Source organism: Panicum virgatum, chromosome 1K, assembly GCF_016808335.1.
Source record: "Panicum virgatum strain AP13 chromosome 1K, P.virgatum_v5, whole genome shotgun sequence".
NCBI classification, from domain to species: Eukaryota; Viridiplantae; Streptophyta; class Magnoliopsida; order Poales; family Poaceae; genus Panicum; species Panicum virgatum.
Window position 1 is genome coordinate 35,563,718 of NC_053136.1, and position 70,359 is coordinate 35,634,076.

General features: G+C 47.7%; 4 protein-coding genes, 1 long non-coding RNA gene and 1 pseudogene across 9 annotated transcripts; 3 read left to right on the top strand and 3 right to left on the bottom strand.

Moving 5' to 3' along the window:
- Window positions 1–574: 574 nt before the first annotated feature.
- Window positions 575–2,192, top strand: LOC120704453. Its single transcript, XR_005687558.1, has 2 exons — window positions 575–970; window positions 1,093–2,192. It is a non-coding gene; the product is annotated as an uncharacterized LOC120704453 (long non-coding RNA).
- A 1,149-nt stretch (window positions 2,193–3,341) lies between these two features.
- Window positions 3,342–8,657, top strand: LOC120704439 (pentatricopeptide repeat-containing protein At5g66520-like). 2 transcript variants are annotated; one of them, XM_039988835.1, is made up of 3 exons: window positions 3,343–5,700; window positions 5,958–6,941; window positions 8,228–8,657. In XM_039988835.1, exon 1 carries the CDS (start codon window positions 3,811–3,813, stop codon window positions 5,572–5,574), a length of 1,764 nt encoding a protein of 587 aa, XP_039844769.1. In that variant the 5' UTR covers window positions 3,343–3,810; the 3' UTR covers window positions 5,575–5,700; window positions 5,958–6,941; window positions 8,228–8,657. The 2 variants fall into 2 exon arrangements, with proteins under 2 accessions (XP_039844774.1, XP_039844769.1); XM_039988840.1 differs by lacking the exon at window positions 5,958–6,941 and having other exon boundaries at window positions 3,342–5,700.
- Window positions 8,658–12,967: 4,310 nt separating this feature from the next.
- On the bottom strand, window positions 12,968–14,950 carry LOC120704460. 2 transcript variants are annotated; one of them, XM_039988855.1, is made up of 2 exons: window positions 14,042–14,950; window positions 12,968–13,959 (listed from the first exon to the last, which is right to left on the bottom strand). In XM_039988855.1, the coding sequence occupies exons 1-2, from the start codon at window positions 14,414–14,416 to the stop codon at window positions 13,354–13,356; spliced, it is 981 nt and encodes a 326-aa protein (XP_039844789.1). In that variant the 5' UTR covers window positions 14,417–14,950; the 3' UTR covers window positions 12,968–13,353. The 2 variants fall into 2 exon arrangements, with proteins under 2 accessions (XP_039844789.1, XP_039844798.1); XM_039988864.1 differs by having other exon boundaries at window positions 12,968–13,956; window positions 14,042–14,935.
- An 8,844-nt stretch (window positions 14,951–23,794) lies between these two features.
- On the bottom strand, window positions 23,795–26,913 carry LOC120704488. Of its 2 annotated transcripts, XM_039988893.1 has the most exons (3): window positions 26,682–26,911; window positions 26,473–26,590; window positions 23,795–24,138 (listed from the first exon to the last, which is right to left on the bottom strand). In XM_039988893.1, the coding sequence occupies exons 1-3, from the start codon at window positions 26,779–26,781 to the stop codon at window positions 24,111–24,113; spliced, it is 246 nt and encodes an 81-aa protein (XP_039844827.1). In that variant the 5' UTR covers window positions 26,782–26,911; the 3' UTR covers window positions 23,795–24,110. The 2 variants fall into 2 exon arrangements, with proteins under 2 accessions (XP_039844827.1, XP_039844835.1); XM_039988901.1 differs by having other exon boundaries at window positions 23,815–26,590; window positions 26,682–26,913.
- On the bottom strand, window positions 23,815–30,516 carry LOC120704474 (N-glycosylase/DNA lyase OGG1-like). 2 transcript variants are annotated; one of them, XM_039988882.1, is made up of 5 exons: window positions 29,677–30,516; window positions 28,880–29,090; window positions 28,008–28,288; window positions 27,805–27,929; window positions 23,815–24,138 (listed from the first exon to the last, which is right to left on the bottom strand). In XM_039988882.1, the coding sequence occupies exons 1-3, from the start codon at window positions 30,486–30,488 to the stop codon at window positions 28,070–28,072; spliced, it is 1,242 nt and encodes a 413-aa protein (XP_039844816.1). In that variant the 5' UTR covers window positions 30,489–30,516; the 3' UTR covers window positions 23,815–24,138; window positions 27,805–27,929; window positions 28,008–28,069. The 2 variants fall into 2 exon arrangements, with proteins under 2 accessions (XP_039844816.1, XP_039844809.1); XM_039988875.1 differs by lacking the exon at window positions 23,815–24,138 and having other exon boundaries at window positions 27,625–27,929.
- A 23,637-nt stretch (window positions 30,517–54,153) lies between these two features.
- LOC120654820 lies at window positions 54,154–56,369 on the top strand (annotated as a pseudogene).
- Window positions 56,370–70,359: the final 13,990 nt, after the last annotated feature.

Consider the following 70,359-nt stretch of genomic DNA (forward strand, 5'->3'; position numbering starts at 1 on the left):
CACCAAGGTCTTCATCATTAGCACCGACAGCACACGGCGACGATTTTCTTGCCGCGCACGCGCCTCATCGAGGCTCTGCGGCCTTGGCATAGCTCGAGTGAGGTGGATGGGCAGGCAGGGCGCGAGCAGCGTCGCTCGGAGGCGGCAGCGAGTGGCGGGCGGGGTTCGAGGAGCTGGAGCAGCGCAAGGGCCCAAAGGCAAGGAGCTTAGGATGCGCAGCGCGAGGAGCTGGAGGCCTGCGCACTGGTGATGGCGCACCCGAGACACCTTCTTTTTGCTTTCTGAAAAAAATTTGGTTCCTTCGATTAGAACCGGAATCGAACTGAAAGAACCAAGATCGAAATTTGTCGTTTCCTACGTCTAAAAAGAACCGCTCGGTTTTGCACGAAAATGTTAGTTTGCACCTGATATGTTCCCTTGGTAATAATATAGAATATGGCAGTGATGCCATGACAAGCAAGATTAATACCAAGAGAGGTGACTGCTGTAAAAGGAATTGTGCTGTAAAGTGTAAACCAAAATTTGATCATGCAGAAGATAGTCTGAATTCAGAACAGTTTGGTTCAGCTAACTTGGGCAGCTGACAAGTATCTTCTTCAAACAATCGTTTTGCAGAACTCGGCAATTCAGAATCTTCTCATTACCTATTCTGGACTGTTTTTTAGTGCTCAGCTCACCGATACAAATATGATTTGTAAGATAGTTCAAGTTCACTAAAGGTATCCTCTTTTCTGGCACAACATCGGTGCTCTGAGGATGAAGAATGAGTGCTCCATGTTTAAAGCACACTCCAGTGACAGGAATCTGGAAGGGGACATTTCACTACTCTGCCTCTATATCAGCATCTCATTCTTTTGCAGTGTGCTAACCTGTTTCACCATTCCTTTTCTCACTCAGATGCCGCAGGTCGCTCCAGAAGATGAAGAGGGAGCATGCCACCCTGAAGCAGAAGCTGGAGACATACTTTCAGGTAAACGCAACACTCTAATTTGTAAAGACCAAAGGCCCTGTTGCTGCTCACTCTAGTTTGCAGCAGTGCTTTTACAAGGATGATGAACGCTCTTACCTATTTACCGCCTACTGATGAGGCAGTTGCTGAGGCAAGTCGGTCCTTGAGAGCGCGCGCGCGGTGAACTCATGGAAGTAACAAGAATAGCATGGAATGCAGTTCCAAAGGAAATAATGGTGTGGGCTACCTCTGTTCCTTTGGACCAGTAGTATGCCCCTGAAGTTTTGCCCCTTTTGTTGCTCATGGGTCATGGCCTCATGGGTGACGTCCCTGTGGTTTTTATACCATCTGGTGCTGTGCTATACGCTTGGCATGCTCCTTGGTTAAATCACTAAATGGGTGTGATTGGTACGCTGCACAAGGGCTCTACCCAGGCTTGCGTAATGCAAGTTAGCTTGTTTGGTAGGCTGAACAGACCTGTAAGCCAAGCTCCGGTTGTGCAAATAGTCCCGTACGGCCTGCACAGTGGGAAACGCGATTCAGCTGCGTCTCCGGTAGTGCAGCCTGCATAGAGCTCCGACTAGCCACTTGCCTACCATCTGCTCACCTCCTGTGCTCTCACCACCGGAGCGGAGTGAAGGAACTGTCTTACGCCGGGCGGAATCCCCCACCGCCGCACTGTGCCGCCGGCAACTGTGATGGCATCCTCTTCGATCGCACCTCCTACGTCCGCAATCCCTCGATTCTAGTCGAATTTCCCAAAGGTCCGGCAGAGTTCACCCTGGCAGTCGCACCGATGTCGTGGAGCTCCCTCAATTTGAGATCCAGAGCACACCCCCAAGCAGATCTGGCCACCGACTTCAAGGTCCTGGATGAGCGAGCTGTCGTCCACCTGCTACCGCAGGTGCAGGCTGCAGCTCGAACAGAGGCTGCTCCGGGAGCAGCAGCCTGCCGGAGACGCCGGTGTGGCCGTCAAGGTGTTGGATGCCAAGAAGCGCAAGGTACGAAGCGATGGGCATCAAGACATCAAGGGAGTGAACATCAGGTCCTTCATTGTTTAATTTCTTTTGCCTGCGAAGATGTCCAGTGTGCAGCGAATTGTTTTTTGAGTAAGCAGCGTGCTGTGATTTTGTTTCCTGTCAAATTATTGAATGAGTTGATTTGGGAATGCAGTGTATTTTCTCTCTTTTGTTCGATTACATGTTCATTTCTTTGTTTCAATGGAATTCTCGACTTGCTAGCTTTCTCCGTGGAGTTAGACAGCGATGCTTGCTAGCTTGAATGCCATGTTTAGGCTAGTTCCAATTGTTCCTTTTACTGGTGCTGAGAAAAAAAATATTCTCAGTTCACAGCACAGAGGTGACTGAAGTTAAATTCACCACCTTACAAGATGGGTGACCACACTCTTAGCAATTCAACCAACCAAACAAGAAGAAACGCAACCAGGCTTATCTTATACAAGTCAACCAAACATGAGCCTCTCGTACTGAGCTGACCAGGCTCAAGCTAGCCTGGCTTAGTTCCTAGCCAGGATAGACCTAAGCCAATAAACCAATCACACCCAATGTTTCTGTACTCTGATATGTAATGCTATCAATATACATATGGGTTCTATCATATGATATCTGTCTCACGCCTTTGTTCCATTTCATGAATTCAGTATCCATGCTGCTGAAAACGATTCTCTTGAAATAACTAGCATGATGAATTTTAGTTTCAAAATTGTTTCGAGAAAGAGCATGGAAAACATTTACTTGGCCATCTTACTACTCAAGTTCCATCGGCATACGGAATTGCATTCCATTACTACCCAAGTTCATAGTCGGTCCTCAGCTAGCCGGCGGCAGCAGCGTCCTCAAGGCCATCAGTCACTAGGGGTGGTAAAGGGCCATCAAATTTGGCCTAGATACTCTGAAGGCCGGGCTCTAATTCTGAGCTAAAAAAATTAAAGGGTCAAGTTGGGCTGCTGATCACTAGGACTATGTCCCATTACCACTCCTATCTGCCACATAGACATCGGCCCAATTAGAAGTTGCAGTCATGTTTTTTTTTTCAATCAGGAAGTTGCAGTCATTATGGCGAACATAGATGTTAAGTACTTAAGTATGGCCCAGATAATGGAGTAGAAATTGTGGCGTGGCAGGCGCGTCCTTTTGTGTACCGGCTATGAATTTTATTTATTTATTTATTTATTTATTTAAACTGATTATTGGAAGGAGAAACGAAAATTTTAACTGAACAATCACTTTGGATTTGAATCTATAATTACTTCCATTTTAGACCGAAAATACATATATATATATATGGCTTTGTGTACACGAAGCTCTTTCGGGTTTCATCTCTAGCCTACCCCAACTTGCTTGGGAAAAAAAGGCTATGTTGTTGTTGTTGTTGTTGTTGTTGTGTACACGAAGCAGACTTGAATTGTTTGCCAATAAAGTTGCAGCAGATATTGTCACACAATTGCAGACGTTAGTAAACTTGGTGGTGGCGCCTAGCACCTTTTGTTATGTTCTTCTCCGCGTCTAGGATTGTTGTTTTTGAAGCAAACTGAGTATTAGTAAAAGCTTTTAATTCATTGTGCTGGAGCTCTAGTGATCTTAAAGTTAGTGATTGAGGTCAAGAACAATCTATTTATGTATGGAAAATACCAAACGTAAATCATATTTATCCATGGAACGACTATGTACTTGCATCCTTTGACCAACTTCAGTATCTGCAGGTTAGTTTTGCTTGGTTCGAGTCCAGGTTTCGTGTTTTGTTTTGCAGACAGGAACATGCTCAAATCCCTGTTCACACCAGCGCGCGCACTTTGAAAACCAAGTTGGAGTCGGTCCGGCTCGAGCTCGCCCCTGCTTGCCATGCCCGCCCATCGCCACCGCCTCCGCCTCCGCTTCCTCGCGGCACTCGTCGGGCTCCAACCCGCCGCCGCCGGTTTCTCCACGGCGCCGTCCCGTGGGTGCCCGCTACACGCCGCGCTCGCGCGCCGGGGCGCCCCAGCGGCCGCCGCGCTCGCCCTCTACTCCCGCATCCGCGCCGCCGCCTCGCCGACCCCCTACACCTTCTCCCTCCTCCTCGCCTCCCTCGCCTCGTCCTCGCCCCGCGCTCCCTCCCCCGCCGCAGGCGGAGGATGCGATGGCCGCGCCGCCGCGGGGCTCGCGCACGCGCAGGCTCTCAAGTGCGGCGCGCTCGCGCACACCGTCGTCACCAACTGCCTCCTCAAGCTCTACTGCGCGCTCGGCCTCCTCCCCGACGCGCGCAGGGTGTTCGACACGACCGGCGCCGCCGCGCTGGACGGCGTCTCCTGGAACACGATGGTGTCGGGATACGGCAAGAGCGGCGACCTGGAGACCGCGCGTGAGCTATTCGTCAGAATGCCCGACAGGAGCCTAGTTTCCTGGAGCGCGATGGTCGACGCGTGCGTTCGCGCGGAGGAGTTCAGCGATGCGCTGAGGGTGTTTGATCGGATGATGGAGGAGGGATTCAGGCCAGACGCAGTAGTGCTGGTCAGCATGCTCAAGGCTTGCGCACATCTTGGTGCTGTTGAGACGGGGCGGTGGGTTCATAGGTATCTGGAAGCGGAGGGGTTTGGGAGGAGGCCACAGAATGTCATGCTTGAGACTGCGCTTGTGGATATGTATTGCAAGTGTGGGTGCATGGAGGAGGCGTGGCAGGTCTTTGACAGAGTTTGGAGCCACGATGTGGTGTTATGGAATGCAATGATTGGCGGGCTTGCGATGAATGGTCATGGCAAGCGTGCAATTGAGTTGTTTAGAAGGATGCTTGACAAGGGGTTTGTGCCGAATGAGTCAACATTTGTTGCTGTTTTGTGTGCGTGCACCCATGCAGGGCGTGTGGATGAAGGAAAGGAGGTTTTCAGGTCCATGCGGGACCATGGGGTTGAGCCCCGGCGGGAGCACTACGGATGCTTGGCTGATCTCCTTGGACGTGCAGGGCTTGTGGAAGAAGCTGAAGCTGTGTTATTGGACATGCCAATGGATCCACATGCATCACAGTTGGGGTCTCTAATGTCATCATGCCTGATGCACAACAACATTGTTGTGGGCGAACGTGTCGGAAAGAAACTTATTGAGCTAGAGCCTGATGATGGTGGACGTTATGTTGCTCTGTTCAATCTATATGCAGTCAATGGTTTATGGGAAGATGCAAAAGCTGTTCGGCAGATGATGGAGGAGAGGGGAGCCAAGAAGGAGACGGGCTTGAGCTTTGTTGAGTGGAATGGTTTGGTCCATGAATTCATGTCAGGGGATACTAGACACCCCCAAACAAGGATGATCTATGCATTATTGGAAGATATGGAACGGAGGTTACAACTGATTGGTTATGTCAAGGATACCAGCCGAGTGCTTATAGACATGGACGATGAGGAAGATAAGGGCAGTGCCTTATCCTACCACAGTGAGAGGCTTGCATTAGCATTTGGAATCTTAAACATTCCCCATGACATGCCTATTCGTATTGTCAAGAACCTTCGAGTGTGCCGTGACTGCCATGTGCATGCCAAACTTGTATCCAAGCTCTACCAGCGTGAGATCATTGTGCGTGACCGCCATCGCTTCCACTTGTTCCGTGATGGTGTTTGCTCCTGCAATGACTATTGGTGAAGTTGCTACTGACTACTGGGTATAACATGGTTATCAACATCAATCTGAAAACAGCAACTAAACAGATTATCAGTTGACCCATGACTGTTACAACCAAGGTGAATGTGGAGGATAAGAGAAAACTTGGTAAAATTTCTCATCATACTATTTTTACCCCAATATCATATATCATGAATAATATTCTGTTTATATGCAAAGTAAACATTTTAGAGCTTTTTTAAGATGTAACTAGCTTCAACTATTTCTCTCTCTTCTTTTCTCATTGCTGTTTTCTGAATGTTATTGACTGAAGCGTGAATTTCTTGACTAAACTGTGCTTCTTTCATTTGTTCTTCATTGTACTCTTATTCTTCTACTCACTAGTCACTTTGTCTTGCTACTAGGTTCCCGTGTTGATCTCTATGTAAGACTGAATTTCCCCGAGAACAGAATCTGATACTGCATAGACTGCTTTTGCAGTCTACATTTCCTGATGACCAATGTCTGTGGAGGACGGCCTACCATTTCCTTCTTAAGTTCCTGCCTCCCGTACCTCATCCAGTTTGGAGTCTCAATGCTTGGTTAATTGTCTTGTTGGCACTCAAAAGTCAGAACTGAGAAACAAACAAAGCACGGGCTGATCTTGGGGCTGGTTTCTGATGTTTAACATTGGTTATTGTGATATCCGATTTCATCTTCTGAACCTCGGCTCAAGTTATCCCCTGCCAAAGTCAACTTAATTTGAGGCCTGGGGGCTGGGGCCATCAGAATCAGATGCTCGTCTGGAGTCATGAAAGATCTCAATAAGTCACAACAGTCAATCCAGTGTCTTGGTTGATGATGTATGGAACCTTGGAAGCTTTTGATGGGCAAATTCAGAGTTGAAGGCAGGTGATGGTGCAGGTGGAAAGCAGCTGTAGGTGGCAGAAGATTAGCTGTTGCTGAAAAACAGCAAGAAGTACATTTGATGCATCCACATAATCCAGTCGTAGATGTTTGTCATCCTGGTGACGGCGTCGAGAAGGGAAGAAATACCACCTGCCGGCCGAAGGAAAGCATCTTGTTTCGCTGACCCTGAGGCTGAGTGAGAGAGATCGAGACCCTTCCAGCAGTCTCTCTCCTTTACCTCTGCTTTGCTCTGCTCTGTACGTTCCTTCCTCTCTCTCTCTCTCTCTCTCTCTCTCTCTCTCTCTCTCAGTTCCGACTTCCCATGGACTACTCAAGTGGTGCGTCGGCGTCGGGGAGGGCGAGGGCGCGGTGGTGCTACTGCCGCTGCTTCCGCCGGTGGTGCCGCTGCTTCTGCGGCTGCTACTGCTGCAACTGCTTCCCCGACGAGCCCCACGACGAACCCCGCGCCACCGCCTACGCCTAGGGTCCCGGGCTCTCAGGTACCGATCCTCCGCCTCCTCTCGACTAAACTAACTTCATCCGTGCCACGCGCTCCCTCGATTCGGACTTCGGAGACCGTCGGTGCGATTTGCTGGCTCGTTACTCCTTTGATCGCGTGATCGGGCAGGGCAGGTGCTACGAACTGGAGTCTTTTTTCGGATTGGACTGGATGTAGCCTGTTGACTGCTCTGTTGCCGTCTGTGGAAACCGTGATCGTGTCGCCGTCCTGTTGGGACTTGGGGTGCAGCAGTCTGCACTGATTCGTGCACTCTGCATCGGTTAGAGCTTTCAGGGTTTAGTGCTGCATGTTTCGGCAACTAATCGGTATAATTAAGCAGCCTTCGATTCCAGCCTTCCAGGGATGACTTTAGATTGCATGGTTCCTTCTGAACAATAGTAATTCATGCCCATAAGCAGGCCAGGCCTTCAATTGTTACCCTTATTTGTTGCCATTTAAGCTCATATGTTTTGATTATGTGTTGAACAGCTGAGTTACGCACCATTGATGTGTGTAGAGTGGTAATGACAGATTCCTGGGGACCGTTTAGGTTTCATCAATAGGTGGCAGTTGTTCACCACACTGGACTGATGCCTTTTTTCGTGACCGTGCCTGAGCACGTTTTTCATTAAGAAGAAGAGAGTTTGAAACACAAGATTGGTTTCGGAGATGAGAAACCAACCCTCCCTTACCAAAGGCACTACACTGTTTCTAATGTGTGACCCGGAAACCAACTTAGGGCAGCAACTACACACTCAAGGCTGCTAAACCCCGCCTGAAACCAAGACAAAATCTCATCGACCACCCAAACTAGGACCCTCATCTATTGTTTTAACACAGCGATCAAAACTTCTATTGTTTCTCTCCTTCCAGAGCATCCAGCAGGTCAACACCAAAGCATGTTGCTTATCCTTCTGGATGTTCTTCCTCGCAGCTTCGTGTGAGCCTGCACGCTAGGAGTAACTGCGTCCCAGCCAAACTGGACTGATGCCTGATGGTGTGGTTGTGCATACATGAGTTCCTCTACTCTTTAACTGTTTCTGACGCTGCAAATTCACTCGATTGATGACACAAGTTAACCGATGTTGGATATTCTGATTTAGTGATCTAGTAGCTCTTGAAAATCTTAAAATTAATAAATCTGAATATTCCCGTTCCGTTTGGTACCCCTAGGATGTTGGATTCTTATTTTGCATGTTTACTAGCATTATGCTTCTGCTGTTTGTACCATAGGAATACATGAACAAATGGTTTTGTTTTGACCTTTGTTATGTTTCATTTGATCAGGGAGATGCTCATATAGTCATATGAGCACCGTGAGGAAATCAAGTACTGTCGTCATGTACACTAGGAAAATGGCTACCTTATTCTTGAAGTAGATGTTGAAGCTCTTTTTCAGATGGTTGTTGGACAATAAATTTGACGGTACATTAGGCAAATAGTTACTTGTGATGAGGCTGTTTAAAGTATTCCGCTCATAATGTTACCTAGATGGGAATCAAAGTAGCACTTCTTGTAATACTAGCTAATCTGTGTTACATGGTTTGCTAAACCAAAGTTGCATACTAGCACTTTCTGCATACACGGATACACCCGGATGTACATAAACAAAATTATATTATCTGTTTCTCTCCAATGATACTTGTGTATGTTTATACATTCTTTTATGACTATGTTCCACATTTTGATATATGTACTAAGGTATTTGATGAATGTCTGGATACAATTGTGCTGTTATATTCTACATTTCTTCTCCTATCTGGGAATCCCTAGCGTTTCCAGAACTACTTGTTGCTAGTACCATTTGGTTGTGCGTGGAGAAGGTTTAATTGCATTGTGTTCTTACTCATTGTGTTGCCATTCTATTGCAAGCGGAGGACAAGAAAAATTCACAATCATGTGTCAAACCTGTGACATGCTCAAGCAGCATTAACATTTCGAGCTATTTATTGTGTGCACAAACAATTGTATCATGTGGCGTGCTGGGTGCATTTCTGGAGGTATGTCTTGTGCCGGTGTCTGGCTGAAACCCTGCACTAAGTATTAATCGTGCATGCATGCACATCCCTATTTGTCACTTGGGGCCATATGCCTGAACTGTCAGCTGCAGCTGTGATGTTGCGTATTACATGCATCCTGTAATCGCCCACTGAAAGGTTAGTGTCAGCAATCAATATGCATTGCCATTGTTGACTATGAGGTACCAAATCTTGTCCGCTTGCCCAGAGGAAATTGTTTGCCCTGCACTGCAGCACTGACGGCTCGTCTTCTGGATGCTAGCTCATTTCTGGTCATCCATTGCAGCAGCGTGCAGCGAGTTCCATTCCACCTGCAACATCACCAAACAGATTGAGCAGCCTGAATGCCTTGCCAACTTCTTCGTCGTCGACAGCAGCTCGGAGGTATCAGGGGCCCGTTTGGTTTCTTGTAGCGCAATGAGGGAATCTTGTATGCATGGAGTACTAAACGAAATTTATTTGCAAAATCTCTTCACGAATGAACATAACTTTTCGCGACGAATCTAATGATGATAATTAATCGATGATTAGCTACAGTAATGCTACAGTAACAAACTTCTAATTATGCGGTCAAAGTTCTCATTAGATTCGTCTCGCGAAATAGCGCAAGGCTGTAAAGTTAGTTTTATAAATTAATTTTATTTAGTACTCTTAATTATTGGTCAAAATTTTTGCTACCTATACTACTAAGACAACCAAACAGGGCCCAGGTAACAGCTACTCCTACTCATCACACACTAAAACTTCAGAAAGATTCTCGCGCTGCAAAACAAGGTTTTGCCTTGAAATTGAATGGGTTGTTGGCTACCCTGTCTTGGCATGAAAAGGATGCAAATCCATTTTCTTGGATTGGTCTGAGCAAGCAGGCCTGATGTGTAACAACTAACAATGCATTTTAAGCTGAGCTCTGGTCCAACTACTACTCTCCATCACGGGTCAGCACGTCTGAATACTCGTGCCGACTGCTGGCTGACCGGTGAGAGACCCCGACGACGATCAATCATACTGACTGTATTTTAAGCTCTGGTCCAACTATTAGTCTCCATTTTTTTTTAATGCACGAGTGCTGCCAGTGCAGGCTGCGTCTCACTGTTCGCTTGCCACTCCCTGGCTGGCTGGCTGCCTCGCTTGAATTGAAAAGCTGAAACTAACCATGCCCTCCTGTTCTGCACTGACTGGTGATTGCAGCATCAGCTCAGCCTGCATGCTTCCCTGAACCAAGAACCAAGATAAAAGCCCTCACATGGTCAACAAGAATTTCTCGCATTTTTTGTCCACTTGTGGTCATTGGTATAGTGTGCCACAGTGCCTTTACACTTTACACCTGCCAGGCGGCCAGATCAAGGCCATCCCCTCCCCTCCCCTCTCCTCTTGGGGTCAACTTGGTACTGACCAGAGGGAGATCACATGCAGCAGTACTATCTGTCAGGTAGATGTGTCAGTCAGAACCAGGCATCAGGCAATGGGCCTGGCGATGGATGGATGGATGGATGGGAGAGAAGAGATCTTCCATGGCAGCTTTGCCCCCTGTGATGATACTGTACTGCTGCAGCTCAGTTCCTATCGCGAGCAGAGTACTACTCTACAGTGGCCCTATTTGATCTATGGGTTAGAGTTAGATTGAATTAGATTGGAGCCATCTAACCCAAAAGTAGTCAAACAGAGTGGGTTAGAGTGGGTTAGATGTATCTAACTCACCCCAAAAAACAACCCCCAAGGGGTGCTTATTTGGGTTAGAGTTGTGGGGCCCACGTTTTTTTTTCCAATCCGGATCTGGTTGTGGCGACCCGTTCCCCTCCCGAGCCAGCGCACCCCCTTCCGTTCGACCCCCTGGCGACCAGGGCGCCTGGCGGCGGATCCGGCGCCGCCGCTCGCCCTCCGCCCTGCGCTCGCCCTCCCCGGCGCTGCTCCCCTCTGAGCTCGAGCTGGTCCCTGCTCCGCTGCGCGGCCCCCCTCCAAGCTTCTCCTTGGCGCGGCATCCCTGCGCTCCCCGGCGCGGACCCCCTCCAAGCAGCTCCCCGGCGCGGCATCCCTGCGCTCCCCGGCGCGGCCCCCTCCAAGCAGCTCCCCGGCGCGGCCTCCCTCCGAGCGACTCCTCGGCGCAGCCCCTCTCCGACCGGTTCCCGGCGCGTCTTCCCCGGCCAAGCGTCCCCCGACCAGCGCCAACGCCTGTCCAGGACCCCCCTGTCTCCAACGTAGAGCAGGAAGGTATAATGGTGCACAAATGAATGGTGATGGGTACCGAGCCGTTGTCGATGGATTACTTTCTAGGAGGGGGTTGGTGTATAGCCGCCAACAGGTGAAGAACCAACTAGTGATACTCAAAAACATCCATTCTTTTCTGGCGGTACTTGCAAGTGCACACAGGGTTGGGAAGAAATCCAGATGGGACGGTTGATGCGGAGTCCCACCGCCCCACCGCCGAGCAATGGCATGACGCCCCACCGCCGGCCGAGCAATGGCATGACGCCCCACCGCCGGAAGGTATGAAATAAACTTTCAACCATGCACATGCCAAAGTTAGAAATGTGATAGAGCGGTCTTTTGGAGTGTTGAAGATGAAATTTAGAATGCTGTTAAACATGCCAAGCTTTCCAGAGGACAAGCAAGCTAGAATTATTGTTGCTTGTATGGCTCTTCATAATTTTATTCGAGAGAGCAGAATTGCAGATAGAGAATTTGGTGCCTGTGATGCGGATGAAAATTATATGCCAATGCCTAGCTCTTCTGATTCCGATTGGCCAGAAGATGAACCTCTTGTTGAAGATACAAACATGAACGAGTTCCGTGATGAGTTAGCTCATGCTTTGTTTTATGGAGTGTAATTTTTTTTTGCCATAACTGAGTACTTGTATGTTTGAGTGAGACATCTCATTTGTATGGATAATATAATTTTTATCATGTTTTTTTTACTTTTGTTTGTGAAGATGATTTGTTTGTAACATTTATGAGTGGCAGGAGGCCACACAAGAGATCCAGCTAGAAAGAGCATTTAAAGGACTAAATGATTGGAAAAGTGCCTTTAAGCCAACTCTAACCCTTGCATCCAAACACCACTTTAGTTAGAGTTAGTTTAGAATTAGTCTAGAGTTAGAAACTAACTCTAACTTCTAACAAGTTAGAGTATCCAATCAGGGCCAGTACTGCCCTCCCTGCGGTGGCGCCGCTGCTCCCGGGTCAACAACTGGATCAGGATCAACCAGGCAAAAGCTTCCAGCAGAGGCAGGCGAGCTACACACCAGAGAGTTCTGATTCTGACCACTGACTCTGTTCCTCCACCTCCCTGTTCATGGAACTCGAATCAAGGGCCTCTTTGGGAGGGCTTCACGCGGACGGCTCCGGCTCCGTGCTACAGTACGCTGTAGCACGGAGCTGAAACGAAGCAGCTTTGCCTGTGGGAGGAGTGAAGCCGCTGAAGCTGCGGGAGGGTGGCTTCACCGGCTCTGTGCTACAGCGACGCTACAGTACGCTACAGTAGACGAAGCCGGATACGGTGAAGCCGTGCCAAACAGGCCCCAAGCTGCTACAAACATGGGGAGATCTCTTTCTCTAGCTGGAGCCTAGAGCTAGCTAGTTACCAATATCTACCCATTGAGAGGCTTTCAGCAGCTTTGGTTTACTCTGAAAAACGGTAGGAAAACACTCGGATGTTTGACTTCGCCTGTTCCGCTTGCAATTGCCTTCTGCTCTGTGCGAGAGAAGGTACACTGGTGTAGGCACAGGAAGGGGGCCTCTACAGGGCTAGAAGTAGATGATGAATATCCTTCGGCTTGGCTACCTGTCAACTTGTGATCTTGTCGTCATGCACGTTGGGCGCACTCGGATGTTTGACTTCGCCTGTTCCGCTTGCAATTGCCTTCTGCTCTGTGCGAGAGAAGGTACACTGGTGTAGGCACAGGAAGGGGCCTCCACAGGGCTAGAAGTAGATGATGAATATCCTTCGGCTTGGCTACCTGTCAACTTGTGATCTTGTCGTCATGCACGTTGCGCGCGCGCACACACACAGAGGTCAACAATTGTTTAGCATTTCGTGGAGTCAACCTGCCAAAGTTAAACCTTGATGATCACTTCACTTCATCAGAAACCTAGGAATTATCTGTTGGCTACCATATAGAAGAACACTACTGTTGTCAAGTCTCACTTTTTTTTTTCTTTTTGCATTCACTTGTACGTGCTAGTGCATTTATGATCAGACATGCCCAAGGACTGTCATGGCTACTACAGAGAAGATGCAACAGAAGAGGCACTCGAGGAAGAAGGGACGCAGGATGGCAACCACCAGGGCCCCTCCTGCTCTGGCATGACCTCCTGCCATGCCACTGCAATGCAGGCGGCTCATGAGCCAGGGAGGCCATGGGGTTTCCTCCTGTACTCGTGGCCGGCCGGGCCGGCCGCTCAGTTGCCGCCGCTGCAGAGGTCCAGCAGCTTCTTCCTCGCCTCGACCACCTCGTCGAACAGGTCGTCGATGAGCGCCAGGACGTCCTCGCACGCGGCCCGGAGCGCGCCCGCGCGCAGGCCCACCTCCGCGGCCGCCGCCGCCACGTCGCCGCCGCGCTCCGCGGCCTCCTTGGCCTCCTCCACGGCCGCGCACGCGCGCCGGAACTCGTGCATCATCACCCCGGCGCCGCCGCCCGCCGCGGCCACCGACCGGCCGGCCTCCGCTGCCGCCCGCTGCTGCGCGCGGGCAAGCGCCGCTGCGAACGCCGCGCCGAAGTAGGCGGCGCAGTCCCCGGCGGCGCCGGCCCCGGCGCCCGCGCTGGCCGGGTCGGCCCGGTAGTGGAGCACGCCCCAGGAGAGGAGCGTGAGCAGGAAGGAGGTGAGCATCCTGGTGGCGCAGAGCACGCCACGGAAGCCGTTGAAGCCGCCCAGCTTAGCGTCGGCGGGGACGCCCTCGCTGAGGCGGAGCGCGAGCGCCTCCGCGCGAGCCTCGACCAGCGCGCGGTTCTCCTCCTTGAGCGCCATGGCCTCCCTCCTGCACACGCAGATGGCGCGCGCCACCTGCTGGCATGGTGCTTGCTTCAGAGCGGCATGGAGATGGATCGATCGATCGAGCAAGCAAGAAACTAAAGGCACTTATTATTACCTGGCGCGAGAGGTGGGGGCTGGATGGCGTCGCCTGCATGAGGAGCGAGGCGAGCTGCGCGGCGCTGCCGGCGAAGCCCTCGACGGCGGCGGCGCCGACGCGGAGCGCGCGGCAGGCGTCGCAGAGCCTGGACGCCTCGTCCATGTACTCGTCGAGCCAGGCGGCGCCGCCGGGGAGGTGGAGCGACGCGACGAGGCGCGCCAGGCCGGCGTGCGCGGCGCGGAGCAGCGCCAGCGCGGCCCGGAGCGACGGCAGCGACAGGAACGCCGACGAGGCCAGCGAGCGGTCCAGGTCGTCGAGCCCCCGCGCCAGCGTCGCGTAGAAGGCGGCCGCCGTCGACGACGAGGACGGCGGCGGCTGCTGCTTGACGCTCATGGCCGGCCGCTGGCTGCAGCTAGCAGCCTACGACTACGAGTAGCCTGCTAGCTAGCTCCGGAGGAGGGAGGAGCTAGCCAGCCAAGACAGGCGATTGACAGGGCGGGCTAGGTAGCTAGCTAGCTGTGAGCGCGACGGTGCAACCGTACGTGCGGATGGACGGGATCGATCGGTGGCCTGGAGCGACGGCGACCTTGTTCTCACTCGGCCGCAGCGCGAGCCAAGGTAAGGAGGAAAGCCAGGCGGTGACAGCGACGGGGCTGCGAGCTAGCTAGCCCTCTGATCTCTCTCCCTCCCTCCCTCTCTCTCAAGTGGTGGCGGTGGCCATGGTTGCTATAGCTGTTGCGGCGTAGGATGGAGATGGCTAATAACAAGCTAGAGCAAGCAGGCGTCTGGATTTGGAGGGCAATCTTTGCGTTGCGCGTGTTATATAGGGCAACCGCCACCACTTGCGCTGCACCTGCACGAGGGGCGTTCGAGCCAACGGAACGGAACGGGACGGGGTCACGGGGCCATGGTTGAGAGGCCCGGAGCTGGTGGAGTCAGTTCGCCGGTTGCCTAGCTAGCTAGCTAGCTACAAAACACAAGTGATCCGATCCACCGGCCCCGGCCCCGGCCCCGGCCCTTCTCTCTCTCCTTTCTCCTTTTTCGCGAGACTACTCCTATGAGCTGACGTCTCCAAAGAGACTGAGCCACTAGACCATCGAGATTGAGTGATTGCCACAGGGGTATCAATTTTGCACTTTCATTTAATCTTGATAAGCATTCCTATTCACTGCACAGCGTCTGTGAAAATTCCACCGTCCGCAACTACATGGATTGCATTGCAGGGTGCGGAGGTGGGGGTGCTAGATTATTGCAAGTGAGACTAGCAATCTAGAGCGATCATGAGGGAGAATCCTACCCAAATTTGACTAATGACTTGACCTCGAATCTTTCCTCCAAAATGGCCACTACCATGCGCTCTGATCACTCCACTGCATCACTCCACTACTACTGCTGCAGGTAGTAAAACACATGCATGTACTCTTTTTTTTTAAAAAAAAAGCATGTACAAGCAAATTAAGCAGCAGCCGCCTCCATTCCCCAGTGTACTTGTTGCCAGTAATTCATGCGGAACAATGCCTACCTACTCCTATAGTCCTATTCAAAATACACAAACATTCTCCTATTGATCAATAGTAGGAGTGACCTGGTGATGGTTATTTTGCTGCACAGGATGTTTCTTTAGTGGGTGAAGAAGACATCGCCGAACTCGTACAACCAGTATGATGCCTCCTTTTCTCCTTTTTTCCTTTTCCTTTTTTTCTCTTTCTTTTTTGCAAAAAGATAGGCATTCCTTCCTCCTTTTCTCACTTGCATTGGTATATAAGGATGCTCTTAGTTTATCTTGATATGGGGGCATCAAAGTCTGGTCCATCTCTAATCCCTTCATTAAGCTGGCATACATTACTGCTACTTGTTGACATAATTGCTCCACAAAGTAGAGGGAGATTGGGTTGATGAACAATATGAATATTTTTTATTTTCTTCTTATTCAATCTCCTTTCCTCCTGAGCTTTCCATCTTAAAAGGGAACTTGCTGGGAGTTGGAAGTGCATTAAAGATAAGATTGTTCATGTGCATATACTAGTACAGATACAACCTTTCAAAAAAAAGTACAAATACAACTATACATTTGAGAATTTGTTGCTTTTCGTTTGGAGAAACCTGGACCAAGATCACCCAATCTTGTGAGGTGATTGTGATGGTGCTAGGCATATAGTGCTGGTAGGCAAAGGAAGGCCATTGGTTGGCTCGCTAGCTCTCTCATGTGAAGGATTTGTGATTTTAGAGGTCGACCCCCTTGGCATGAAGGGACACTCCATTTGACATGTGTGATGTCCAAATGATTACATGGCGTGCCCACATTATTAGCTTTATGTTCATTTCACTCCGTCTCGTCTCGCCTCGCCTTTTACTTTATTTGCATCTACCATTTCAATTCAACTCCATGATGGATGACATTGTTGAAACGGTAATCCGTGCCACTCACGACGACGGCGATAGTTGTTAACTTCACTCTCTCTCGCATTACCGAGACTAATCATCTCTTTGCATTGCTTGTTCCAAGAGACCTTGGAATGGCTCACCATGTGACCTTCATGAAGGTTTCCTCATCTCAAAACCTCATTTCGTCGTGACATCTGTTGGGGACATGGGAATCATACATTCATGTGAGATGGATGACCATGAATCAGATAGAACTAGCTAGCTCCTTTTTGCCTGCTCAAAATCCTAATTCCCAGGGTTCTGATCCTCTGGCACTCCTAGGGAAGGGAAGGGGATGCATTGTGCATTGAATCAAATCCATATCTTCGGACCACTATGTAGATCTCCTTTTTGGATTCTCACTTGGCCCAAAGCTCTGCTTTTCCTCCGGCAATTGATGCATCTTAATTAATATCTTATTGGAATACTCCTGTTTTTTCTTTTCATGTGACTAATGTTTATCTGGCACTTGCACTTGCATCTTTTTTATTGGACACAACACAATAAAACCATGTTACGCATGGATGAACAATGACGTATACTAGTTAGTATAAGCATTCTGATCAGTATAGCACATATATAAGGATGAACTTGAGACAGTATTTCACACAAGAATAATTCTGGACAAATAGGCCATTACAGATGTAGATGTTTATAATTCCTTTTAGAGAAACCAACCTGTTTCTTATAGGCACATATAAAATACTTGTTAGAAATTATTAACTATGAATTCTTAAACTGTTTCACTAAGCATTACTCTCATGGAAATTTGTTTACAATGAACAAACCACGGTACTCCAAGTTTTGTTTAATGAGGTTGGTGTTCGTGGGTTCTAGGAGAATGTGATGCTTGGACTAGGAGGAAGGTATGTTGGCCCTCCCTGCAAATCTCATTGCCAGATTAAAAAACGAAAAAAAAAACTAGCCTTCTGCACACTTTCAGACGGCACTACGCTGCGTGCAAGTATATATACTTTCCTATTCCGTTCTTTCCAAGTGAAAAGTAATATAATGCAAAAGTTAGGCCCAACTGTACATTGTTAATTCTAAGGATTACTTTTATTTTCACAATGAAATTCCTAGTTGTGCTCGTTTTTCTTCCAACTGCTCTATTGGTTTCATTTTAATTTATGCCATGTGACCACCAGTTCACTTTTTGTATATGTTATCCTGAATCAAATCAAATACTTTTCTTGCAATGTACTAGTATATATTGGCTGGTAGAGATCCAGGGGAAAGTTATCAAGTATTGTAGTTAAATTTTATGAATCCTTTTCTCTTATAATCACTGCCTACATCTTAAGTGTATTTCGGACCACCTGTTTTATGTTCAGAATGTTATGCAACCTAAACCCTACCCTGTTGCCAAACTTTTTGCATGAAAAGATAGAAATCTTCCCTATCTTTCTTTCCCCTGAAAATTACATGTGTGTCGGTCCCCACTTGCCAGAATAGCACTTGTCCTAGCTCATCTGACACTTGGACAATTTTACCCTTCATTCCCACCTAGTATTTGTGAAAGCCGATGCCTTCTTCAAACAAGTGAGGCCAGACAACATGCGCAGATAGCCGTACTAAAAAGACCACCAATTCGACAGGAGGGTCGAGAATGTGCAAGGCGCTAGTATATCAAGTCACAGTCACGTGTGCTTCTTTCCCCCTCCTTGAGGCTAGATATGTATGTAGGAGGTTGGGGGTGAAAATGTCCAAACTCGCTATTTGGAAAAGATGGCTAGCCGAAGTGGTGTGTTTGTCAGGTTCCAAAAGGCAATGCACTAGCCTGCGAGAGCAATTTTCCTTCTCATTTCTCGTGTGTGTGTTTTCCATGACACCATCTAAATGTTTGGTGTAGATAATCACGCTATTCGCTGCAACTCTCACAACAAATCAGCACAAGTCACAGCCTGGCCCACAGCACAACGAACAGAGTGAATAACAACGCCTCTCGCTTCTTTTGCGTGCAAGAAAGTCATTCTAACAAGGCCTTCATATTCAGGGCTGAACACAATTGGCCTAAAAAATTATTCCTGTACTGATGATGCATATGGTTATATGGATCTTCTCTCCTTTTGGTTGCCAGCCATCCTTACTCATCTCGGCTTGTTTAGCCATTTTTAAAATCAGCACTCTCTCGGTACCTACTAGAGGTTACAACTTGATCTGTCCTGGGCATTCGCTTTCATCTGGAACATGGAGTAAATTTTGTCTCTGAATCTATGGGTGGTGAATCTTAAAAGGAAATTTCAGAAAACAATAGAGAAAATAAGGCATTTTGCTTGTCCACTCTCAGCACTGCACGACCGATTCTTTTCGGGAAGTTAAGCTGTTGCCGGGTTAGATGTACTCACTCATCTCTTGGTCACCCCCATGCATCATCGCTTTCGTACTGGCCGTGCACTGTCCTGGCAATTTCAGTTCCAGTCGAGATCGGCAGGCAGTTGCTGGTCCATCTCATCTCATCTCTTTGTCTGGGAAAAAAAGGGGCCATGAATTGAACAATATCAGACACAGTAAAAAAGCGTCGGTAGGTGTATTTTCAACGGTTCTACTACCTGAAAGAGAGAGACAAGGATTGTGTTAGAGGTGATCTAACCACAACCAGCGTTGATAGGTGATTTGACTCTACGTAGAAAGATGCAGGCACACCTTTTTTTTATTTTTTGATAAGCAGGCACATGGTGTATTGACCCATCCTGAGCGAGCCAACACAATCTCAAAGATAGATGGCTCAAAGGCGTGATAAACACAAACTCCAATACCCAACCAACTACTACATACGCCATCTCAAGCCTTGTGTCCATTCAATTGTTGGAGACATGGAACCAGACACGGAATGGTGTATTCTCGTGCACAAAGCACAACCAACAATTTCACATCTCCTTTCCTTCCAAAATGCCCAACCATACGACAACCTGACATGTGACAAAGACGTAACCAATTCTTGTTGATATGCTAGCCGATTCATGCCAATTCCATATACCCAATTCACGCCGCGTTTTACCAGGGATACCCAATTCCAGATGCTCCTCCCCTGTCCCTCTCCTTTATTTCCCCCTCTCAGGTTCCCTTGCTTGTAAGTATAACTCTGCTGTGACTCTTTATTTTATTTTATTTAAATGCGCTGTGGGGAACTCCCCCACAGTTTTCGTTCAAAAAAATGAGTTGCTAATAATCAGGCCTCCAAACGCCGCAATGAGGAGGAAGAGAACATAGGGATGCCTAATTGTCCGTAACTAGCTAGGAATGGTTTCAAGAACAAGTATGCCAACCGACTCGACAACCTGTAAGTATACGTCAGTCCTCTGAAAATTGAGGAACGAGAGTACTCTATCCTGTTTGTGATGAGTGAATTGTCAACCGTGCGGTGTGATCGTGCGCTTGGTCTTTGGATTGCAGGTACACGGGCGTCGAGTGTCGATGGGGAGCTGCCGTGGAGGTGCTGTGGCCGATGGACCGTGCGGTGGACGACGGTGAAGGGCAGCCAGGATCGGAGCTCGGACCGGGCGGCAGCTGTGGCGTCCACACCTGGATCGAGGGCGCAAGCGGCGACGGAAGGCGGGTTTCTTGGTTTGCGCCACAAAACCAAGGAGGCGGACGGCGGTTGAAGACGCCAAGTCGTGGAGGCACGGGCGTCGGTCTCGAGACTGACGGGGGCGATGGGCGTCGACGGCGTCTAGGGCCTCGCTGCGGGCGAGGAGGTGACGGGCGTCGGGCGGCGTCTAGGGTCGTCAGAAGGCCGAGGCGGGAACGGCGTCTAGGGCCACAGCGCGGAGGCGGGAATCTTCCCGCGCATGAGGTTTTGGCGGTTTTCTCAAAACCGGCCACCTACCCGGGTTTCGCGGACCCTCCAAAACCGCGGACTGGATCTTCATCAAGACGGCGGCATCGCGGAGAAGACTTCGTTTCGAAGAAAGAACCTCGGCCGTCGGATGAGATCGTTGTACAGGGGGTGCTGCAGGCCAACCGGTCTGACCGGTCCCGCGGGTATAAATACCCCTTCACTTGTGTTAGGTTAATAGCGGCTTTTGTATTGTGTCCGTGAATTCTCTGTTTCCCCAGGCCGCCGCCCCTGTGTTTCTCTCTCCCTGTTCATCTCATTAGGGTAGATTTGAATGTTGTTTGTGTGAGAACTCTTATGGATTTGATTGGGAAAGGAGGCCCTAACCTCCTCGTGCCCTCTGGGCGGTTGGAATCAATCCATCTCCTCGTTTTGTGCCTTGTTCGATGAAATTTCGATTTCGTTTTTGGTGCACTTGATTGCGAGGAGGTTATGAGTTCTTTGCTGTGATTCCCGTGCTTCTAACACTGTCTTAAACCCTCTGGAATCACTGGCGGGTTCGAATTCGAGTTCTTGAGTTTTTGAGAAAACCCCAATCCCTTTTGATCTCCCCCATAATTCTCAAGATTCATTGATCTATAGGACGAGATCTTTTGGGGATATGTTCACGGGGTAGGGGCGAAGCAATCCCCCAAGTTTCATCAATTTTCGTGGTCGTTTGCTCGAGATTCACCGTTTGAATCCATTTTCTCGGGGGTTTTCTGAGTGCTACCGGTCAGACCGGTAGGCAAGACCGGTCAGACCGGTCTGCTTGCTCTTGAATTGCTGCGACCGGTCAGACCGGTCCAGTGCACCGGTCAGACCGGTCCTGGCTGTTCAGATCAGCTGTTTTTCCGATTTGCTTCCGATTTGCTGCGTGGTTTCGCTCGCTCGTTCGAGGCTTTTTGTGTGGGTTTAGCTTTTCAATAGCTACTCCTAACTTTGGTCAGAACACTTGAGGGTTTGGGCGATTTTGGGACATAGGCCGACGATTCGAATTTCGAAAAAATTTTGATCGGCTCCCATTCACCCCCCCTCTGGTCGCCGGCTTCGGTCCCACAAAAATTCACTGTTTTGTTTGTCATCCTCTCAAACTTACTACACTCTGTTTGGCTGGCTGTGGCTGGTACTGATTTATTGTGAGAGAAAATAAAGTTTTGTCGGCTGGCTGGTAGCTAGTGCTGGTTTGGTGTGAAAGAAAAACACTGTTGGTTGGTTGCAGCGAACAGAGTGGCTGCGCCACTTGAATTTGTGTGTGCATCACACATGCCCCAAAACCATTGGAAGGCCTATGTATATATGGCCCACACACATACAAGTACCTCCTCCGTCGTAAATTATTTTTCGGCATGCAATGGCAATCCTAGAGATCTTCTCCACTGCTGCCCATACCAGTGGTAACTGAATGATCGGAGGAACAATTACGAAACTATCATTATTTGTAAAAAAAATCATTTCTTTTTTCTTTTTAAGATTAATGAATTATAATAATTATGTATGGAGATACCAATTGTGTGCGTACCATATGCATCCAAAAGAAGAAATAGGAGGGTGCCAGTGCCACACGCACGCCCGCTGGTTCATCGAGCTATGCCGTGCCGTGCCGTGCCGTGCCGTGTCCTGCCACAAACGGAAGTACGGACATGATATGTAGGATGAGCTTGTTCGTATTCTGTAGTTCTTGGTCACGTCTAGTAACTGACGCGTTAATAAAATGCCTATCCTCTTTCATGTACAAACATGCGCCCCACTACTTCATGGATACATGCGCCCCCACTCTTTCATGTACAAACATGCGAACATCTGCACGGCATCAACTTTAGTTTGACTACATCGACTAAGGTCAACCGATTAGTATAACTGGTCAAGTTGATAACAGCGTGTCCAATGCCTGCTTCAGCGCATTCCCTCTTGAGCTTCCTGTTTTAAAATGTTTTGGTTGTAGTAGCAATCACATGCTTTTTATTTGATACAGTAAGCATCATGGATCATTGGATCATGCTTCTGTTCTGTTTATGTCATGTTTTATTTAACATCTTGGATTAAAATGAACCATAATTTGCCTCCAATTCCAACGATAATTACAATTCTGTGTAGAACACACATTTAGTTGGGAGCAGGCCGGTGGCACACACTAACACACAAATTTCGGTGCCATGTTTATACCACTTGAATTTGTGTGTGCACCACACATTCAAAAACTACTGGGAGGCCAACGGCGCGCACACCAAATTTCAGCGGTATTCTAGTACACACTGTTGTCACGTTTGGATCCTGAGATGGCGCACGTCCAAAAGACCAAAACACCAAACTTCCAATGGCAAACACTGCCAAGTGTTTGGGCTCGTGTGAGTACCAAACATATTGTTGAAGACGAGCATGACGGTTAGTCTTTTGTAGCTCTTGCGTACGCAACCTCAAGCATAGATAGCTAGGTCAAGGATGCCCTGTTAGGAATATTGTGAATTCATTAGCGTGTGTTATCTAACAAAGCCAGTGCTGTGTCATGTGCACTCTCACAAATGACCTTTTCTTTATCGCCTACACGGAACATTCTAACAAAAGATTGGCTCTGCACCTTGAACTGTGCCCTTTTCTGGCGCTTTTTGCACGATAGGCCGCTCACAACTCAACTAACTTTGCTTTCCTTCCCCTGGCTTTTGCTTTGGGCACCTTGAAATCTTACCGAAATCTAGAGCAGCCGAATCCACCACCGTCACCACTGATGCATGATGATGATTAGCTTGGAATCTGCAAGGTCGGGAAGGTACAATGATGCTCCAAGCCCCTAATCATGGCATCCACAACCAGCATTTCCACCGTGGCCCCCTGAAAACGGCGTCGAGCAGGTTTTCAACGACGGCGACATGACCCCGCAAGGCGGTCGCCATCGATGCGCTTTTCGGTAAGATTGGAGATGATCAGGGGGGAGATCCTGCTGTAAGAGTGGCCACCTCACTTTGTGCCACTGGAGGGAAGCAGAGCACTGCCGGTTCCTTCCACAGTTACATGAGGTCGAATCAGCCACCGTTCCACTCTTGCATTTCTTAAGCTGGAGGCGTTTTGCATCACTCTTTTCAGGCTTTTTGGAGGGAAAAGAGAACAGAAAGAAAAGGAGGATCAGATCATTCAGATGTGCAGTTGTTTATGTCGAACTATTCTGTTGCGTAATTGTGACTACTCATACTGTTTAAGGACGAACACAAGTTCAGTTGTTTTGAATAAATATGGATTGCAATCAGGGGGAAAACCTGCTTTGTTGCAAAGGAAGCGGCTTTTAAGCAGGTGGTTCGGTCTTGGTTCCCAGGAAATGTATGGCCTCTCTCTTGCCAGGTGAGTCTAGATCCTCATCCTTCCCAGAGGGAATCAGTCACCAAATGATTGGTTGATTGAATGGATGATCATTGTTCAGCAAAGCGGAAAAGAATTGAGTGCATCATCCCAGCAGATTGGCATCATATAAAGCAGTTTTGATCTTTAGAAATGCCATCATGAGCCAATGATGAGAGCTGAACTTAACAAAGAAAAACTTTGCACAAGAGAAGGTACATTGATGTTCCAAAGGACAAGCAGTTCTCTTTACTTTTGTACAGGTCTATGTACAAGTACAACGTCCTCAACTTTACAAGGTCATGCAAAATACAGCTGATGCAGTGGTGTTATTTTTGCAGTGGAAGCTTGATGTATAGACAGTTGCCAAGCAGGAGGAAGCTTCCATCGGATGCTGATATCCATTCTCTCCTAAAATTCCTCCATCATTTGCAGTATTGCATCATAAATGGATCTAGGGAATTCGTATACTACAGTCTGAAACAGGTACTTATTGCAAGTGCTAAAGGTTTTCCCTTAAGATGTCCCTTCTGATTTGCTGTGCCTGTGAACCGATAACAGCAGGTTAGTGACATGTGGGTGCAGATGAAAGAGTACTGTCATTTTCGTTTTTAAACAATCTATGCGCCTGAAGCTAATATAACTTGTATTTGCAATCATAATGCAATTTTTGTGGGTAAGTGTGTTATGGTTGAAACATTGGGGTATATCTCAAAGTGAAAGCAGCAATCTAAATAACAGGGTTTTCTGACCACCCAAAATACATTACAGTTACTGTTATCTATCTTGACGGAATTCCAGATAAAATTTCCTTGCAAGCATGATACATTGTAAAGCTATAGGATGGAATAAGAAAAACGAGTGCAATCATCAGAATGAGTGAATAACCAAGAAGTTCACAAAAGCATGAAACCATTCCTGGCCAAGTTGAGGCTCTCAACTACTGGTGCATGACACTGGTACCAAATGTTGCCACAGCAGACAAGCAACAAACATCTATCAGTAACTTAGCAGTAATGGATTTGGTAACATCTACTGTCATTCTTAGGTTCTATGTAACTGCCGATCACTGAAAGAAGAAATGGTATTAAGGTGCAAGTGAAATAGTGTGATAAACAAAAAGGAGACAGGTACTTTCTTGTAGTAATGGCATTGCAGGTCAAGGTAAAATATGAAAACTAAGAGATAACAGGATAAATCAAATACTACATTATAGGAATTTACAGATAGCCACGTTATCTTTGAAGCCACTTGATCCGTATATGACTTACAGAATAACATGCCCATGAAGTACAATCTAGAGTGCACAATTACTAGTGATTCAAATGAGAAAGGCTTCGTAGAGACGTAGACGATTTCAATCACAACTCGTTTGTTACTATATATAAACCACATAATTATTGGCTTCGTTTTTGTTCCATCTCTATCCAGTGTTCCCAACCATGCCTAAGTAATTCAGAATCAGAACAAAATAAAGGTTTTGAGAAAATAGGACTGGAGATATTCAGAGGACAAGGTGTTAAAGAAACTTATGTTTTCCTAAGTAACAAGTACCCAAGCCTCTCGTGGTGGACCATTTAGAGCTTTGAACTCCGGGGAGTTGTTGAAACTACTGTCCTGACTCCAAGCACGGAATACAAAATGATGAAGGAGCCCTCAGGTGCCAATATATCAATTTGTATGGACAGAAGTTTGAATTGTCTAGTTTTTTCTTTATTGCAACAAAGAGTTTTACTTGAACACCAATAGTATATACAAAGGAATTTGCAATAGACATCCAACTGGTAAACACAGGCAACAATGCCTTATGGTCAGTTCTATCAGAAAAGTGCACGAAACCTTTAGCCATTGTACCATACTGCACATTAAGTTGAGACAAGTGACAGACGATGAAATACATAGCTTAAGCAACTTTGCCATCTAGTACAATTTAACCTACAGCATACAACTGCTTCAGCGGTGCCACCAGATCTCAACAACACTGGAGAACAACAGATGGTCTGTCGATTTACATTGCACAGGAATGAACAGCTATATATCCGGATGAACAAAAGGAGGAGACTAAGTAACTAGTGTGAGTAGTGCAGGGGGTTAAAAGCTTTCACCTTTGGGCGCACTGGCGGAGCTGTGTATTGGCCAACGTGGGCCGTGGCCCCCCCTTGGCCCAGACTAAATCCCAAGGATATGCTGCGATTTGGCCCAGACTAAATCACATCGCGGTAGCCGCATTTGCTGCGATACAGCCGGCCAGCGCCACGGTGCTGCGTATCTCGTCGGGAGTCGCCTCCCCCTCCTCCGCCGCCCCCTGGCTTCTAGCTCTACCGCCTGCCGCCGCTCATCGGCCTTCGTCACCTGCTGCTAGCTTCGCGAAACGCAATCTCCAGACTCCAACGGCTGCAATCGCCAATCCCCATTCCAATACCCTAATCCCCAATCCATTTGTCGAATCCCTAATTTCCTAGAGCTGCAGCTGCACAACCAGGGGAACTGAGCACGAGCAGGTCTTGTTCCTTCTTGGTCAGGGGCTCAGGAAGTCAGATTAAGGTAACTAGGCACATTCTTTATCTCTTCTTGATTATTCTTCCTTTCGAACCTCAAGTACAGGGGAACTGCTTTTAATTTTTTTAGGTACAGATGGTCAAAGAAAAACCCATTTATGATTTTTTCAAAAGGAAAAGAGATGATCCGATTGTGGACCAAGAGGAACCTCCAGTTCCCAGCCTCTTAATTGAAATGGAACAAATACAAGATGAAGAACAACCATCAGTTAGGCACTTGTGAACATGTTGATCTATTTTATTATGCAAAATAGCCCCCCCTATGTTTGGTTTCTAGCTCCGCCACTGTTTGGGCGGCCTCAGCCCGGGACTGGTAGAACCTGGCGAAGCGGCCGCGGTTGGCCGGCTTGGGTTTAGCGGCCTTCTTCGGGCGCAGCCCGGCGATCTCCTGCACCAGCGGCACGTGCACCAGCACCGTCCTCCACGCCACGTACCAGCCTGGGGGGACGACCGGATCAGGGTGGGGGGAACTTTAGCGAGCAGCCAACGAAGGCAAAGGAAAGGACGGGAAGGGGGAGCGGCGGCGTACTGAGGAGGATGAGGGTGAAGACGAAGATCACGGCGAGGAGGGGACGGACGAGGAAGACGACGGCGAGCTCCAGCGCCGCCGCGAGGCCGCCGCCCGCCATGGCGCCGGCGGCAGCTCGGTTCCGCTGCCTTGCAGGGGAGGGGATCCGCGTTCGGGAAGCTGTCGAGCCTATGACACGCGGGGCCCGCGTCGGGAGAGGTTGGGACACTCGTTTGCGCAAGGAAAAGGCAAAAGCCTCGTCGCGACTCCGTCTTGACTTTCCTGGCAATGCAAGTAATCGGAATCGATGCGTAGCCGGTTTCGAAAAAGAAAAGATTTTTTTTTCAAATCGAAGACAATAATACTCGTGTAAAAACTCTTTTGAAAGGCATCTCAAAAAAAATGAAAGGAATATTTGTGTAAAATTAGCTGCTTTTTTTTGAAGCCGTAAAATTAGCTGTTAATATAGGCTACCGATACATGTTTGTAACCGGCCGCGAGTCAATCACCAGACATCCAGGACATAGTGCCCAAAGATTCACCAGACAGTGCTGGCCCAACATTGCCACAGGCCCACAGCATGGTATGGCTGGGTTCAATTACAGAAAGAATGTTAAACTGAATTTTTCATCGCTGTTTGGATAACAATACAATTGCATGTACCTTCCATTTGCAAACTGATCATAGATCAGTTAGTTAGATCCCTTGTAGTGGAACCTACCCACCCGGGTTCAAATTCTCGACTTGGCACGGGTGCTCGCACTTTTCTGGATTTATTCCAGGATTTTCCGGCGTTATACGTTAAGTGGTAACCGACGTTCCCGTCGATAACGAGGCGCCAATGGTGACTTCGGGAATCTCCAGATCTGCCAGTCCAGTCCTTCGAAGGTGCTCATAGGGGTAGGATTTGCGTACGTGTGTTCATAGGGGTGAGTGTGCGTGTGTGTTGTGAGCGCCTGCGTTGTACTGTATAAAAAAAATATGTACCTTCCATTTGACATTTTTGTGGAAGATCCACACAAGCAGGGCCAATAAAAAAATTTATGATTCGCAATGTAACAAGATCAGGGTAATCAATGAGTCAGCCATTCTTATGTCAGAAGCTGACGGCTAATCTGTTTAGTGTAATCAGGATTCTAAATACCTTCTCATGGGCTCCTACAGGCAGAGGACTGGCAGTTGCCAATTTCCATTGAGTTCTGCAAACCGCATTGCCCATCTGGATTTCGAGGAACCCATGTGCCAATGAAGTGGCTGCTCAATACCTCCCTGTTCAGCAGAAGATTGCTTGTGATGATCAAATGACATCGTGGCTACTGAATGTGAATGAGAACAGAAATGACAAACCTTGCTATCGCTGGTTTCATGCTCTCTCATGGTTACATGTTCTCGGCATGGTTTCTGCTTCCTCAGCGCTTCCTTTTAGTAGGAGATTTGGTGGTTAATCCATCACTGGTAACTTCTGCCGCCACAACCTTTTGAGAAGGTAGCTGGCCGATGAAGAGCACATTCTGGGCCCAGCCAGCATAGCTTCCAAATCTAGTTACAAATGCATCAGCGACAACAACACTAAGTTTCGGAGTCAGGCTCTTGCCGGCTAGCTCCGGCAATAGATATTGTGTGGCAACCTGCATTGAATCCATATAATCGGGGGTTAATACTCCCATAAAATAGACTCGAGTCATGTAAAATATGTGCAGCAAATCTTCCTTCTTCAGGCAGCATCCTCAAGGTCAAGATTTTATTTTATTTTATTTTATTTTTTACGCATTGATCATTACAACGTTTACCAGAGAAGAATCATTTGTGAATGCAGAAGGAAAGTGTATCTAAAAATGGTGATCTTGCATGTCAAATAACGAAAAAGATATCCCCCAAAATAAGAACAAACATAGTTTTCTTTTGTTTCTTATTAACCAAAAGCAAACCTAGCAATGAAGAGACTTGTTTAATATTCAAATACAAAGATGTCATCTGCAATTCAAATACAGCCTAAGGAACTGCAACACAGGTGAGCATGTCCAAATAGTCAATAACTCATTTATAAAAAGCCTTAACCTTTTGTTCTAATAGATAATTATGATCATAACTCAAAGGGAAAATATGCTATACCCTCACTAAAGCGTTTACAATGAACCAGCATCGACATATGCCCAAATGGAACAGCAGATGTAGAAGGTACTATTACAATACTAACACAAAAGAGAGATATAGTATACCTTCCAGACATGTGTATCGACAGGAATAGCATGATTTTGATCAAGGGAGAACAGAGCAATGCATGCAGCAACCTTTGGACCAACACCTGGCAGAGTGCAAAGAGCCTCAATCACCTCCGGAAGTTCCTTCTCACGCAATGAGGCAAGCCATTTTTCACCTCCACCAGGTTTGGCTTGCAGTTCTTTAGCAGTGCCAACAATGTACTTTGCCCTGCTCATTTGTCATGAAAAGAAACACACGCACAGAGAGAGAATTCCCCAAATCAGTACATTACGAGACTATCTAGGAACACTGTATACACAACAGATACCCATGAGTAATTACTGATTTATGATTCGTACAGTTACAGTTCATATGGCAATCATATTTTTCTGCCCGATAAAAGATGTTTCCCTATGCAATCCAGCACTAATGCACAACATATACTCATGAGTAATCTCAGTAGGCTACAGATCTATAAATTCAAAATTGAGTTTTTGCACATTTTTCACATCAATAGTATTCTTCATTTCCTGATTGCCTGATCTGCTTAATAACCAGAGCACTGCACATTCGATGGCTTCATTTCTCAACTAAAGCTTATGTGATACTTAACCATGCCTAGAACAGCCTGCCAATGCTATGCTGCAGATGAAATAAGAGGTAACGAGTACTAATGTGAATAAAGTATTTGAGCTCGAGCCCACAATCTAGGAATTTTTAATCATATAAAGCAGAATTGGCTAAAATAAAGGCGAGTTCTGCTGAATCGAACATGCATAACGATACTTGCGAGGCACCAATGGCTGACCCTTACCTGTACCCAAACCCGGCCTCCCGAAGCTCCTGCTCCGACACGCGCGCGAGCTGCTCGATCGTGGGGAACTGGTGGAACACGAACCCACCGACCACGCCGAGCCGCTCCCCGTATCCCGCCAGCGTCCACACCATCTTCTCGATCCGCTTGATGTTGTTGTTGGAGGAGCAGAGGAACTGGAAGACGCACTCGACGGGGTCTTGCCTGAGCACCCGGGCTCCGCCGCCCCCGAGCCGCGCGGCGACCTCGGCGAAGCGCTCGTCAGCAGCGGCGAACTGGCGCCAGAGGTCGGCGAGCGGGACGGCCGCGTTGAGGTAGTCGCACAGCGCGGCGCGGGCGGCGGGCACGGAGGAGGATGCGGGGCAGGCGCCGTCGCTGTGGAGGAGAAAGGCAAGGCGGCCGTCTTCGGCGTCGGGGAGGTGGGAGAGGGAGACGAGGTGCGGCCCCACGGCGCTGGTGAAGCGGAGCGGGGAGAGGGAGGTGCGGCGCCAGAGGAAGGTCTGGCCGGTGGGGAGCGTGAGCGGGAGGGAGAGATCGGCGGCGGAGAGCGGAAGCGGGTGCCACTCTTCCTGCGCCACGACGGCCACGGCGGCGGGGGGAAGGAGGCGGCGACGGGCGGAGTGGGGGGGATCGTCGTGGTCGGGGGTTCCGGGCTTGGAGGCCTCTAGGGGAGGGGCCGGAGGCGGTGTAGAGGAGAGTTTTGGAGGGGAAGGCGGGAGCGGCGGCGATCTGGCGACACGGCGGCGGCGAGGAGGCATGGCGGCGACAGCGGCGGCGAGGGGAGGGGACCGTGGAAGAAGCGGGAGGCGCATGGTATTTACGTCAGCTAGCCGCGAAGGCGGAAACGTATTTGCTTTCCAAAATACAAATGCTCCCTGAGACTGGGGGAGTGGCATGTCCTTCGGCAGTTTGGGGAATTTTAACGTTCACCTGCACGTTGCAATTATGAAAATCCAAACGGAAGAAGTCTACGTAACCCCCAACTATTAAGGTCGGAGCATTTAACCCCTCGAACTACAAAACCGGATACCTAACACCCCAAACTATTAAATACCGTGTACTTAACCCCCTCGGGCAGTTTTGCTAGGCGGTTTCGCCACGTTGGGCGTTGACGTGGCCTCCTGACGCGTGGGGCCCACTTGTAAGCGACATGGATCCTTTCTTCTTCCTCTGTTCTTCTCCCGTCGCCGCCGCCTGCGAGCGGGCGTGCTCCGCGCCGCGCACGCCGGCCTGGCGCGCCTTCTCCACCTCCCCGGCGGCGCGGCTTGGCTGGACGAGTACATGGACGCCTCGTCGCCTCGGCACAGTAGGAGGGGCGCGGGCCTCGCGGGCGGAGGGAGCAGAGGGAGGACGAAGGAGGAGGCGGGGGACGAGCTCCACCGCCGCCGACCTCAGAAAGAGGGAGGTAGAGGAAGGGGGCGGCGCCCCGCGCGGGCGTCCACGGTGAGCTCGGCCGCCGCCCCACACGAGCGTCCATGGCGAGCCGTGCCGAGCTCGGCCGCCAGCCCGCACCATGGCCCTGCGCGGCTGCGCCGGCCGAGCTCGAGCTCCAGGAGGGCCAGCTCCATGCGGGGAGCTGGAGCTCCGGCGGCCGTGGGCCTCCCTCCTTCGCCACCGAGGTCGGTGCGCGCGCGAGCTCTAGCTCCGGCGGCCGGCGCGTGAGGGAGCGGAGGGGCGAGGAGCAGAGGAGGGGCGATGTGCTCGTGGCGAGGCACGCCCGCCCGCGGCCCCTGCTTCGCGCTTGCGGCGAGGCATGCCCGCCCGCGGCCCCTGCTGGCGAGGCCCTCATCCGCCCGCCGCGGCGAGGCCCTCCTCCGCCCATGGCCAGGCTGGCGTGCGCGGCGCGGAGCACGCTCGTCCGCGGGCGGCGGCGACGGGAGAAGAACAGAGGAAGAAAAAAGATCCATGTGTCGCTTACAAGTAGGCCCCACGTGTCAGGAGGCCACGTCAGCGTCCAGCGTGGTGAAACCGCTTAGCAAAACCGCCTGAGGGGGTTAAGTGCACTGTATTTAATAGTTTGGGGTGTTAGATATCTAGTTTTGTAGTTTGCAGGGGGGTTAAGTGCTCCGACCTTAATAGTTGGGGGGTTATGTAGACTTCTTCCAACCCAAACGGAGCTGCACAGTTTTACTTGAATTATTACATGGTACTGCAAGTATCATGTCATCATAATTTTCTAATGAACTAAAATATTTTCATCAATACTGATGAGTGCGGAGCATATGTCCAATTTTACAAACAATGGTAACAAAAAAAAAAGACTACAAATAATTTTCCTGATGTTCTCCTTTGCATTGGATATGTTTACCATTGGTGCCCGCAAAATCAAACCAAACACTACATAAGATGAATGGGAACGTATTAAGTGCAAACCAATCTCTCCGTACAAATTATGGAAACTTCAATCTAGATCATGGGTTCAACATCCAAGAGGCATGGGGCACTACCGGATTTCCTCATTTCGCCGTGTGCCAGGGGCACACGGCGAAGCCCATTTAGCACATGGCAAAAACTTCGCCGTGGGTGGCCGACGGCGAAGCGCCGACGGCAGCCACTGGCACGGCGAAGAGGGTGTTCGCCGTGTGTTATATATCGGGCATACGGCGAACATATTCGCCGTGTGTTATTCATGGCACACGGCGAAATAAAGATAACAAACTGCGTCGGCCGGAGTTGACGGCGGCGGGGTCGACTTCGCTATGTGCCGCGGGCCCTGGGCACACGGCGAAGGGGAGAGGTTTGCCGTGTGCCTACCGTGTGACACACGGCGAAGTCCTAGTTGGGGGCCCAGGTGGCAGCATACTTCGCCGTGTGCCAGGGTCTGTGGCACACAGCAAAGGCTGGTCAGTTTGCCGTGTGCCGCCGCCTGGCACACAGCAAATTGTGGTCACTTTGCCATGTGCCATGGGCTTGGCACACGGAAAGTGATCAGAAACAACCTGTTTTTTTCACGTTTAAAGTACCCACTCAAACCATATATCATAGATCATATATCATAACAAGCACATGCAATATATATATCATGACAAACCACAAACTCACAAGTCAACGCTTAAATTAAGTTCACAAGTTTACAAATCCACAAATCCTTATTGAAAATCCTCCTAGCATCATCAAGATTACATCCATAGAGGCACAAATTAACAAGTTCATGACTGAGGTGGGTCGTCGAACGGCGGTGGGGTGTTGAGCTGAGGTGGCAACATGTTCTGGCGGTTCCTCTCTAGGTCCTTCTCCGAAGTGTGCTTCATGAAAGTCTGCTAACATGTCTGCGCAACCGGCATCAGCATCATAATCATCGATGCGTTGCCTGACGACCTCTTCTCTCGCACGATGGGCTTCACCGTGGCAGATCCACCGGGTATAGTTTTCCACAAACTCATTTCTGATAATGTGTTTACCCATACTGAGTTGTGATTGATGTATCCTATTTTCACACTTACTACATGGACACGGCATTCTACTCTGCCATCTATCAAATGCCTTTTTCAAGAAGTCATTGACCTTTAGAGCAAACTCAACATACTCTTGCTCGCCCTGCCAGCCCTTGTACATCCACTCACGGTCATCCATCCTTTAATATACGAGCGAGAAATATAAAAATCGATTGCATATACACGATGTCTAACAAACTCTAATATGTGAAGATAGGTCCTAATCCCACCCGAGGATGCATAGATATGGTTGGTTTCCATGATCCACTCCTAGCCGAGATAGAATTTTGGCAGCACCTCCTCGCTGCTCTCCAAATACACGTCATGTCAAGGAAATTGTGTATCCGGAGAACAACATGGAGGTGATGCCGAAACTCTGCACGGATTGGAGTAGAGCATGGAAACTAACTGTGGCAGCCCCGCCTAAATTAATCCGGCTTAAGTGTGATAACCATCACCGAAACGGCAACCAGGGTTAACACACACTTAAAACGGAGTAATCCGGCAGTGTTGTCGGGTAAAATCCCGATTAAACCACTTGAAACAGGATCGACAAAAAGTCCAGAGAATGCAATATTCCACAAATTTTACAGTACGGAGTATGAAACTAATTGTTATTTTTACAAGCCGAGTTTGAATTTATAAAAGTACAACAGAGTTCAAGTTTGACGAAAAATGAACGATAGTCTAGCGTCGAAACCAGACGTCATGATGAAGCCCGTACATGACGTCAACCGTAACCTCCGATGTATCACCGGAAAAACAAAGCCACAAGCAAGGCTGAGTATACTAATACTCAGCAAGACTTACCCGACTAAGGGTATACTTAGCCCACTATCTAGACATGCAAACCTTTTGGCTTGAGGGGTTTGTTTTGCCAAAAAACATCTAAAAGTGAGTCCTTACTTTCAACATTTTATCTCAAGTTTAATGTAGCAAGTATTAACTAGGTTTGCAAGAATATCTAGAACAAGCATGGTATATCAAATTAATCCTCAAAAAATAGCTTCATCATTCCATCCTCATTTCAATTTCTTACTATGATGTGACAAAGAGATCAAGACTCTCATATCCGCGAGTCACGGCGAATCGATCCGATTTTAAACCTTGCAAGGTGGACCTAACACACACGACCTGTGTAAGTCCCGTCGGACTATACAAGTCAACTGTTTCCTATATGCACACCGAATAGCTGAACTGCCCTGCAACTCGGGACTGCTAGCCCCACCGTTACCTACAAAGGGCCAGCCATGAGTTTACCCACTAGCACCACTAGGAAGACAGTATCAAGTTCATACTACCAATGTGCATATGGTACTAAGCTTACCGGTTTTGACTACCTCATACTTCCGGTATGTGGTTAGTACTGTTCAATCCTCGATCAACACTGCCACAACAGATCGGTCCTCAACCGACACAGGCAGAGACGCACTTTCCATCCAATTCATATCCTTAGCCAAACTCATCTCTGCCTGGTCTCCATTTTCTTTCCACATTGATTCATCCTCAATAACTTTTCCATAATCCAAAAAGTCCTAACTCTCGCGAGTGACAGAAAATCACTCGACTTCTATCGAGTCCTATTTAGCATGGCGGTACTAACGACCCACACATACTAGTAGATCAACTGAGGGAACCTAGGAATCATGCAACTAAGGTTCCAGTCAACTCCTGTAAACTTAAGTGCACAGATACATAATATGAACATAAATTGGTATAGCATTTAAAATACAGGAATTGATGCACCGGGGCTTGCCTGGGAATAACACTAGGTTAGTGTTAGTTAGAGAATAACTGCTCAGCGAGCATCTTCCTTCGGTCGTGCACATCGGGATCCATTCGTCCATCTTCTAGACGTGTCCACCATTCACCATCTTCTGGCTCGGCTCTAACGTCACATCCTTCACGTGGTTCATCTATCGTACCTAAATGAAATGCAACAATGCATATGAATGAATGCAAAGTTCCGAGTTGTTTAGCGATTTAGGTGTTATTATTTGTTTTCCTTCACGATAAAGTTGTAGTCCACATAAGTGAGTTTGAACATGATACTTCTTAATTAACAAAACCTGGGCAGTCATTTATAGAGTAGTAATTTAACTTGATTTAGTTCGTACGAGGAACGGGTGGTTTTCAAAATTTTGCTAAGTCATGCAAAGCCACACCACAAAATTAAGTTGTACAGGCCAAACTATGCAAGTGCTGGTACTGAAGATTTAACTGAGTGGTGATGATCCTATTATGAGCCTACTGTAAATTTCTCATATTTAAAGGATTAGTACACAAAGCATAAAAAAACAAGTGATAGCTACATTAATCAAGTTTAAATTGTACAAGTAGTTATACTGAGTTCCAAGGGCTCAAATTTTACTGTCATGATTATGTACTCAAGGAAAGGCTCTAGTAAAAATATTATATTTTTCTAGGCATAAGAACGATTTTTCATTATTTAGTACATTTCTTCCTACCATAACTCAAGATTTAATTAAAAACTAAAGCTAAACATGAGAAGTGACGATGAAATTTTTATAGTAACACTAGAATCAGATTTACATAATACCATAAAAATTTCATAACATGTCATGACTCCCAACATCAGTTATTAAAATGATAGGAACAACTAGCATTTATGCACTATTAAATATAAATCTATTTTTGCAGCAAAAATTTCTAACTAAAACATGTCATATTATGGTTTCAGATTGTAGAGATTTTGATAAGGATTCCAAAAAGTATTTATTTGCTATTTTAGGATTTTTCTATGAATTTCTATTGATTTTACAAATTCACTGCAAAATTTTTAAAACAAATCTAATATTATGTTTAGGCCCCTGGATTTGCAGAGGGGCCCCTAGAAAGATTTGGGGTTCGCAATCCAGCCCCTGGCCGGAGGAAACAGAGGAGGGGCGCGCAGGGAGGGCGGCGCCGCCGTTTCCCGGCAAGCTGGCTCGCCGGCGGCGAGGGCTAGGTTGGGGAAAAGCTAGAGGAGGGCGGGAGCTACCTAGAGGTGTGCTCGGTTGGGCGCGGAATGGCCGGAGGCGGCGGGACCGCGAGCTGCGGCGGCCGGCGGTGGTGGCTAGTGGCGGCGGTGGTAGAGACGGTGAGCACCAGTGGAAGTGTGGGAAACTCGCTAGGGGGTCGAGTTGGGCGGAGGGAGGCCGGAGGAGGGGTCTCCACGGCGAGCTAGGGGCGGCGGCAACCATGGCGGCGGCGGGAGGTGTTCCGACGGTCGAGAGCGAGCGGGGACGGGCCAGTGAGGATTAGTGGGAGGTGGGGGAGGTGGTGGTACACTCGGTTTGGGAAGAAGGGACCGCAGAGGGGAGCTCCACGGAGCTCAGGCGGGTCCGACGGCCATGGCGGGCGGCGGGCGGCGTTTCTGAGCGCCGGGGAGAGCTCGGCCTGGGTTTTGGCTCTAGCGCGAGGAGGAGGCTGAGGGAAAATTGGAGTTCGCTTCATGAGACGACTGGAACGGCGGCGAGGGTAGTGGCGCGGCGACGCGTGTAGCACTGACATCGAGAATGGCGACGGCGTCCGCGGCGTGTCGAGCGGAGGGACGACGGGGGCGCGTGTCGAGCGCGGAAGCCGCCAGGGATGCCGGTGTGGGGGCAAAAGCGGGGGCGGGAGATGTTGTAAGCATCTAGGCCCTCAAGGTATGTTTCGGTGATTAATGACAACCATTATTGTGACTAATGAGTTTGTGCAGCTTAATAGATCATTATCGCTCATTTGGTCATATGTCAAAAGAGGCCCCTCAATTTCATTATTCAAAAAGGCGATCTCGGTATTCAACTCAATTTTATGTCAAGACTAAGGATCTTTCTAGTCCTAAGTGTCATAAGGTTGAGAAGGACACTTAGATTAGTATAGGTTTTATAGTTTTGTAGTGATCGCACTATTAAGAGGGGTTAAGGCTAAGTAACTTGAGCATGGACATGATCATTTGAAAATGGATGCACACTATGGTCACTCAAGTTTCTAGAAGTTCAAATAAGTGGTTCTCAAACTATATCTCAAGAATATTTGGATTTCATTCAAGACTCAAATCAGAAAAGACAAAATCAGAAAAAGTCTATACACCGGTTTAACCGACGCTCTCAATTTTCTATACGTCGGTTAAACGAAGTCAGCAGAATCTGGACAAATTCAATACACCGGTTAAACCGACGTGTTTGAATTTAACGTCGGTGCATTAGTCCAGAGTTGGTTTTTCCAGGGCAATTCAAGTTCTATTCACCGGATTAACCGACGCTGTTTGAATCAAGACGTCGGTGCAATTGACCAGTGAGATGGTTTTTCAGTGGATTTCAAAAGTTGTACTCACCGGTTAAACCGACGATAGGTTTGAGTTAACGTCGGTGCAGTTGTCCAGAGACTTGGTTTTTCAGTTGATCAGTGGACAACTACACTCACCGGTTAAACCGATGATACGTCGGTCAATCTGCCCAAGTTGTAACGGCTAGTTTTCAGAAGAGGCAGTTTACATTCACCGGTTAAACCGACGATGACAAATGGAGGGACGTCGGATTAACCGGCGCTACGCAGTTTTCTGGCAGCTTTTCTCCAACGGCTCTATTTGTGTGAGCTGCCTATATATACCCCTCCAATGGGTCATTTCGCCCACTCTTGACACCAGGCAACATCCATACACTCATACTATAGTCAAGAGCCACCTTGAGCTTCATCATTCACATACTTGTGCATTCAATCAACAAGAAGCAAGATTAAGGACTTGAGTAGAGAGAAGCTAGTGTGCATCCATTCTTGGTGATCGGTTCTTGCTCAAGTGAAGGCCTTAGCTTGTTACTCTTGGTGATTGGCATCACCTAGGCGATCTTGGTGATCGAGGTGTTTTCTCGCGGAGCTTGCCAAGGATTGTGGGAGCCCGGAGAAGAAGATTGTACGTGGCTTGATCTCCACCACGCCGGGATGGTGAACGGAGACTCTTAGTGAGCGCCCTCGTCTCGGTGACTTGGGAGGTGACAAGACTCTTTGAGAGTGTCACAACGTGGATTAGGGGTGTGTGCCAACACATCGATACCACGGGAAAAAATCCGGTCGTCTCTTGTCCACTCTCTTTATTCAAGCATTTTCTTTCATGCAATTTACTCATGTGCTTGACTTAGAGATCATAACTTAGCTCTACCTTGCTAGGCTTTACTTTGTTTTTATCTCTCTTAGCTTGTGTAGGTAGCTTAGTTATCCGGTTGGTGAATTGGTGCCCTACTAGCTTTGCATAGGTTAAGGTTGCTTTACTTTGTTTTAGAAATTGAAAAAGGCCCAATTCACCCCCCCTCTTGGTCCATCGATCCTTACAATTGGTATCAGAGCCTCGTTGCTCATTTGGATCATTAGGCTTCACCGCCTAGAGCTATAACCAAGATGGGTGGTTCGCCGCCTCACTTCGAGGGCAAGAACTTTGCTTATTGGAAAGTTCGCATGGCCGCATACCTTGATGCGATTGCCCCCGAAGTGTGGTTGGCCACTAAGACCGGGTTCACCGGAACTCCCACCACCGAACAATTAAAATGGAATGCCAAGGCTAGAAATGCAATTTTCGAGGCCATTAGTGAGGAAGTCTTTGCTAGAGTTAATGGCATGGACTTAGCAAGTGATATTTGGAAGGAACTCATTGAAATTCATGAAGGCTCAACTAAAGTTCGTGAGCAAAAATATCACTTGTTTAGAGCTAAGTATGATTCTTTTAAAATGCTAGCTCATGAAAATTGTAATGATATGTACTCTCGCTTGAATGTCATTGTCAAGGACATTAATGCACTTGAAATATCCAAAATTGACAGTGCCTCCATCAATCGCAAGATTCTCATGCTCCTCCCGAAGCCCAAGTATAACATCATCAATGCTATGCTTCAAAAGGAGAATCTTGACACAATGGAAGTAGGAGAACTTGTGGGCGAAATTCGTGCTCATGAGATGAGTATCCTTGGTATGTCCGAAGAGCCAACTTCAAGCAAATCAATTGCTCTAAAGACCAAGGCAAACAAAGCCCGCAAGCTCAAGATGATCAAGCAAGATTCAAGCTCAAGCAATGAAGAAGATGATCATCATGAAAGCTCATCCGATGTTGAAGATGATGGAGAGCTTGCTCTCATGATGAGGAAGTTCACCCGCTTGAATGACAAGATCAACAAGAAGGGTTTCAACTTTGACTCAAAAAGGGGAATGTTCCGGCCAATGGATGTCAAGAACAAAATTTGCTACAATTGTGGAGAAAAAGGTCACATCCGTCCAAATTGCCCCAAGCCGGACAAAAGAAACAAGGACAACAAGAGCAAGCATCGCCATGATTCAAGAGATGATGAAGAAGAAGAAAGGAAAAACAAGAACAAGAGACTTGGGAAGAAAAAGAGCCATGACAAGAAGACCAAGCTCTTCCCAAAGAAGAAAGGGCACACCAAGAGAAGCTTCTTGGTGGAAAAACAAGAGTGGGTGACCGATGTCTCATCAAGCGAAGAGTCAAGTGATGAAGAAGACATAGTCACCATCGCCCTCACAAATGAAGAACCATCACTACCTCCACCTCCAATGTGCCTCATGGCCAAAGGTAACTCTAAGGTATGTGAGAGTGAAGATGATAGTGATGATGAGCTTGACCCTAATGAGTTTGCTAACCTCATTAATGAGTATACATCCGTTATCAAGAGGGAAAAGGGCAAAGTCAAGGTTCTTGAGAGCACTCGTGCCAAGTTAGAGCTTGCCCACTCCGATTTGCTTGGCAAGTACAATGACTTGCTTAAAAAGCACAATGAGTCACTTGTACTTGCTAAGCAAGTTGAAGAGAGCCACAAAAAGCTTAAACAAGAGCATAGGGAGTTGGCTCACAAGTATCAAGAACTTGAATTTGCCTATGAAGCAATTGACCCAAGTCTTGAGAACTTTGCTCATGAAACTATTGAGAAGGTCAATGCTTCTACTTCATGTGATGACCTACTCATTAATGCAAATGCTACTAATGTTTTGCCCGAGCTTGCACCTTCTAGGAAAAAGGAATTGATGGATCAAGTTGCAAGCCTCAAGAGTAGTGTGGAGAAGCTCTCAAGAGGAGAATACATCCACAAAGAGATTCTCTTCAACAATGCCCGTGACTATGACAAAAGAGGTCTTGGTTCATTTCCGGAGCCAAACATAGCCACTACTCCTTCTCCGGAGATAAAGATTAGCTTCATCAAGGAAGTTGGATCATATTGCCAACATTGCCAAGTCACCGGGCACCACACTAGGGAGTGCACTTTACCATCACGTCCTCTTCCTAAATTACCCAAGAATTACTCTTCAATGTTTCAAAATAACCATTTTCTCTTGAGTAAAGTGAAGGGCAAGGTGAAGGCCAAATTCATTGGCAAACTCACTAAGGAGTCAAAGAAAAAGCTCCCCAAGCAACTTTGGGTCCCAAAAGCTCTTGTCACACATGTGCAAGGCCCAAAGCTTGTTTGGGTTCCTAAAACTCAAAAGTGAATTCTCATGTGTGTAGGTGAACTACAAAGCCGGTGGAAAACATTGGGTACTAGATAGCGGTTGCTCTCAATATATGACCGGCAATGATAGCATGTTCACCTCCCTTGAAGACCCCGGCGATCATGAACATGTCACCTATGGTGATAACTCAAGGGGAAAAGTTTTAGGTTTGGGTAGAATAGCTATCTCTAAAGATTTATCCATTTCTAATGTCTTGTTTGTAGAAGCACTTAGTTTTAATCTTATTTCTATTGCTCAATTGTGTGATCTTGGACTAACGTGTACCTTTGACAAGAATGGTGTTGTAGTAACTCTTGAAGAAGACAAGTCAATGGTATTCACGGGGTTTAGGCATGGCAACATCTATTTAGTGGACTTCTCTTCAAAGCAAACAAGTACCATGACATGGCTCTTCACCAAGTCTTCTCTTGGGTGGCTTTGGCATAGAAGAATTGCTCATATTGGCATGAGCAACCTCAAGAAAGCCCACAAGAGAGGGATGATCACCGGCTTGAAGGATGTCACGTTTGACAAGAACAAGCTATGTAAAGCATGTCAAGCCGGGAAGCAAGTTGCAACACATCATCCCATCAAGACGATGTTGTCTACCTCCAAGCCGCTCGAGCTACTTCACATGGATCTCTTTGGTCCAACTACATACAAGAGCATTGGTGGTAACCTCTATTGCCTAGTAATTGTTGATGATTTTTCACGTTACACTTGGGTTATGTTTCTAGGCGATAAGGGTGAAACTCCGGAAATCTTCAAGACCTTTGCAAGAAGAGCTCAAAGGGAGTACAACTCCCCAATTGTGAAGATCCGGAGTGACAACGGCACCGAGTTCAAGAACATGAAGATTGAAGAATGGTGCGATGAAGAGGGCATCAAGCATGAGTTTTCCGCCACCTACACGCCTCAACAAAATGGAGTGGTGGAAAGAAAGAACAAGACTCTCATCACTCTAGCTAGAGCAATGTTGGATGATTATGGCACGTCCGAGAAGTTTTGGGCGGAAGCAATCAACACGGCGTGTCAAGCATCCAACCGAGTATATCCTCACCGACTCCTCAAGAAAACTCCATATGAGCTCATCACCGGGAAGAAACCAAATATATCATACTTTCGAGTCTTTGGTTGCAAATGCTTCATCTACAAGAAGAAAAGGCTCGGTAAGTTTGAAAGTAGATGTGATGAAGGTTTCTTTCTTGGTTATGCATCAAACTCCAAAGCATATAGAGTATTCAATCAAACCTCCGGGTTAGTTGAAGAAACATGTGATGTGGAGTTTGATGAATCTAATGGCTCCCAAGAGGAGGTTGTTGGCTATGAAAATGTAGGTGATGAGGAGATTGATGAAGCTTTGAAAAATATGTCCATTGGGGATATCAAGCCGGAAGAGGTGCATGAAGGCAATGATCAAGGGGAAGGACCTTCCTCATCTACACCAAGCACCTCCACGGCGCCCCAAATGGATGAAGATCAAGAAAAAGATGATACACAACCTCAAGAAGATGTGTCAACGCCAACACCCCAAGTTCAAGAACAAGAAGAGCAAAGTGTTCCACCACAAGCACAAGTCACCCATGATCCACCCCAACAAGCATCCACGCAAGTACCGCTAGTGAAGCATGGTCGCATCTCCAAGGATCATCCAATTGGTCAAATCATTGGTAGTCCATCAAAGGGAGTAAGAACTCGCTCTAAACATGCTTCATTTTGCGAATATCACTCGTTTGTTTCTTGTATTGAACCCACTAGCGTAGAGGAAGCGCTTGAGGACTCGGATTGGGTGATGGCCATGCAAGATGAGTTGAAGAACTTCATCCGCAATGAAGTTTGGGTCCTCGAAGCTCCTCCGAAAGACAAGAACATCATCGGCACCAAGTGGGTCTTTCGAAACAAGCAAGATGAACATGGGGTGGTGATACGCAACAAAGCAAGACTTGTGGCAAAAGGGTTTTCTCAAGTCGAAGGTTTGGATTTTGGTGAAACCTTTGCTCCGGTCGCAAGACTTGAAGCTATCCGCATTCTTCTTGCTTACTCTTCACATCATAACATTAAGTTGTATTAAATGGATGTGAAAAGTGCTTTCTTAAATGGCGTTATTAACGAACTTGTTTATGTTGAGCAACCTCCCGGGTTTGAAGATCCGAGGAATCCTAACCATGTTTATAGGTTGCACAAGGCACTCTATGGGCTCAAACAAGCTCCAAGGGCTTGGTATGAGAGGCTTCGTGACTTCCTAATCATGTAAGGCTTCAAGATCGGAAGGGTGGACACCACGTTGTTCACAAAAGACGTCAACGGGGATCTTTTCATTTGTCAAATTTATGTTGACGATATTATCTTTGGCTCAACTAATGATTCACTAAGCCATAAGTTTGCTACCATGATGTCTAGGGAATTCGAGATGTCCATGATTGGCGAATTGACCTTCTTCCTTGGTTTTCAAGTCAAACAAATGAAGGAAGGGACATTCATCCATCAAGAAAAATATACTAAAGATATCTTGAAGAAGTTCAAGATGGATGAGTGCAAGCTAATCAAGACACCCATGGCAACCAATGGGCATCTCGACTTGGATGTGGACGGTAAACCGGTTGATCAATCCCTCTATCGTTCTATGATAGGGTCTTTGGTTTACCTTACCGCATCTAGGCCCGATATAATGTTTAGTGTGTGCTTGTGTGCCCGCTTTCAAGCTAACCCAAAGGAGTCACACCTTTCGGCTGTGAATAGGATCCTTCGGTATCTCAAGCACACCCCTAGCATAGGCTTGTGGTACCCCAAAGGCGCTAGTTTAGATCTCTTGGGATACTCGGATTCGGATTTTGCCGGAAGCCGTGTGGATCGCAAGAGTACCTCCGGGGGTTGCCACTTGCTTGGGCGTTCTCTAGTTTCTTGGTCAAGTAAGAAGCAAAATTCCGTGGCTTTGTCCACCGCGGAAGCAGAATATATAGCGGCCGGTGCATGTTGTGCCCAAATCCTATATATGAAGCAAACCCTTTTGGACTTTGGTGTGAAACTAGATAGGATCCCACTCCTTTGTGACAATGAAAGTGCCGTAAAAATTGCCAAGAATCCGGTTCAACACTCTCGCACAAAGCACATTGATATTCGCCATCACTTCTTGCGCGATCACGAAGCCAAAGGAGACATATCTCTTCAAGGTGTGAGATCCGAGGAGCAATTGGCGGATATCTTCACAAAACCTTTAGACGAGAGTACCTTTGTTAGGCTAAGGAATGAGCTTAATGTGTTAGATGCGACAAACGCCATGTAAGGTGCCATGTCATATAGAAAAATGCATACATATAGGACATTTGTCTAACCATGGTAAGATAGTGATGAGCAAGGGTTTAGCTAGAGGTGGTGGTCCACTTGTTTTCCTCTAGGCTTGTAGAAAGGCTCATCATGAAGAAGCTTCCCGTGGGTTCAAACTTGACAAGTAGATCTTAATTTCTTGTTATGTATTTCTTGTCATATAGATGTGCACTTCATGTTTACTTTACTTTCGCATGTGGTTGTAGCTTGCATTATCATTGCATGCGTAAGGGTCACAAAGGAGGTCACTTGATGAAAATGAGACTTGTTTCATATACAAGATCTTAATTCATGAAAAGTGAAAAGAGCAAAGTATTAGGTGCATTATTGCCTAGTGAGCAATGTCATGATGAGTTTGAAGTTCTCTATCTTCAATATTCCTATGACATGGCTCATACATTTTATTTGGCGTTTTGTCTCTCTTGCGGCTTTTCCTTGTGTTTAAAAAGAAATTTATTTAAGCAAGTGTGCTATCCTATCTATTTTGAGGGGTAAAGTCGCCTATGCAAGTCCATTAACTTGAGTTTATTTGAATCTTATAAGTTTATTGGACTTAGCATAGAAGAGTGAGCTGAGTATGGGGTTTTTGCCTTCACCGGTTAAACCGACGTTCAAAGGATCAATACCCATCGGTTTAACCGGCGTTACTAAAGTTGGGTCTCAGCTCAGGCAGTTTCAGGCATTCAACCGACGTATAAGAAAGTCAGAGCATCGGATCAACCGGTGATCATAAATGCATATCAGATCAAGCAATCAACCGGCGTTTTGATCAATCAACCGACGAGTTCACTTTTGACATCATCGGTTCAACCGGCGTTCAAAAACAGATCTGGTAGAGTCTTGGGTGAACTACACCGACGCAATCAACCGGCGCTCAAACCCTAGGCGTCGGATCGACCGGCGTTAAGAAAAATCGCGGGCCCACCTGTCATATATGTCTCTTGCCCGCGCTGACCGGCCCCTGTTTCCCTTCTTACTTCACGCCGCCGCCGCCCGACTCAATCACATCGCGCCGCCGCCTTCCCTCCGCGCCGCCGCTTGCCCTCGACCTCGCGCCGCCGCTTGCCTACGCAGCCGCCGCCACTCCCGCGCTCGCCTGCACGCCGCCGTCGCCGACCCACGCGCAGCCTACGACACCGCCACGCGCACTCCGCCCGTGCGCCCACCCTGCGCCGCTCCTCACCCGCACCCGCGCCGCCATCACGCCAGCCGCGCGCGCCTCCGTGCTCCACGCCGCAGCCGCAGCACCACGCCGCAGCAGCAGCTCCACGCCGCAGCCGCATCCGCAGCATCCTCTCGCCAGGCGCTCGCTAAGTGCTCGACAAATTGCTTGTTCGAGATGGGTCGCGAGAAGAGAAAGGGAAAAGAAGTTGTGGTCGAGAAGCCCGCTCGCAAGCGGACTCGCGCAGAGAAGGAGGCCGAGAGGGCCGAGATGGTGGCCAAGGCCGCCGAGGAGCAGGCATCAGGCCGTGCTCGTCCGTTCCAGATCAGGGAGGACCCCAGAGGCAGAGGCAGAGGCAGAGGCAGGTGTATGGGCAGAGTGAGAGGTGCCAGGGCCACCAGAGCCGCGACAGCAGCAGCAGCAGCGACAGATTCAGATGGCTCTGACTCAGAGGCAGCACAGTCAGAGGGGCAGAGTTCTCCACAGCAGTCGTCTGAGAGAGGTTCCCCGGCAGCGACAGAGCATCGCACTGGACCGAGGACTCGGGGAGGACACCAGCCACAGGAGCCCCGCAGGTCAGCAGCAGCAGCAGCAGCTCGCAGAGCCGAGGCCCTAGAGGCCGAGCGCGCAGTGTTCCGTATGGACACTGTTGTGCGTCTGGAGCCAGGTGTGATGCTCCAGAACTTGACCCGAGCCAATGCGGCCAAGGTCAAGAGGCTCAGGTGGAGTGTTGACGAGGAGGTCTGGTTCCCAGTGACCCGAGACAGCAGAGTCGACAGGAGGTTCTGGACTCTGCTACAGGCCAGCTTCTACGAGACTTTCCAGCGGAGGGGCCACCGGATCTTTCAGCACAGGGTTCTTGACTGGGTCTCACTGAGGACAGCCGCAGGGGGAGCAGATGTGAGAGCACACTTCGCTCACTTCAGAGGACTGCCCAGGCTGCTAGAGATGGAGCAGAACCGTTATATCGAGGACTGGGTCAGAGTGTTCTACGCTACAGCTTGGATAGCCCCCGAGCGCAGAGTCGTGCACTTCATGTTTGGAGGGCAGGACTTTGGTTTATCGAGGGCGACCATTGCTGGTATACTTGGAGTTGACCTGGTCGACGTCTCGCTGCACGAGAGGGTTTACGGGGACTCAGATCCACCCCGCAGGGCGATGGTTGGCGGGATTGCTCCTTCCCACGAGGCGATCACTCAGTGCTTCCGCCAGCCGTTCCCAGCCTCTTACGCCAGAGTGCCGAGCTTGCTGACCCCAGAGGCTTACGCTGTTCACATGGCACTCCGGAGGACTCTGTTACCGAGGAGTGGCTACCCAGAGGGGTTCACAGGTTTGCAGCAGCTCTTGCTCCTACACATCCTCACTCACGAGCCATTTGATATAGTTGACTTTATTCTGGCTGAGATCGAGGATGTGATCACTGATGGGATGGGTGTGGTGCGACAGTTTCCCTATGCGCACTGCATCAGTTACATATGCTCTATGATAGTGCCAGCAGAGTCACCCATCAGCGCCCCTTACCGTCACGACGAGGCTCCCAGGTTCCCTGTCTAACGACCCACAGCTCCACAGGACAGGAGGAGGGGCAGACACGCAGATAGAGCAGCGATGGCTCGACTGTCACCGGAGGTTCAGGCACGAGTGGCAGAGGAGGATGAGGCACTCCTAGCAGCAGAGGCACAGCTTCCCGGGGGAGATGATGAGATTCACTGGTCTGAGCTTGAGTCAGACTCCTCCGACGACATTGAGTACTTTCCTTTAGCTGCCCCAGCCAGTCACGATCACGAGGCAGGAGGTTCAGGAGAGCCAGCTCCTCCGACTTCAGCAGCTACTACAGTCTCTGAGTCTCAGGTGACTCAGCCGTCCGAGCTCACTTCACTACTACAGCAGCTCGTGACTCAGCAGAGAGAGGATAGGCTTGCACAGGAGGAGGCCAGGAGAGCCCATGAGGCTCAGCTTGCTGCTATACAGAGAGAGGCCGCCCGAGAGCGGGCTGCGACCGAGGAGCGTTTTGTCGGGCTTATCGACAGAGTTTCACAGAGGACAGACGCTCAGTTTCAGCAGATGCAGCAGGGGATGATGGCGATGTTCGGGATGATCTCACAGCTTTACTCTCACACCGGACTCGCCCCGCAGCAGCCAGGACAGCCAGGCCTTCAGGGTGTTGGAGCACCTCAGCTTGCCGTTACACCAGCTCCAGCCCCTACTGCAGCTCCAGCTACCTCAGCGACACCGGAGACCACGTTCTCGATGTCCGCATTACTTGGGTCTGCCGGTCGTCCACTGTTCTCTCCACTGCCAGCGACTTCACTCTTCCAGGAGTCTCCTTCAGCAGTCCAGTCAGTCGCCCTCCCCGTCGTACCACAGACACTACCTTCAGGGGGAGGAGGAGAGGGTTCCTTGCTTCAGCAGCCGTCACAGCCGGCAGCTTCAGCACTCACTACTTCAGATGTTGACACATCTTCTGCTGAGCCGGTTACTACTTCTACGGACCCTCTTCCAGGCAGTGCCAGCACGCGAGCCTCTACCACAGCTACACCCCCAGTCACTTCAGATCCAGCAGGCAGTTCTGACCAGCAGCTCCCGTCTGTCACCGAGGGTACACCGTCCGACGACGACGACGATGATGACCCGGACCGCTTCCTTGCAGTACCACGACAGCCGGACCAGTAGCTCGCCTTTTTGGTGCTTTGACGCCAAAGGGGGAGAGAGTCAGGGGGAGTCAGAGTTAGGGGGAGGGTAGAGCTAGAGAGAGCTCGTAGTTATCAGGACTTTGATTCTTTGTATCACATTTGGTGTTAGTTCATGGATATGTACATTTGTCGCTTGAGTATGCCGTGCTTTGAGACATATCTATGGATTTCGTTTGAGCCGTTGAGCTCTTTGGTCCTTCTTTTCGAGTTCGCTTGTGTTTATCTTGCTTTATCTTTCTCGCTCTCTCGTTATTTATGGTTGTGTTGTCATCAATCACCAAAAAGGGGGAGATTGTAAGCATCTAGGCCCTCAAGGTATGTTTCGGTGATTAATGACAACCATTATTGTGACTAATGAGTTTGTGCAGCTTAATAGATCATTATCGCTCATTTGGTCATATGTCAAAAGAGGCCCCTCAATTTCATTATTCAAAAAGGCGATCTCGGTATTCAACTCAATTTTATGTCAAGACTAAGGATCTTTCTAGTCCTAAGTGTCATAAGGTTGAGAAGGACACTTAGGTTAGTATAGGTTTTATAGTTTTGTAGTGATCGCACTATTAAGAGGGGTTAAGGCTAAGTAACTTGAGCATGGACATGATCATTTGAAAATGGATGCACACTATGGTCACTCAGGTTTCTAGAAGTTCAAATAAGTGGTTCTCAAACTATATCTCAAGAATATTTGGATTTCATTCAAGACTCAAATCAGAAAAGACAAAATCAGAAAAAAGTCTATACACCGGTTTAACCGACGCTCTCAATTTTCTATACGTCGGTTAAACGAAGTCAGCAGAATCTGGACAAATTCAATACACCGGTTAAACCGACGTGTTTGAATTTAACGTCGGTGCATTAGTCCAGAGTTGGTTTTTCCAGGGCAATTCAAGTTCTATTCACCGGATTAACCGACGCTGTTTGAATCAAGACGTCGGTGCAATTGACCAGTGAGATGGTTTTTCAGTGGATTTCAAAAGTTGTACTCACCGGTTAAACCGACGATAGGTTTGAGTTAACGTCGGTGCAGTTGTCCAGAGACTTGGTTTTTCAGTTGATCAGTGGACAACTACACTCACCGGTTAAACCGATGATACGTCGGTCAATCTGCCCAAGTTGTAACGGCTAGTTTTCAGAAGAGGCAGTTTACATTCACCGGTTAAACCGACGATGACAAATGGAGGGACGTCGGATTAACCGGCGCTACGCAGTTTTCTAGCAGCTTTTCTCCAACGGCTCTATTTGTGTGAGCTGCCTATATATACCCCTCCAATGGGTCATTTCGCCCACTCTTAACACCAGGCAACATCCATACACTCATACTATAGTCAAGAGCCACCTTGAGCTTCATCATTCACATACTTGTGCATTCAATCAATCAAGAAGCAAGATTAAGGACTTGAGTAGAGAGAAGCTAGTGTGCATCCGTTCTTGGTGATCGGTTCTTGCTCAAGTGAAGGCCTTAGCTTGTTACTCTTGGTGATTGGCATCACCTAGGCGATCTTGGTGATCGAGGTGTTTTCTCGCGGAGCTTGCCAAGGATTGTGGGAGCCCGGAGAAGAAGATTGTATGTGGCTTGATCTCTACCACGCCGGGATGGTGAACGGAGACTCTTAGTGAGCGCCCTCGTCTCGGTGACTTGGGAGGTGACAAGACTCTTTGAGAGTGTCACAACGTGGATTAGGGGTGTGTGCCAACACATCGATACCACGGGAAAAAATCCGGTCATTTCTTGTCCACTCTCTTTATTCAAGCATTTTCTTTCATGCAATTTACTCATGTGCTTGACTTAGAAATCATAACTTAGCTCTACCTTGCTATGCTTTACTTTGTTTTTATCTCTCTTAGCTTGTGTAGGTAGCTTAGTTATCCGGTTGGTGAATTGGTGCCCTACTAGCTTTGCATAGGTTAAGGTTGCTTTACTTTGTTTTAGAAATTGAAAAAGGCCCAATTCACCCCCCCTCTTGGTCCATCGATCCTTACAGAGGCGGTTTTGGCTGGCCAGCCAGTGACGGCGCCGACGGCGAACGCCGTCACGGCGAGAAACAGAGAGGCAGGAGAGAGGGAGATGGTGGTGAGGGCAAAACTGTAATTAGATCGAAGTTCAAAATTTATTTTGCAAACTCAATTTTTCTCCTTCTACATGGCCTCAAATGAAAAACTTTTGAATACCAAACATGCTCAAAATTTCGAGATCTACAGTTTTTGTTTTAGGCTAAAGTTCATCTGAGGCTTTGTTTGAAAGATAAAATTTGAAACTTGAGTACATTTGAAAAGGTACTATATGCTTCGAAATTCAAATTTTTCTCCCATTTTTGTGTGGCAACTCGAAAAACTTTGAACACAAAAGTTGTTTGTCTTTTGAAAACCTATAACTTTGGTTTTGGGCAAAAGTTCGTTTGAGCTATATTTTAGAAATTATTTTCAAAGCATATTTGTTTAAAATTTGAAAGATTGTTTAAAACCTCGAATTCTATGGTTCATTTGACCTGTCACTTTATGTTCAAAATTTCATATACACATAAACACACATACATACACATACATTATTTTCCAAAAAGAAATGCATAATTTGAATTTTTCTTGTTTATTAAGCATGAAATCATATTTTATATTTCTTGCTTAGCATTTTAAAACTCTGGGATGTCACACTAACCACATCTACACATCCTCGGACTGTCCCAAACACGGGGACAATTCGAAACACATACAGTTCCATATATGTAAAGAGATGCATATTTCGAATCGTATCTCTTTCGAACGGGAGACGCCTAGCTTACGTGAAACACAAACAAAATAAGTAAATGAAAGTCTGTGATTATCCTGCAAAGTGACGAGTCAAGAACGGTGCCACAACCTCTCCTACAAACAAAAAACAACTACATAGTATCAATAATTGAACATTTCAGTTTCAAATTCTGCAAAAATAAAATAGCACAGTGGTCGACAACCAACAAACATGCCTCAGATATGTTCCCTTTCATTTGACATTGAACTTGAAGCATAAGAAACCTAAAATAAATTCATAACCGCCATTAAACCATGAGACACATCCAGCCCAATCTTAACATCATCGCACCCGAGTTGTTGCTTGGGCATGGATGTGTCACATGGTTTCATGACAACCATGATAAGCATATCCATAGAACAGAAATAACACACTTCGACTAACACTCATGCTAAAGCTCAAGGCCAATATATATATATATATATATATATATATATATATATATATATATATATATATATATATATATATATATATATATATAGCATATATCATCACAGGCAATACAATTTTCTATCCAAAATACTCTCCAGCGGTGGCGAGAGCGGCAAAGTGAGATACAACTACCTACCAGGCAATCGAGTTTTCTATCTAAACTAGTGACATATAACTATCTACCAACAAACTAACTAAAAGCACTACCAAAATATAGGATGCGAAATTTTTGTTCAAGTCCTCACCTAGGAGCTTAACGGCAAGCGACCTTCTTCTCCTACAATGGCGAGCGGCGAGAACCTCCAATCTTCTTCTCTTCACGGCCGGCTCCTCTTCCTTCTTCTCCCCACGACCGCCGCCTCCTCTTCCTGCTCTTCTCCCCACGGCCGCCTCCTATGCTCTTCTAAGTACGGCCGGCTCCTCTTCCTCCTCTCCTCCTCCTGGGCCCGCCGGTAGGGGTGTGCGCCGCGCGCCTCCTCCTACAGGGCCCGTGGCCGGCGGGGGCGTCGAGCGACCGGGGCGTCGGGCGGAGCTCGGCCAGCGGGGGCGTCGGGCGACGCTCGGCCGGCGGGGGCGCGTGCGGCCGCCGGGGGCGTCGGGCGGCCGGGGGCTCGTGCGGCCGGGCCAGGGGGCGGGGCGCATGTGGCCGGGGCGGAGCTCGGCCGGCGGGGGCGTCGGGCGGTCGGGGCGTCGGGCGGAGCTCGGCCGCCGGGGGCGTCGGGCGGCCGGGGGCACGTGCGTTCGGGGCAGGGGGTGGGGCGCGTGCGGCCGGGGCGGAGCTCGGTCGGCGGGGGCGCCGGGCGGAGCTCGACCGGCGGGGACGCGTGCGGCTGGGGGCGTCGGCGTCGCGCGGCCGGGGGGGCGTGCGGCCGGCGGCGTCGGGCGGCGACGCGTGAGCTCGAGGGCGAGTGAGAGAGAGTGAGATAGTGGGCGAGCGCAGCGCAGGCGAAACGGCTAAGTGTCCGCTCGTTCGCCGTGTGCCCAGATCTAGGACACACGGCGAACACGGGGGCACCCGGCAAAACTAGTGTTCGCCGTGTGTCCTGGATCTGGGCACACGGCAAACGTTTTTTTTATTTTCAATTTTAAATCAGTCTATGGAAAAAAAATATGGCAAAACACCACTTTGCCGTGTGCCAGGGGTATGGCACACGGCAAAGAAGTACTTTGCCGTGTGTCGTATCCCTGGCACACGGCAAACCTTATTTCTTTTCATTCAAATTTGGAAACATGTTTCACTAAATTTAACGAAATGTACATTGCAAAGTATTATCAAATTAACTAAACATATCACTAGAAGTCGTTATTTCAAAATTTTGTATTTTTCTATGTGTGTATATCTCAATTTAAATATTCCGACTTTAATTCTAAGGGTACTAAAAAATTCAAAAAATGACAAACAAATTCAGAAATTTATCATGATTGAACATGAACTACTTTTATGTGGTGTATTGCCCATATAAAAAGTTTAGAACTCAAATTAATACTTGCAAATCATTACGCATACACACAAAACTTAAATCTTTAAAAGTATATGGATCTTTTCCGGAGAAACAACAGTTTGTAAGCAACATTTGTGGAAAAAGTGAATAATCCAACCATATTTTTACCAGAGACTCCATATATGATGACATGAGATCGTGACAAATTTCATAATTTTTAGTTCACGTTTCGAATTTATATAATTTATAATTTTTTATCCATAATATTTTTATTCATGAGCTAGTTCAGTGGTTCCGGCTGTTTACTTTTATTTTGCCGTGTGCAATAGGGCCAGCACGGCAAAATCTAATGTTTGCCGTGTGCCTGTCCCTAGCACACGGCAAACACTAACCTTTGCTGTGTGCCTAACTCCAGCACACGGCAAAGGACACGCCGTCCACGAGCCATTATGGAAGCATCAACGGGTCCATCACGTCGTCGTGTGCTGCCCCGAAACACACGGCAAAGAGTAAGGTTCGCTGTGTGCAAACCTATGGCTCACGGCGAAGTTTGACGGCGTTGAGCCGTAACACACGGCCGTTAGCGTGGGCGGCCGGCCGGCGCACGTGGAGCCTGCTTCGCCGTGTGTCGTGGTTGGGAGACACGGCGAACTGTGACGTCGCCGTGTGCCAGTCCTGGAGCACACGGCGAACTTAATCTTTGTCGTGTGCTTTTGTTTCGCCGGGTGTTTCGTTTTCTATGCACGGCATATTGGCTCTTCGCCGTGTGCTCGAGAAATAGCACACGGCAAACCTTTAGGCACACGACGAACTCGCAGTTTCCGGTAGTGGGGGATTAGGTAATTTTACAATCTGGACCCGCTCTTGAATTGGGTAATCACACTTTTATAAATCACCTTTTCACTTTGAAATAGTTCCTAAGATCACTATATATTTAAGGTAATTTAAACAAAATAGGAGTTGATTTATCTTGTGTCTTTTTTATAATATAAATATATATCTTATTTGTTGGGTTTTTTAAAACAGGTATCAATAGCACGTGCATTTCCACTTGTGACCCACCGCCGCCACTCTTGGCCGGGGGGGCGTCTATATGTCGCGCTTTGCGACTTGGGGACGACCCATCGCAGAAGCGCCTCCGTCGTCGCTCCCCCGCCGCCCCCGCCTCCCCCGGCTCCGGCGCCGCCCCCGGCGCCTCCGCCGCCGCCCTCCACCGCCGCCAACCCTAACCAAGCTCGTCGCCACCGCGCCGCCGGCTTCTTCTCGCCCCCGCCGCCGGCCGCCGCCCACCGGGGGTCCTACCCCGCCCGGCCGGCGGCGCTCCCGCGCCGCCTCGCCCTCCGCCGGCCGAACCGTCGCCGCCGCCCGTCCTCCGCCGCCCGGGGCCCCTCCTCTTCTATCGCCGGCGACCATGGAGCTCCCCTCGAACCCAGGTAACCCGAAACCCTAAACTCCGCCGCCGCCCTCCACCACCCCGGCCGCCGGCGACCTCGCCGGCGGCCGCTCCGCCCACCAACCACCCCTCTCCGGCCAACCCTCTCCCCCTCCCCACTCCTCCAGATCACCGGCAGTCGCTCCACCTCCTCTCCTAGCTCGCCGGCGGCAGCAACAGTGCCTTCTGCGACAGCTCCGCTCCCACCCGCGCGCGCGATGAATAGCTTTCCCCTTGGCCGGCGCAATCTCTATTCTCTAACCCTAACCGGTCGAATTCCTCCAAGGGAATCCAGCCATGCCGGCGGCGGCGCAGGAGCCCTGGTCCATCCTGGCCGCAATCCCTGAGGTTGCGATGGACAAGGAGGCGGCAAAGCGCACTTTCGGCGCCTCCGCCTCCGCCTCCGCCTCCGTCGCCTTCGACGAGCCCCCGCGCCCCTCCGTCCTCACCGTGATGCCCCACGTCTCCCTCCCAGCCTGCCTCGGGCGCTACCCCTACGTCGCCGCCGCCGACCAGTCCGGCCTTCTCCTCCTCTGCGGCACGCACCCGATGAGCACCGACAGCATCATGATCTCTTACCACGTCTGCGACGCGGTCACCGGCGAGGTCGTCACCCTCCCCAACCCTCCGCGCCCCATTGCCTTCTACGGCGCCAACATCGGTCTCATCGTCAAGGGCGACGCCGGCTGTATGGTCGCTGCGCTCCAGTGTGGACGATGCCACGGCGTCGACACCGGCGCGGCCGTGCTGCTCAGCTACAAGGTGGGTGACTGCCGCAAGTGGCGCGAGAGGGAGATGGCCGCCTGCTCGCCCCGGATCCCCCGGGACTGGTTCCCCGAGGGCGTCGTCTCCCACGGCGGGATGCTCTGGTGGGTCGACCTCTCCCACGGCCTCCTCGCCTGCGATGCCTTCGCCGACGAGCCGGAGGCCCGGAGCTGCTCCACGTCCCGCTCCCGACGGTCGCCGACGAGCTCCCCGCCGAAGATAGGATGGACCGCGGCGCCCGCGGCTGCGTGAAGGTGAGCGGGGGGAGGCTGAGGTACATGCGGATCCATGGCAGCCTCGACGCGCCAGTGGTCAGCATGTGGATGGCCGTAGTCTCGACTTGGTGTCCTGCCGGGAGGTGGGAGTGGATCCCCGAGCTCAGTGTGCCCTTGGCCGAGGTGTGGATGGACGAGAGCTACGCGAACACCAAGCTGCCGTCGAGCGTCCCTGCCATTGCGCTCATCCACCCCATGGATCCCGACAGGCTCTTCTTCTTCCTCGGATCTAGCATCTTGGCGGTCGACCTGCAGCTGAGGAAGGTGGTGGGGTTTAGTGAGTTTGAGATGCTTGAGCCTCCTTGTGCACTTAGGCGGAAGCGCTCCTCTCGCTTCGTCCATGCATGGCAGCATGATCCTTCAAGCACTCGTATGTATATATCTATCTCGTATACATATCTTCTATCTTGGCTCCAATTTATTTAAACAAGCCTTCATAGCTTGTGTTCTCAGATGTTGTATCTCTGCAGAATATATGGCCAGTTTATAACGTGCTTGTAATCTTTTTGAAGAGTTAATTAGTTTGCCCTCCTCAGCTTTCATGTAACCATCGTCATTTCTTGTCTTAAAAGGGACTGAATCTGTATCGGCATGCTTGAGGCAGGAGAAGGCGATTGCTGCAATGAGCAGGTGACATCTTGGCCGAATTTTTGTTTGCATGCATATCAACTTCAGCATTCAATTAATATTTTTTTTCGTTTACTCTGGTAGCTATCCCGCCAGGCGGAGAAATGGTGCGTATTATATAATCTATGCAATTCTTCAATTATGATTGGATGGGATTTGTTTCGTCTAGGCTGTATAAAGATGAACAGGTTTCAACACCGGGCCTAGAGCTATATGTACACAAAGCTCATGTTTTCCGGCTTTTGCCTTACCTAAAACTGGTCCATAACACAACCAGTGTTTTGTCAAATTTACATATGGCTCTGGACCCGGAGTTTTGTCAAATTTATACTATGTAAAAATTGATCGAATGTCAGCATCATGTTTATTTTGTTTTTTTTTGTGGGTTAGTTCCAGCGTATTTGTACCCAATGGTGAAGAAAGTTTGGGATTTATTAACCAGGCAGGAGCAGGAGAAGGAGCAGCAGTGGCTGCAGCTGGAGCAGCAGTGGCGGCAGCGTGCCATGTGCCATAATTTTGGAAGGAGGTGTGGAATCTCGGAAGAAAGCAGAATCAGCCTTCCTCGTCTAAGCATGAATGAAAGGGTAGAGTAGCGCATTTTGTGCATGATTTGTCTGCCTCAGTAACCAGGATATTTATAAATCAGTAACCAGTATAGTATTTGTGGATCTTATTTTGCACATTTTCGTATTTGGGCTTGCATTATATTAATAACTAGGAGCCTTTCCACTGGTCTGCTATTCTGTTTGCTACACGTTTTGTATTCTTGATAGGTGGAATATATCAAGGACAAGGGTTGTAATATATGTTCCTCCACAGTACTTTGGCTCCATGAGTCATTACTGATAATATCCTCAAAGGGCGGTAACATAGTTTCTGCACTGCTCAAGATTGTTGGTTTTCTCGTCGCTGAATCATTGATATATCAGAAGGCAATGATGCAAAACTGGTGTGCGCTGATGGAATGAAACATTGTACTAAAGATACAAATTTGATAGGCTTCTTTGTCTTGAGGTGATGAATGAAGTTTTTTTTTTTGAAGAATTTGCGGGAGCTCCGCTTTGTCATTTAAGTAGAAGGAGAAGAACCAAGTTCAGAGTGCTTACACTGGCGAGATTACAAAAATTAAGTTCTCAAACTCTAGAAAATAGAAATTAAACATTAAAGGATGAAATCTCAGGTCGTCCACAGGCCATAGCTCTGCAACGCATCTCCGCTTTAATTTCCTGCAACACCTCCCTGGCGTCAATAATTTTTGTTGAAAAACCTTTCTGTTTCTCGCTTTCCAAATGTTCCACGCAGCGTAGATCATCAGAGCTGCCTTTAGTCGTCGAGCTTTTTTTTGACAGCGTTGCCAAATCCTTCTCCCACCAATCCATTATTTCCAGACCTGGAGCCGACTTCTTTATGATACCCTGTGTCCAATCATCCATTTTTTCCCCAAACTTGCTGAGCAAAAGTGCAATGCAAGATCAGGTGCAATGCTGACTCTTGTTCCTGATTGCAGAGGGTGCAAATTGGATTGCACTGGATTAGAAGCCACCCAAAAAATCGATGCTTCCCTTCAACTTCTGCTTGCCAGATGCTGCCCCCTTTGAAAGCACTATACGATCCATGAAATTGCACATTGTAAGCGGATTTTGCAGTATAAATCCTGTCAGCCGTCCATTTCCAATTGATTTGGTCCTGCTCATCTGATAGCTGCACTTCCTGGACTAGGTCCCATCATTCCACAAAACTTGCCATCTCTTCTACTGTTTGCCTCTTGTCCAATTCTGGTTTTGAAGTTCTTCCTTTACTGATTTGTTTTTCCTCCAAGCCCACTTAAGCAGCTCAGGAAATCGATCCCTTGGCGCCTGCCCAAACAGCCAAGAAGATTTCCGGAAGCTAGCCTTCTCTCCGTTGCCCAAAGTTACCACTGTGCTTGTTCTAAATAGCTGCCGGTCAATGTCATCAACTGGTGGTTCGGTGCCGACCCATGGGCGATCAGGAGTTGACCATTGGAACCATAACCATCTCAAGCGAAGAGCCCTGCTGAACAGATCAAGATCAAGAATCCCGAGCCAGGAGACGGAATCCATATCCCATCTCCTGGTAGGATGTGCTTATTCAAGGCAGGTTTGGTTTCGGCTCCTCCAGTCGCGCTGGCTGCCATGCTGTGTCGCCGAGTGATCCGTCTCTGGTGTTTGCCACCTGGTGGACGACGGCTCGGAAACGTTTCGACAAACTCCATCGTCGCTGTTTTGATACCCTAGTGGTGCTCACTGCCTGGACCATCTGGAACGAGCGTAATAGGCGTATTTTCGATCACAAGATGCGGACCGCTCAGGACATCGTCTCCCTGGTCATTGAGAATGTAGGTGCCTGGTTCCAGGCCGGTTTTAGGACGCTAGCCCCTTGCCTACCTTTGCTTGGCTTAGATTATGGTCGCCAATTGATCGAGTTGTAATATTTCTTTTTTTCCGCTGTAACCCCTCTAGCTGGGGCTTACTAGGTCGCGTGAACTGCAGTTCATTGTGGTCCTCTTGTAAATTTTTCTCTTTCTCCTCTTAATGAAAAACGTGCTTAGGCACGGTCGCTAAAAAAGAATCCCGAGACCACCAAACTTTTTTGGCCTCATAGTTTTTGCCCACTTCACCAGACAATGGCCACCATTAGCCTCAGCATCACCTTTCCAAAGAAAATTCCTTCTCAGCTTGTCTATTCTTTTGATCGCCCACTTTGGCAGTTTGAATACTGTCAAGAAGTAAGTTGGCAAAGAGGATAACACTGTGTTGATCAACCTCAACCTTCCTGCCCTATTTAACAGTTTTCCTTTCCAAGCTGCCAATTTTCTCACAAAAGAAAAGGCCACTAAAAATTGCACTCGACCAGTCGACGATATATCTTGGTTCGCACCTCCTGCACGATTATCGCTCGAGCAGAGCCCCACAGATGAAGGCATGAAGCCTTCAGAGTTCGGAGTAGATAACCAATCTGTGGACAGACAGACTACTACTAAACTATACCTATGATGCTATATGTTGCACTGCTACAGTCATTCTAGTTACTTTGTGCTATGGCCCACAAATCCTTTGCATGCATAGGGCATAGTACGGTGTACGGGTGTAGTAGCTGCAGCTACTTCTCTAGGCCCTGTTTGGTCTGCACTTCTTATGTTTAGGGACTTAAGTTTAGTTCTAATAAGTCCTTAAAGTGCCAAACATGGTGACTTATTGAGACTAAAATACCATAAGTCCCAAAGTTATAGACTGGCTAACAGTGTAACAGCCGGTTATAAGCAGACCAACAGTTTAAAGGAGAAAATTCCCAACAATAACATTTTTTAAAGGAACAATTTGTATGTAGTAATTGTATTAAAAGTAGAATTGCCTTTCTCTTTGATTTTACAAGCAGATTATTTCAGAAAACTTTTCTCCACTACATCGTGGTTTGCTAAGTCAATTTACCATTCAATCTTTATTACTCCTCGGTCCTAATGACTTGTATGCTAAGGGCAGTCCCAATGGAAAAAACTGACACGGTTTCCATAGCACAAGAAATCATCTATAGAAACTATCATCTGTTGGTGATATGCCCAAGAGCACATCATCACAATACAGTTTAAATGCCCAAGAGGATATTGATCCAAGAGAGATTAGGGTTACTAATGGGCTTATGAGATAGAAGCCCATTAGTACGCCCTATATATACGAGGGAGGGGCTAGGGGGGCGATACAACCTGTGAGCCCCGCCACCTCCCTAGCCGCCTCCCTCTCTTGGCCGCCGCCCTTGCCGTGCGTGCGGTGCTAGCACACCGACGCCCGGCGTTTCATTCCCGTACGTGTGGACTCCGTGGAGGCGCTGCTGCGACTACTGCGCTGATCGGCTGCTGGTATCAAGGACGAGGAGCTCGGTTCGTGGGACGTGATCGACTACTTCCTCTACATCGACACGCGACTTCTTCCGCTGTGCCGCGCATCTAGTGGTAACGATCTATGATCTTCTACTCGCAAGTATCTTGGGTATATGCGGTAGTGATGCTAGCGTAGCCTACCCGTTTATCTACAGTGGTATCAGAGCCATCTTGCGTAGTTTTTGGTCTGGATCATTAGCATATAGGTGATATGTTGTTGTAGTAGATTGGATCTATTACTTTTGCACGGTTTGATTAGATCAATTGGTCATAAGATGTTAAAACTGGAGCGAGTTGATTGCGCGGCATGTGACAAAAAGATTAGTTCGTGTCCTTTCTCTGTTATGCATACGACATGTCCCTACCGGCTGGAATCACCATCAGGGACTAACTGTGTGCATAGTCAGTCGATTAACCTAGTGAAAATTGACCTAGTGTAGATGCAGTCTTCTCAAGTGCAAAGTTTGCACGGTCAATGTGATTGACCTAGTGAAAATTGAGGCATTATGAATGGCTCGGATTTGAGGTGATGCGATCACTCTGATGAGATTTCATAGGGATTCCATAGATGCGATCTGTGTAATTCCCTTGCTTTCTCGCTATAGCGGCTTCCTATGCGCTACTTTGGTAGAACACGTCGTACACCTAACTTGTTTTTGCAGGGTGTGATGTGAATGGTATGGCCTCAATGTCATGTGATGATGTATGTGATGATTTGTGCAGCCTGTGTGTCGCAAGTTAACACAACCGGGTTGAGATTGCATCATTATTGTATAACGACCTGTGTGTCGACTTGTGAAGTTTGAATCCTCATGTAATTATTTCACTAGCTATTAGATGTAGTAGCTTAGTATCTTTTCATGGAGGCTTCAATTATGATGGCGATGATGATCACCACAAGACAGGACGGATGGCAATGGTGGTCACCTTGGAGTCATGGCGATGGAGCCCATTGTGATGCAAGAGGCCATACTATTCACAATATAATATGATTATATGCCTGTGATGTTTATTTTCCTGCCATACTATTCTTTCATGCTTTTACATATGGTGGATGTTTTAATCATGATAGAATAGCTTCCCTCAGAAAAGGTTGAGTTTTTTTATGCCTTTTACCAATAGCTGCACCTATAAATTTTGATCGTTCTGTGGTAGGTTTACCAAAGTAGAGTACCCTCAGCTATCACTTTTGTATAGGGTGGATGTCGGACATTCACAAGCATAGTATTGGTTTACTCAACAAAGCTATCAAAACAGTTTTGGGCTTTAAGGCATAGGGTTTACCAATTATGATGCCACCCAACAAACAAGAGTCGCATAGAGATGTGATTAGCAATTTGTTGCTTACCTGTATCACTACTTTTCTAGACGTGATGCTAAAGCTCACTAGGATTTTAGTGATTATGGATCTTGAACCACTATATGTCATTAGAGGGAAGATGACTTTGATATAGTAGGTTGTCTTTTGTTAAATTATTAATAAAAGTCTTTACATAAACTTAGTGCTGAAATCTTGCTTTACTTTTATGTTGTAGATCATGTCTGCCAGTAACAATTCTGCTTTCAATTTGCGTTCTGTTCTTGAGAAAGAAAAGTTGAATGGAACAAACTTTATTGATTGGTACCGCAACCTGAGAATTGTTCACAGGCAAGAGAAAAGGGAGTATGTCCTTGAGCAGTCATATCCTGATGATCTCCCTGACAATGCAACTGCTGCTGATCGCAGAGCTTATGAGAAGCACTGCAAGGACTCACTTGATGTCAGCTGTCTGATGCTCGCCACCATGTCCCCTGATCTGCAGAAGCAGTATGAGCATGCGGATGCTCACACCATGATCGAGGGGCTGCGTGGGATGTTTCAGAACCAAGCCAGGACTGAGAGGTTCAATATCTCAAAGTCCTTGTTTGCGTGCAAGCTGCGAGAAGGTAGCCCGGTCAGTCCTCATGTGATCAAAATGATTGGTTACATTGAGACTTTGGACAGACTTGGTTCTGAACTTCACCAAGACTTGGCTACTGATGTTATTCTCCAGTCGCTCCCGGCGAGCTATGAGCCTTTTATCATGAACTTTCAGATGAATGGCTTGGATAAAACATTGAGTGAGTTGCATGGAATGCTAAAGACAGCAGAGGAGAGCATTAAGAAGAATCCCAATCATGTGATGATGATTCAAAAGGGGAACAAAAAGAGGAAGCGTTGGACGCCTCCTAATCCCAAAGGTAAAGGCAAGGAAAAGAGTTCCAGTGGTGAGTCCTCGGGCTCTAAGCTAAAGCCAGCACCTAAGGCCAAATCTGGCCCTACTTCTGAGGATGAATGCTTTCACTGTCATGAAAAGGGACATTGGTCTAGGAACTGCAAGAAGTACTTAGAAGAAAAGAAGAAGAAGAAGGGAAGTGAGACTTCCACTTCAGGTATAAATGTTATAGAAATTAATATTGCATTATCTTCCAGTGAATCATGGGTATTTGATACTGGATCGATGATTCACACTTGCAAATCGTTGCAGGGTCTAAGTGAGACTAGAAGATTTGCAAGAGGCGAGTTGGACGTTCGTGTCGGCAATGGCGCAAAGGTTGCGGTGTTGGCGGTCGGCACCTACCACTTGTCTCTACCCTCCGGATTAGTTTTGGAATTAAATAATTGTTATTACATTCCTGCTTTGAGCAAGAACATTATTTCTTCTTCATGTTTGGAAGAAGTTAATGATTTTAAGATTGTAATAGAGAACAAACGTTGTTCTATTTTTTGCAATGGTATTTTTTATGCTCATTGTCCATTGGTGAATGGATTATATGTTCTTGATCTTGAGGATAAATCTGTCTGTAACATTAATACTAAGAGGCTTAGACCAAATGATTTGAATCCCACTTTTATTTGGCATTGTCGCTTAGGTTATATAAATGAGAAGCGCATTGAACAACTCCACAAAGATGGATTGTTAAGCTCATTTGATTTTGAATCATTTGACACATGTGAATCTTGTTTGCTTGGAAAGATGACCAAAGCGCCTTTCACAGGTCATAGTGAGAGGGTGAGTGACTTGTTGGGACTTGTACATACCGATGTATGTGGACCAATGAGCTCAATAGCCAGAGGTGGTTTTCAGTACTTCATTACTTTCACTGATGACTTTAGTAGATATGGCTATATCTACTTAATGAGGCACAAGTCTGAATCGTTTGAAAAGTTCAAAGAATTTCAGAATGAAGTACAAAATCAATTAGGCAAGACAATTAAATTTCTGCGATCTGATCGTGGAGGAGAATATTTGAGCCTTGAATTTGGTGATCATTTCAAGCAATGTGGAATTATTCCGCAGCTAACTCCGCCCGGAACGCCTCAATGGAATGGGGTATCCGAACGGAGGAACTGAACCTTGTTGTACATGGTTAGGTCCATGATGAGCCAAGCTGATCTTCCATTGTCATTTTGGGGTTATGCTCTTGAAACTGCTGCGTTCACACTGAATAGGGTTCCAAGTAAGTCTGTTGAGAAGACACCATATGAGATATGGACTGGGAAACGTCCCGGATTATCTTTTCTCAAAGTTTGGGGATGTGAGGCTTATGTCAAACGTTTGATGTCAGATAAGCTCACTCCAAAGTCAGACAAATGCTTCTTTGTGGGGTATCCTAGGGAAACCAAAGGATATTATTTTTACAATAAGGCGGAAGGCAAAGTGTTTGTCGCTCGCAATGGTGTTTTCTTAGAAAAGAAGTTTCTCTCAAAAGGATTTAGTGGGAGCAAGATGCAACTTGAAAAAATTCAGGAAACACCCGAAACTGTTTCAGCACCCACTGAAGATCCACGGGATGTGCAAGATGTTGCACAACCCGTAGTTGAGGCACCAGCCCCACGAAGGTCTATAAGGGCACGTCGCCCTACTGACAAGCTCAACCTCCTTATTACGGAGGAGCGCTACGTATTATTGATGGAAAATGATGAGCCCTTGACCTACAAAGAAGCAATGATGGGACCTGACTCCGACAAATAGCTTGAAGCCATGGAATCCGAGTTAAAATCCATGCATGATAATCAAGTTTGGAACTTGGTCGATCAAATTGACAGTGTAAGACCTGTCGACTGTAAGTGGATTTTTAAGAAAAAAAATTAGACATGGATGGAAATGTTCACATCTATAAGGCACGATTGGTGGCGAAAGGTTTCCGACAAATTCAAGGTGTTGACTATGAGGAAACCTTTTCGCCCGTCGCAATGCTAAAGTGTGTTCGGATTCTCCTAGCAATTGCCGCATATTATGACTATGAGATATGGCAAATGGATGTCAAAACCGCTTTCCTTAATGGACATCTAAGTGAGGATGTGTATATGACACAGCATGAAGGTTTTGTCGATCCTAAAAATGCTGGGAAAATATGTAAGCTTCAGAGGTCCATCTATGGATTGAAGCAAGCATCTCGGAGTTGGAATATTCATTTTGATGAAGTAGTCAAAGGGTTTGGCTTCATCAAGAATGAAGATGAGCCTTGTGTTTACAAAAATGCTAGTGGGAGTGCACTTGTGTTTCTGGTTCTATATGTGGATGACATATTACTGATCAGAAATGATATTCCAATTCTTGAAGCCGTGAAAAGCTCATTGAAAAAGAGTTTTTCGATGAAGGATTTAGGAGAGGCGGCTTATATTCTGGGTATTAGGATCTATAGAGATAGATCAAAAAGGCTAATTGGATTAAGCCAAGACACGTACATTGACAAGATATTGAATCGGTTCAATATGCAAGATTCCAAGAAAGGTTTCTTGCCAATGTCACATGGCATTACTCTAAGCAAGAGTTAGTGTGCTACGACACCTGATGAGCAAAAAAGGATGAGTACAATTCCTTATGCTTCAGCCATAGGGTCGATCATGTATGCTATGCTTTGCACGCGCCCAGATGTTTCCTTTGCTCTAAGTGTTACGAGCAGGTATCAGTCAGATTTCGGTGAAGCTCACTGGACAATTGTAAAGAGCATCCTTAAGTACTTTAGAAGAACTAAGAATATGTTCCTAATATTTGGAGGCGAAGATGAGCTCCTTGTAAAGAGTTACTCTGATGCTAGTTTTCAAACAGACAAAGATGACTCCAAATCGCAATCCGGTTTTGTTTTCTGCCTCAATGGTGGGGCAGTGAGCTGGAAGAGTTCCAAGCAAGATACGGTGGCTGATTCGACGACAGAGGCCGAGTATATTGCAGCTTCCAAAGCTGAAAAAAGAAGCTGTTTGGATCAGAAAGTTTGTTTTTGACTTGGGTGTTGTTCCTAGTGCGTCCAGTCCAGTGGACCTCTATTGTGATAATAGTGGTGCCGTTGCACTAGCAAAGGAGCCTAGAACAACTAAGAAGTCCAAACATATACTGCGAAAGTATCACCTCATCCGTAACTTTGTTGAGAGAGGTGATGTGAAGATTTGCAAGGTGCACACGGATTCAAACGTTGCTGATCCGTTGACGAAGCCTCTCCCACAACCAAAGCATGAGGCGCACATGAGATCTATGGGTATTAGATACTTACATCAGTAATTCTGGTGTGCATGGGAGATTTTTGTGTCATGAGTATGTTTATGTAATGATGAATAATTATTATTTGTTCAATGGATGATTATTTTACATTGATTATCAAGTACGTGACTTGTTCGTGAAACTCTTTGTTTACAATGATATGATTCTAAATTATCCCTAGTTTATGTCGTTATGTGGGACAACAACGACGTTGAGACTAGCACATGCATTAATTGATGATCATGTTTCACGGATCATGAATATGGAGATATCGGATTAATGATGTGGACACATGTTGGTGAACATGGTGTTGGATTGACCCACTCCAAGACAATGTTGGGATTGTTATTTTGTATGTGCCATCAGTTGTTCTTGAGTGTTATACCTACTGGATCCTTAGACCTGAGATCGCCATTGTTTCTCACTGTGTGTAGTGGTGCATCTTGGGGCTGCTAAACGCTATCCGTAACTGGGTAGTTACAAAAGTAGCTTACAAGTGTGTCATGAAACATGGAATGGGATGTGAGCGGATCAAGATGGAATTTGCCCCTCCTAGATAACGGGAAAGATATCTCGGGGCCCTCGAGATAGTTGGATTTGAAAGTGCATGGCCATGCCAAAGTGATTAAAGAGTTAATCATTATGACTAAAGGTTAGTTATTAATAGAACCCACTATTAGATCGAGAGAATGGTCGAGCTATCACAAAGGTGGCACGCATCTCGCCTTGAGCTTGACTGGTATCGTGTGGCAAAGGGATCGGTGTATGAGTATATCTAAGGTTCGGCCGATATGATCTTTATGTGTATTTGTGAGTCACTATACCCTGCTAGGTGCCGCTATTGACTTGTGATTCGGAAATGATTTCCGATCACGACCACCTACACATGAACCTAACGGGTCACACACTTAAGGGGTTTGGAATGTTGGAAAGCTTGCATGTATGATTGTCTCTAGTGCAAGTGGGAGATTGTTGGTGATATGCCCAAGAGCCCATCATCACAATACGGTTTAAAGGCCCAAGAGGATATTGATCCAAGAGAGATTAGGGTTACTAATGGGCCTATGAGATAGAAGCCCATTAGTACGCCCTATATATACGAGGGAGGGGCTAGGGGGGTGATACAACATGTGAGCCCCGCCACCTCCCTAGCCACCGCCCCCCCTCTATCGGCCGCCGCCCTTGCCATGCGTGCGGTGCTAGCACATCGACGTCCGGCGTTTCATCCCCGTACGTGTGGACTCCGTGGAGGCGCTGCTATGACTGCTGCGCTGATCGGCTGCTTGGATCAAGGACGAGGAGCTTGGTTTGTGGGACGTGATCAACTACTTCCTCTACATCGACGCACGACTTCTTCCGCTGCGCCGCGCGTCTAGTGGTAACGATCTATGATCTTCTACTCGCAAGTATCTTGGGTATATGTGGTAGTGATGCTAGCGTAGCCTATCCGTTTACCTACATCATCAACAGTGAGGAGTGTCTTCGAGTAATAAATATTTTCTCTTTCTATCTCCTAAATTTATCTTCTTCCTCCAATGACAAGTGAGCGGGGACCCCCTAGAAACTAGTGGTTTCTCCCCAATGGTGATTTATAGTTTCTTGGTGCATTGGGTGAAGAGAAGTCTTGATTTCTTCCTCTGGAGACTGTTTCTAGGATTTTTCCTCTCTTTCTTCATTAATTACATTGCCATGTCAACATTTTGCTTAGGTGGCAGATCATTTAATGATAATAAAAATCATCATTAATACACCATTGGGATTGCCCTAACAAAGTAAAGGTGCATGTGATACCGTCTTTTGACGCGTGTCAAGAAAAATAATGATGAGAAGGAAAAGCTGCCGATTTGAAAGAAACCAAAACATGCACAATGTCAGGGTCAGCTGATTGAGTCGCAGCCGATGGGCCAGAAGAATATTCCAGGAAGATGCTGTTGTCGGTCAAAACCCACCGGCGAGTAGTGACAGGCAACACGAGGAGCCGGGAGGCTGCCGGGGCGCTGGCTGGCACAGGTCCCTCGGTCAACGGCCCAGATCCTGGCACACGCCATCGCTTCTGGAGATGCATGGCGTGCCACCTGATCTATACCCGATCAGGAGGGTGCGAACGTACCTTTGACGATTTTCCTACAAGCACAGACACGTGTAAACATTAGTTCGAGCCGTGGTCGGCTCCCCGGGACGACTCTTGCATCGGCTTTAACGAGCCGATCGAGTCCTGGTGTCAGATTGGATCTGCATATCCAGATAGTAATGGATAAAGCAAATAACTGCAAAAACTGCTTCAATAGCTAATCTAATCCACGACGGTAAAAGCTTCACTGCTAGATAGGAACATCCTACACGTAGTCAGACCTAACGAGCATAAAAGATAACCGAACCTTGACCAGAAAAGAGGCCTAAGAACAAGCGAAAGCCGATTCTCGGATCAATCCCTATTAAGATCAAGGAAAAGCATCTAATACGTCGCCGGATCGTCCAACCCGTTTGCAAGGCCTAAACTAGCAGATATTACGCCAATTCTTAAGTATAAGAACTAACCATAACAGATTAGATCTACTAGATAAAAAAGGAGCAGAGTGTCATCTCTATGCGACTAATTCCATGCAACGAGAATTAGTATAAGATTAAAACGTGATCGCGCAGAGATGACATGATGTTCGTAGATGATAAGCAACAAAAGCACGATGAATCTACTAAAAATCATGCTACGAAAATCAGGATAACTAGCACTACTCGCTATCAAAAACGCTTCAGTACGAGTAATACCAAGGTAAAAGCAAGAACAACGCTGCCCTGATCGTAAGAAGCGATCAGGGCAGCATGTCGCTTACTTGGACGAAACCCTAGAATTAGGGGTGGTGGTGCGCCGAGAGTTGTTGTTTGCAAAACGTGATGACGTTCTCCCCTGACAAATGTCATAGAGTACATATTTATAGTCCGGAGACTTGGACAACAATCTAAACTAACGTGTCCATATCGGACTCTATCTCTAACTCAAACTGAACTAAGTCTAAAGATACATGGCCCACATGGCCCAAACGCTCACGCAGAAGCCGATTCGTAAGCCTCCTTTAATTTCTTCATTAAGCCCAACTCACTCGCGGCCCATTAATTAACCTGTTAATTTATGGCGATAACACATGCCCTCCTGATTTTGGCAATGATAATTCCAAAACCATTTCGTCGCTTCATCTTCTCGTTGATGCTCATTAAAACGCACTATAACCACCATGGAAGATGCAACGTCTCTGCAACTGACTCCTTGTGGAATGTGAAAGTGCCGATTCATCTTACATTTTTTTCCTTATTTAATCTCACCCTGAACCGAGTCCTTTCGCCACAAATTCATCTTCCTCCCTCAGCCAACAGCGCAGAAAACCCCAACTTCCTGTAGCCATGGCGATCTCCTCCTCCTCTGGCTCCAACTCAATCGGCTATCCTCTTTCCCCCCTCTTCCTCGAGTTCTTCTGCCTCTTCCCTCGACCCCATCTCCGACAGCCGGGAACCGACGCTGGAGTATGATCCGACGGCGGCGCACGAGGCACTCGCTCCTCTGCATTGGGACGCAGAGGAGTTCGACTTTGAAGTCGTCTCCATGGACGACGAACCCAAGACCGATGACGAAGACCTCCGGCTCCGGTTCCAGGAAGAGCCGGAGGAGAACAGCGACGATTGCTTCTCCTGGGACAGAGCCGACTCCTCCTCGGAAGAAGAAATCGACTCCTCCTCTGTTGAGGAGGACCCGATGGCCGAAAGGGCCTTCCGGTTCCTTGGCTCCTCCGAGGAGGAAAGCACGGAAAATAGTGGTGGCGGCGGCGGCGGCTGGAGCGGCGACGACGAAGCCAGCAACGGTAGCAGCGCCGACGAGAGCAGCGGCAGCGCCGACGACAGCGACGACAGCAGCAGCGGAGACGTGCCAGCGCGAAGCCCCAAGCGCCATAGGCATTAGGCACCTACGGGTGGTAGGAAGTACTGTAGGAGTAGTACTGTAGCATAGATTGAGCCGAAGGATTCGTTCCTTTGTCAAATCGGCTCTTTCCCTTGTAAAGACTTTACCTTCAATGAATAAAGTCCCTCATCTCTTAGTTTCTTGCTCGGACAACCCTCCAAAAGCCGATGGCCCCGCATCGAGCTTTACCAATAACTAAGAGCCAACGGAATTCAAAATTGGAAGCAACCAGTATAAGAACAGAACATCATCTCCACTTTGAACCCAACTCGAAACAGATATTCCAAATCCGAGCGCAATTCGAGAATCCCGCTTCTTAAGTTTGAACAAAAACTCACAGCATCCAAAACTTGAACCAGAGCCCGCAAAACAACCAAACCCTAAGTTAGTAGATCTAAACCATGGCAGACTCTGAAGCTCAAACAGCGAGATCTCCAAACGTCGATACGGCAATTTTCGGCCTGAAGGTAATATTCAGCCCATCCTTTCAACTTTTTTCAGCTCATCAATCCTCCGAATAAATTAAGCTCTGAAATATGACACCATATACAAATTTCTGAATTTTTGAAACTCCAGGCTTCAGACATCCTTTTGCCGCATCCTTCCAATCTCAACTCCTTTTGTCTTGGTCCATGAGCTTATGAAAATCCCACGGATCTGATCTCCTGTGAAGCGAATAGAATCCCTTTCATGAGTCAAGACATCAATTTAAATTCCTAGGCTGACTGTTTAAGAGCCTGGCCTAATCCACCTGAAAGCTGGGTTACATGGTATAGCAGAGTAGCAAAAATCTATATGCCCTTGTGGCAAGAACTGAACATAGCTGATGCACTCAATCTATCATTATCCCCCCTAGATAAAGATGAAAACCTTCTGAAGACCATCAGCTATTTCTGGTCCGACGCTCTGAACTGTTTCCTCTTTGGTCATGGACCCATGACCCCTACTCTGCTAGATGTTACCATGATTACTGGCCTAGACATTAGGTCCCCTGATCCTGCAGCTCACAGAATGGTAGAAGTCCCCTTCAAACTTTCATCTAAAATAGACTGCAAAAACTGGAGCACTTACATGAACCAGCACATGAAAACGAAAGGTCCAGTAGGTAAAAAGGAACACATAGCCTTTCTAAATCTTTGGTTAGAATATTTCATCTTCTGTGGTCCTTCCTTAGCCCCAACCAAGAATTATCTTCATTTGGCTTACCATCTGGCCCATGGCAACCGCACCAGCCTAGGCAAGCTTTTCCTTGGAGAAACATACAGATGTCTTCATTTGATGACAACTAGCTTGCTCAACCAAAGGAAACTCAGAACTGGAGGCCCTTGGTGGTTCATTCAGTTATGGGCACAACTCTACTTCCAGCACCAGATTCCAAACTTTCAAAGCCTAGCCAAGAATTCCTTCCCTGACGAGAATGGCAAGCCAATTAGATGCACCAGCTATGGCCAAGCCATATTCAGCCTCCCTGGCAGTAAACTGAACTCAACA

Bases quoted from the DNA above. Each gene is read 5' to 3' on its own strand.
- LOC120704460 (XM_039988855.1), bottom strand. From the start codon at position 14,416: ATGAGCGTCAAGCAGCAGCCGCCGCCGTCCTCGTCGTCGACGGCGGCC. The intron at 13,960-14,041 runs GTAATAATAAGT...GCACCATGCCAG, and splicing joins GCCCCCACCTCTCGCGCCAG to CAGGTGGCGCGCGCCATCTG.
- LOC120704474 (XM_039988882.1), bottom strand. From the start codon at position 30,488: ATGCGCCTCCCGCTTCTTCCACGGTCCCCTCCCCTCGCCGCCGCTGTC. The intron at 29,091-29,676 runs GTAAGGGTCAGC...ACAAATGAGCAG, and splicing joins GAGGCCGGGTTTGGGTACAG to GGCAAAGTACATTGTTGGCA. The intron at 28,289-28,879 runs GTATACTATATC...GATTCAATGCAG, and splicing joins TCGATACACATGTCTGGAAG to GTTGCCACACAATATCTATT.
- LOC120704439 (XM_039988840.1), top strand. From the start codon at position 3,811: ATGCCCGCCCATCGCCACCGCCTCCGCCTCCGCTTCCTCGCGGCACTC.
- LOC120704488 (XM_039988901.1), bottom strand. From the start codon at position 26,781: ATGGCGGGCGGCGGCCTCGCGGCGGCGCTGGAGCTCGCCGTCGTCTTC. The intron at 26,591-26,681 runs GTACGCCGCCGC...TCGTCCCCCCAG, and splicing joins CTTCACCCTCATCCTCCTCA to GCTGGTACGTGGCGTGGAGG.